The following is a 72,089-nucleotide window of genomic DNA, read 5'->3' on the forward strand; positions in this document are numbered from 1 at the left end:
GAGTGGGAAAATGGCAAGGTAGGATAAGGTTTGATTGATTTCAGTAACAGTCTTCAGTAAAAACGGTCTTCTGTTTTGGAGACCTTTAAGAATATTATTAGGGGTATGTACAGAGGCATCTCTTTCAAGAAGGGCAGAAATTTTTTCCCAAGGAATTAGGAGATTTATGTGGTACCAACCAGTTATTGAATAAGATTAGGCAGCATCAGTTTTTTTCAAGTCACATAATTGTGTAGACTGAGTCAGCAATGTATAATGGTCTCTGAGTCTTGAGCAGAGGTCAGCAAACCATGACCCTGCAGGCCAAATCCAGCTTGTAGCCAATTTTTTTTATGGCCTGTGAACTAAGACTGGTTTTAACATTTTTCTACAATTGACAGCATATCAAAAGGAGAACAATATTTCATGATGTGAAAATTATATGAAATTCAAATTTCAGTATTCATAAATAAAGTTTTGAATTTTGTCAAAAACTTCTATGGAAATTTGTTTTCTCTCTTGTTATATTAGCACCTGCATAATATCCTTGATTTTCTCTTTTGCCCACAAAGCCCAACATATTTATACCTGGTCCTTTACAGAAAAATTAACTGACCCCTAATCTAGAGTATCTGGATTAAAATCTTGGTCTTGTAAGTATTGGTGAATTTGGGCAATATATTCAGTGTCTTTCTGTTCCAGAGTTTATTGTTTGTAAAACACAAATAATAGTACCAATTTCAAACAGTTTTTATGAGGCCTAGGAGAGTTAATATTAACAGCACTAGAACAGTGGCTAGCAATAATAAGTGCTTAAATTAAAACCTGTTATTCGGGGACTTCCCTGGTGGCAGAGTGGTTAAGAATCCGCCTGCCAGTGCAGGGGACATGGGTTCGAGCCCTGGTCTGTGAAGATCCCACATGCCACGGAGCAGCTAAGCCCGTGTGCCACAACTACTGAGCCTGCATTCTAGAGCCCGCGAGCCACAACTACTGAAGCCTGTGCACCTAGAGCCTGTGCTCTGCAACAGGAGAAGCCACCGCAATGAGAAGCCTGTGCACCGCAACAAAGAGTAACCCCTGCTCGTCACAACTAGAGAAAAGCCCGTGCACAGCAACAAAGACCCAGTGCAGCCAAAAATAAAATAAAGAAATACATAAATGCATAAATTTATAGAAAAAAAAGGGAAAAGAAACCTAAAAACCTGTTATTGGGACTTCCCTGGTGGTCCAGTGGGTAAGACTCTGCGCTCCCAATGCAGTGGACCCAGGTTCAATCCCTGGTCGGGGAACTAGATCCTCCATGCCGCAACTAAAGAGTTCACATGCTGCAACTAAGAAGTATGTGTGCCGCAACTAAGACCCCACACAGCCAAAATAAATAAATAAGTTAAAAATATTAAAATTAAAAAGAACCCAGTTGTTATTATGTGGATATCCTAAGTCATCCCACATTCATGAATGAGGAGCAATGAAAATATAAAGTTAATTGTAATGGGCATTTTTAAGAAAACAAGGTATATGCTTAGATGGTCTATAACAGGTATCCTTCACCTTAAATGATTTGCCCTGGAATTGTATACCAAATTATTGTATATTTATTTTATTAATGTATATTTTTCTTGGGGAAAAAGTCTATAATTTGGAGACTGTCAAAGGTGTACAGGAACCAAATAGGGTTTGAATCACTGACCTGGAACCAATAATTTACACCTGGAAGTGAACTTTAAGAGGAGTTTGTCCCAAAATAATTTCCTGTATCATGTAAATATAAGGTTAATCACATTACATTCAAGTGATTAATATTATATAGATACAAAAAGAGATTCTAGCTATGAAAAATACAAAGTGTAATGCTATGCAGTATTCATGTTTATGAACAAAATTACTCAAATTGCTAAATTATAAATCAGTTTAATTATTATAATGGCATTTCTTACCAATTTTTCAAGGATTGTATCCAATATGGTACATTAACTGGTCGTTCAGTAGAGAAAGGCAATGATAAAGCCACATTTATTAATCCTCTACTATGAACCAAATATTGAAAGTGTCACTTACCTGAATTTTGCACATTCACAGGTGAATCTTTTTTTTTTTAGGACTGAAGATTTTAATTTTTATTTTATATTGGAGCATAGTTGATTAACAATGTTGTGTTAGTTTCAGGTGTACAGCAAAGTGATTCAGTTATACATATACATGTATCTATTCTTTTTCAAATTATTTTCCCATTTAGGTTATTACAGAATACTGAGCAGCATTCACAGGTGAATCTTAACATAGGAAGTGTCTCACTATGTTTATGAAATACAGTAAGAGAAGATACAATACTTGGTAGGTTTATTTATTTTAGTCACACTGGATTTTAGTGCTTTTACCTGTCATTTTGCCAGTCTGTTTGCTCACAGTTTTCATAAGAAGTAGAAGATACCCCTCCCTACAACGCTTTTTAGAAAAATGCTTTATATGGAAATAGGTGTTAATTCCTGATGATCAAAATGAATGTAGTCTTGTTGAAAAAAATTAGTAATCCAAATTGCACTTATAAAATCAAAAGTACTTATAATTTTAGCATCTAGAAATAATCACTATTAACATTTTGGTGTACATTCTAAATTTTTCCTTATGCTTATGTTTATATGATTTTGGTTTTTTCAGGGAAAAAAGTCACGTGAATTAATCATTTAAATGAATAAAGACCTCTCTAGCTCTTAGTTTGAAAAAGGAATTCAACCCAATCAATGGTTTGTTATACTTCCTCGTATGTAGTGTCAAATGACAAAAACTAAAACAATTTGGCAACGAGTTTGATATCTTTAATTCAAGGGAAACAATCCATGGATTGGGGGAGTACAGTGCCTCACAAGCAGTAGAGCACTCTCCCAAGGGGTTTTGGGCAAGAGAGAATTTTATAGACTGTTAGAAGAGGCAACAGGGAAATGGCATAATTGGTTAGGAAGTCAGGGATTTTCTTATAAGGCTAGCTGGTCCAGTTTTCTAGGGTAAGGTAAGCTAGCCAAAGCTGAGTTGGAAGATTGTGATTGGTGTAACGTTAGATTTCCTTAATAGGTGTTTCCTGTAAATGTAAGCTGACTTAAGTTTACATTTGTGACGTGGGCTGGACCACTGGGGTGGCCCCCATTGTGTGGATCCTGATACACAAATTAACTTTATCAGTGGGGATAAGGAAGTAACAATGACCTCCAACTGATTTTACAGACCTTTTGCAATTTTACAGATAAAAATTTATGCATAATTCCAGGGGAACAAATTATCAAGTAAAGCTACTCAATTAAGTATTTAGTTTTCTTTTTTTGCATAGTTACTTTCAGAAAATAGCGCTAATATCTCAAGACCAAATATCTTAGGAGACTCCATTATATAAATTATGCTGACAAGGATGAGTTTATATTTCAGATAACAGAATTAGATGTTAGTAGTTATAAATATGCATAGTTATAAATAACCCAGCATAAAAGCCTGGGTTAGGCAGCGAACAAGATTGATTTTTTGTTAGTATTTTCAATTTGTTACTTAAGTGGGTCAGATTCTCTTAGCTAGCTTTATGAGGCAGAATGGTGTCTACCTGTAGCTGCTGTCCTCTTCTTTCTCCCATTCTTTGTGAGTAATGTTGCTGGTGAAAACAAATTATATTTGTAAGCTGTACTCTGCAATATATTAACATTATAAGGAAGAGCAGGCCTAAGAAGCTCGAATTTCACTTTCAGAAAAAATGGTAAGCAAAGAAGAGAATTTCCTTTAATGGTAATTACAGGATATGAAATAGTCTCTTCGTCATCAATAAAAAACAGATAATATTTTGTTGGTTTTTTTATTTTCACTTAATCCTGACAACTCTTTGAGGTACTAGGTACTATTGTTTTTCTCACTTTATTGATAAGGAAATCTAGGCAGTACAGATAAGATACTTATGAACACACACAATAACTTTTAGAGCTAAGGTTGACATTCTGAAAGTTTAACCACAGAGCTTGTTCTTATTTACAACTGCACATAATCTCTCGATAAGTTTTTAACCTGCCTGTCTTACTTATTAATTCATTACAAATGTCTTTCCTCAACATTTACTATGAATTAGAGTAATCACCTTTAAAAACTGACGTACATATTAATAATAGCTACCAATAATTTTTTTTTGGCTGCCCCATGTGGCTTGTGGGATCTCAGTTCCCTGACCGGGGATTGAACCCAGACCCCAGCAGTGAAAGTGCCAAATCCTAACCACTAGACCACCAGGGAACTCCCATCAATAATTTATTTAACCTCTTTTCTACCCTGAGATATTTATGATTATCAAAACTGTGATGAATATCCTTAAGATATATCTTCATCTACTTTTATATGTTTCCTGCTCACAATATGCCAGAACTTATTCTAGTACTTGACGGGACACCAGCACTAAAAAGAGGTAAGTTGCTTATTATTAAGCAAAGGTCAAATATATGTGGGAATAAATATAAGGTAGACTGTGATAAAGGCTCTTAAGTCAGATGACACATGTTGGGAATGCATATGGAAGAGACATTCTGATGACAGCATTCTTAGGTTATGACCAGTTATATTGGAAGACATAAAAGCTCTGGGGAGGTAAATAGGTTTTATTCAAGAAAATTTTCGTGAGATTAGATGTAAAAATGAGACTAACAGAACAAGATTAAACAGGTGTTTGGTTGTCATCAGGGCTAAAAGGAATGAATTAGAAGTGAATTAAACCCATACATCAGGAAGACATGAAGGCAGCATTTAGAACATCAAAACTTATGAGACTTCTCTCAGGGACCTTTAACCGTTCTTTTCTAGGCAAAACTCCAACTTCCTTTGCCATATGTAAAAATCAAAGTGTTAAATCAGGTGTTGGGAGCAGAAAGAAACAAAAGCCATTCAGAGTTGGCATCTATTTATCCTGAGCATCTTCTCAAAGTTCAGGGAAGACTGTTTAAGACTACTTCTTAATTTAAGAGTGGCCATGTATTAATATAAATATGCACTTTAAAAGTCTTTAAAAAGAAAGCTATTCTTCAAAAATATATTAATATTAATACATGGCCACTCTTAAGAAGTAGTTTTAAATAAGAAAATCACAGACAGCATAGAGAAGCAATGCTAACATAAGGTTTCATAACTTTCCAGATATTTTTCTTTCTGTTTATGTATATACATTTTACAGGCAAAATGACATTATATTTATGTATTTATTTTTAAAAAACTATTGAATATGTTTTGAATATTTTCATACTTTTTCCAACCTTTATTGAGATATGATTGAACATGTTAACTACAAATTTTTTTATAACCATGCACTTAATGACCACCTTAGTAGTCATGAATGGATGTTCTATAATTTATTTTAAACCAATCAGTTATTGCTAAAGCTGAATCTTACCTGGGCATTTGCTTCTACTTGCTCTGCAGCTCCCATGTCTTGGCCAACTTTACCTCCCCATCTAGGACCCTCTGGGAATATTTGTGTCATTTCAAGGGTAGACATGTTCTGCAGTGTCACATTGGCTCCTGCTGGGTGGAATGCAGATGACAGTAACTTGCTCAGGTATATTTATTCAGGGGAATAATATAGGAACTGAACAGTTTACCCTTTTATCTGGGTCTCACTGAATACAAATATCTATGTACCTCCCCAATCAAAATCTACTTGTTTTGAACTTCACATAATGATAGATCTTTTTTAAAAATAATTAATTAATTTATATTTTTGGCTGTGTTGGGTCTTCGTTGCTGCACACGGGCTTTCTCTAGTTGCGGCAAACGGGGGCTACTCTTCGTTGCAATGCGCGGGCTTTTCATTGCAGTGGCTTCTCGTTGCAGAGCACGGGCTAGGCACACAGGATTCAGTAGTTGCAGAACACAGGCTCAGTAGTTGTGGCTCACAGGCTCTAGAGTGCAGGCTCAGTAATTGTGGTGCACAGGCTTAGCTGCTCCGCGGCATGTGGGATCTTCCCGGGCCAGGGCTCGAACCCACGTCCCTTGCATTGGCAGGCGGATTCTTAACCACTGCACCACCAGGGAAGCCCAAAGATAGATCTTTTTTTTCCCAACATCTTTGTGTGATTCATCCATGTTGCTGCATATAGCAGGCACCTTTTCTTTTGCTATGTATTCCATTATAGGATGTTGTACAGATTATTTTTCTGTTATTCCGTTGTTGGAAATTTGAGTTGTTTCTAATTTTTCTTGAAGAGATACTACTGCTATGAACATTATTGTACATGTGTTTTGTGGACTTAAGCATTCATTTCTGCTGTGGAGATGCACAGGGAAAGGACTGCTGGGTTATGTAATACATCTATGTTTAGTTTTGTAGACACCAATGAACATATTTCCAGTATGCTATGCTCTAACAGCCACTGCATGAGAGTTCTAGTTGTAATAAGTTAAGCATAATACTGCAATCTTTATGATAACCACTAAGAATAATATATGACAGTATAAATTAATGGGGAAAACTAGAATAATAAAAGTATTTGACTAATACAACAGAAGGTAAGAATGGTGGAATAGAAGAACAAAGAAACAGAGGGGACACATAAAAGCAAACGTTGGTGTACCCAACATTATTAGTAATTAAATTTCATGAAAGTGGATTAAACACTCCAATAAAAAGAAAATTGTTGAACAAAATCAACCATATGCTTTTAGCAGCTGACACATATTAAGTATAATGACAGAAAACGAAATCTGAAAGAGGTATAATACGAATACTAAAGGAAAATTGGTGTCTATTAAGATCAGGAAAAAAAAGGACTTATGAGAGATAAAGGGGACGTTTCATAATGATAAAAGTTTAAACCTAAAAAGAAGATATAGTGATCATAAATTTGAATATACCTAATAACAGCTTCAGGATATACAAATCAAAGTTTAACAAAAATAGGGGCTTCCCTGGTGGCACAGTGTTTGAGAGTCCGCCTGCCAATGCAGGGAATGCGGGTTCGTGGCCCGGTCCAGGAAGATCCCACATGCCGCGGAGTGGCTGGGCCCGTGAGCCATGGCCGCTGAGCCTGCGCGTCCGGAGCCTGTGCTCCGCAGCGGGAGAGGCCACAACAGTGAGAGGCCTGTGTACCACAAAAAAAAAAAATAAAGAAATAAAGAAATGGGAAGTGCTAAGCTGTTGGATTCTGGGACTTGTGTTGGCTTGGGGGTAGGACTCCATGTGAGCCAATGTTGTTTTGCAATGGCACTGTTTTCTGTTTTTGTGTGTGGGGTGATCAGGCATTCCCAGTTTCTACCTAAAAAACCATCCCCAAATTAGTGGCTTAGAACAATGATATCATTTGTTTTAATCATTAATTTGTTCATTGGGCAGAACTTTGTGGAGACAGCTAGTCTCTGCTCTACTTGGCTTCAGCTGGGGTGGTTTTAAGATTGGGGACTGGAATCATCGGAAGGCTTGCTCACTTACGTATTTGGCGGTTGATGCTGGCAGTCAGCTGGAACCTCAGCTGGACTGTGGTTGGAATATCTAGCTGTGGCTTTCTTGTGTAGCTGCTTGGATTCCTCACAGCAAAATGGGTGGGTTGCAGGGTGAGCGTCTTGAGAGTGAGTTAGTAGGAAGCTCTATTGCCTTTCCAAATCTAGCCATGGAAAATAGACAGTGTCATTTCCACTGCACTCTATTCATCAAGAGAATCACAAAGGCCTGTTCTGTTTCAAAGGAAGGGAAATAAACTCCACTTTAAAAAAATTAATTTATTTTTGGGTGCTTTGGGTCTTCGTTGCTGCGTGTGGTCTTTCTCTAGTTGCAGTGAGTGGGGGCTACTCTTTGTTGCGGTGCGCAGGCTTCTCATTGCGGTGGCTTCTCTTGTGGAGCATGGGCTCTAGGGTGCCCGAGGTTCAGTAGTTGTGGCTCGTGGGCTCTACAGCACAGGCTCAGTAATTGTGGTGCACGGGCTTAGTTGCTCCACGGCATGTGGGATCTTCCTGGACCAGGGCTCAAACCCATGTCCACTGCATTGGCAGACAGATTCTTAACCACCGTGCCACCAGGGAAGCCCCTAAACCCCACTTCTTGATGACGTAGGTGAATGGCAAAATTCTGGAAGGACATGCAGGACCTGAAATATTGTTGTGGGCCTTACTGGAATTTACAGTATGTGTCAATCTCTGAGGCCAAAGATGAGGTTTAGGTGTGGATGGTGTCTTCCCTTTGCAGCCCTGCAAAGTAGAATAGCGGGAGGAGTATCTGCTCGAGATGTGCCCAATCTCAGGCCCAGGCCAGTATTAGCAGAGTGGAGGACGAGCCAGAACCCTCCTGCTGAAGTGTCTGGATCCTACTTTCAGACAGGAGGACCTCTGCTTGATATCTGTGCCTGTTTACTGGATTCTCTGTGTGTGGACTGTTTAGATTTGTCCAGAACCCATCTTACCTGTTATTTTCTATGTATGTTGATAAGGTACTGTTTACAGGCAGGAAGACAAAAGAAAAAAGCACATATTAATGTGTATCATTTGGGGAGATGAGAAGTACATCTGGTGTCAGAGCAACTTTTCTTTTCCCAGTTCTCACCTCTGTAGTCTCTGTGCTTCTCCAGGAGGGAAACCCTGAAGAGTACTGACAGGTTCTCAACCATTTTAAACAATGGCTTTGGTAAGTTTCTGTTTCTCCCTAGTTCTTGAACATAGTTATATATTAGATCATGTGAACATTTCTTTATTTAGAAATGTCCTGTGTAACAGAGATCTCTAAGAAGCTGTCCCCAGTTCCTCCCATACCAGTGAAGTATGATGCCAACCAGCCCAGGGTCCTCCTGATGGGTCTCCCTGTTCTTCCATTAATGTGTAGCATCTCCTATAAGTTCAGCCTTATTTCAAGAAGAATTATGGAATAAAATTAAATCGCTTGAGGAGGAGGTACTTCACCATCCAAAGAATGGTGGAGAGATGATTAAGAGAAGTTGGTCCCATTTGATTACTTATGGAAAAACTTAGAAATTCTTTGCATTTTCTAGGAAAATATATGATTGGCAGTTGATTGGCCCCAGTGTTGGTATGTGTTGAGATTACATGTTTTATGAGGCTTTTAGGATTGGGTAGGAGTAAAATTGGGACTTGCATACAGAGAGATCAGGGATCTACCTTGGGAATCAGTCATGGAAAGATGATTATCAGGAGGAAGATTTATTGTGTACTTGAAAAGTTTGTGCTGGTTTAAGATGATTTTCTATGTGATTATGGACCATTCTGTGTTTTATATCCACTAACTCAGGATCAAGGAAAGTATTCAGTGAGGGATGGTGGCTCAGCTAGATTTAAAAGAAGTAGCTAACTACAGACTCCCATCAGTAGAAAAGATGTTAGAGATTTTTTTCCCCACCCTAAACTTGGTAGTATAAAAGAATAATTAAGAGTGATATATCTACTAGATTAACTGTAGCTGTTAAAAAATTTACTAAATACTTTGGCATAAGAAAGTTTAGTGCTTATTACATATTTTTAAATAATGGTCTTACACCCAAACCAAAACAAGTTAGAGAACAATTTAGTGTGAAATATGAAACCATTAAAAAAATGACAACTAGAAAAAAAAATGGTATGTAACATAATGATGAACCTGAGGCTTGAAGAAATTCTTTAATTTTATGCAAACTATTATCTCTCTATCTATATAGAGATTTAATACTATGTTGGAAAAGAAATTCCATGAATTATATTTTCTTAGTCTATAATGAAAAAAGAAGATGTAAAAATTAACATTTATTAATAACTTATGAGGTAGGCATATGGCATGCAGTATGCTCATATTCACTATTTCAGTTAATTGGTAAATTGTGATTCTTTTATTCATTTCTAGCCATGTTTCTAGACATGTTTTTATAACTGAGGAATCACATAATAGGCATGAACTAAATCAACTAGATTACTTAAAAATATGTGTATAATCTGTTTCTGAAACACTGATTTCCTTAACTTCTCTTACCATAGACTTCCAGCCACAGCCTATTTGCTTGCTATATAGCCCCCTTCTTGGATTTCAAACCTTTATCTACTCTCTTTCTATTTTGAAAACATTTCTTGAATTTCACCAGTAATGCATGGGTTTGTGCTTTTAGGAATGGGGAACGTTCAGGAAAGCGGCCCTAGAGCTCACTCAGGAGGAGTGGAATATCTGGGGTTCTGCTCTGAGGGAACTGTACTGGGATGTGATGATGGAAAACAGCAACTTAGTCTTACTGGGTAAGCTGTCTGCCTCAAATAATTTAAATATTCTCTCTGGAATATCAAGGCTATCTTTTAAGAAACTAGGTGATTTTTTTCACCCTGTTTTCAAAGGAATGGGTTAAGCTTTGTTGTGTTGCAGATGACACCTCACCATTCTTGACATTCATTCTTCATGATAGTCATACTTTTCTTAGTCCCTTCATATAATTTCTACCTTCTTTGATACCCAGGGAGCTAGATGTGATTTGTGGGACCCTTAGGACATATCTATTGACAAAGAAACCAGGTGTTATATTGTGTTTGAACTCAGAATTGGTAAAGATGCTGTACATTATTTTCTGACCCACCTTTAGAACAGACAAAAAAAATCCTGATTTGTACTGATTTTCAAAGTAATCTCTACAGTTTACATGGTGATGCATTGAGTCAAAAAATATTTTAAATGAAGTGAACATATTCATTTCTTATAACAAAATTATTTTATTTGACCTACATTGTCACTGAAAATGACAATCCATGAACTTTGCATTTATCAGCATTTGTTTAGCATTCTAGAAAGAACCTGTGAATGTTTCAGAAATCTCCACTTTTCCTCTTAGCAAATAACAAACAAAAATATAGTAATCATAGCCAACATAGTTCTCATTGAATTAACTGTTATACTATATTGCCTTTTAATACAGAGAGCCAGTATAGGTTTAAATAAGACCTTTCTTACCTCTCTCATCTCTCTATTCTTTGTGATTCTTTCATCACCCTAAGGTGACTGTTCTCTTAATCCCTCTACCCTTCTCTGAAGTCCTCACCGATATTATTTTTGCTTACAGGTAATTAGAAATTTAATTCTCAAAGTGTTTTATAGAATTGGTTTTAATTCTTATTAATATTTTTATACATTATTTCATATTTATTTCTTATAGGCAGTGTGACCACCATATTCGAGCAAGGGAAGAAGCTGGGAGGGTTGCCAAGAAGACAGAGAGCTCAGCTGAGTGAGGGCTGATCAGGCAGGGAACTTTAATTACAACTGTTAGGGCTTTTTAAAAAATTTTTCACTTTTCAATTGTTTGCTGTTACTATATAAAATTAGTTAATTATTACATAATAACTTTGTATGCAGCAACTTTTCTAATTTACTTATAAGTGCTATTTCTTGATTTACAGATTCTTTAGGATTTTGTAAACAAACAATTGCCATCTACAAATAGGGTTTTCTTCTTCTTTGCCAGTGTTTATATCTTCATTCATTTTTATTGCCTTAATGTACTTGCTAGGACTTCCAATACAGTGTTGAATAGAAGTAGTGAAAGTAGACATTGTTGCCATTTTTTGGTCATAGGAGGATAATGTTTAATATTTCATCATTACACATAGGTGGAGGTTTTGTAGAGATGCTCTATCAAATTTGGCAAGTTCTCTAGTCCTAGCTTGCTGCGAGTTTTTATCATGAAGGGATATTATATTTTGTAAGATACTTTTTCTGAATCTACTGAAGCAATGTCTTTACTCCTTTATTCAACTAATATGATGAATTAAATTGATTTTTGATTGTTAACTCAATCTTATATATGTGGGTCATGTTGTATTTCCTTATATATATTTCCATATTAAATTTGTGTGAAATAATAGAAAAATATGTTGATCTCTGCCCCCAGTTCCTAGTATAGAACTCCTAAAACCCTTGTATTTGCCTAAGTCATAAGAGTACTAGGAGCATCTTTTGTTCTAATATTTGGTCTTTGACTCTGGTTCCTGACAGATTTCCTAAATCCCTTGGAATTTCCTAGGTAATAGGAGAGTGTCTTTTGTTCTGAGAAGGTAACTCTTGGTGGATCCCTGGATGGTAGCTGGTCACCAGAAATATCAAGCCATGATTAGAAGCTTGGAATTTTCAGCCCCACCCATCATGGGTAGGGGAGAGGAGCTGGAGATTAAGCTAATGATTGATTATGCCTACATGATAAAGCCTCCATAAAAATCCCCAAAGTATGGGATTCTGAGAGTTTCCAGGTCAGTGAACATAGTCACATACCGGGAAGGTGGTGTGGCCCAACACGGGGACAAAAACTCCGTGGCTTGGGACCCTTCCAGGCCTCCTTCTATGTACCCCGTCATCTGGCTGTTCGTCTGTATCCTTTATGATATATTTTGTTATATAACAAACTGGCAAACGTAAGTGTTTCTGAGTTCTGTGAGTTCTAGGAAATGCTTATACCCAATGAAGAACCCCGATTTATAGCCAGTTGGTCAAAAGTACAGGTAACAACCTGGGGCTTTTGACTGGCATCTGAAATGGGGTGGGGGAGTAAGGAAGACAGTCTTTTGGGACTGTGCCCTTAACCTGTGGGATCTGATGCTATCTCTAGGTAGATGGCATCAGAATTGAGTTAAATTTTAGGACACCCAGCTGATGTTAAAAAAAACCCATACTTTTTGTGACCAGAAGTAAAGTGTGATAGCAGTGTAAGACTAAAGGAGAAACACAGGAGGAATGTGTTTTTCCTACCCAATTTGCTAACACTTTCTTAAGAAATTTTGCACAAAGCTTTTAGTATGTCATTTTCTCTCAAGTTTTGGTATTAGTGTAGTACTGGCCTCATAAAATAAGATGTGAACTATTTCCTCCTCTCTTCTAGAAAAGTTTGTATGAGTTTGGTATTATTTCTTGAATGTCTGGTAGCATCCTCTAGTAAAATTAGCTAGGCCTGGAGTTTTCTTTGTTTATGATAACAAATTCACTTTCTTTAATAGGTATTGGGCTATTCAGATATTCTATTTCATCTTGTATCTGTCTTATACTGTTATATTTTTCAGTAATTTTGTCCATTTCATCTGAGTTGTCAAATTTGTTGCAATGAAGTGGTTCATAATAATTCCCTTGTTAGACTTCTACTATTTATATGTTCCTTTGCAATAAGTTCTTTTTCATTCCTGATATTGGTGACTTGTCTTTGCAGTTTTTTATTTTTAACAATTCTAGGTAAGGTTTAATCAATTTTGTTGCTTTTTCCAAAGAAATCACTTTTGTTTTGGCTAATTGTATGTCTATTTTCTATTTAGTTTATTTCTTCTCTTTTTCCTTCCAGGTACTGAGGGTTTACTTTGCTTTTCTTTTTCTAGCTTCTTAAAGTGGAACCTCTGGTTACTGATTTTAGACCCTTCTTCTCTTCTAATATAACATTTAAAGCCAGAAATTCCCTACTTTAACTCCATTCCACAAATTTTTATATATTGTATTTTTATCAGTCAGTTCAAAATATTTTCTTATTTCCATTTTGATTTCCTCTTTAACCCATGGATTATATAGAAGTGTGTTGCTTAACTTCCAAACATTTGTGTGTTTTCTAGCTAGTTCATTGTTATTGATTTTCAATCTAGTCCTATTTGATCAGAGAATACACTGTGTATGATTCTGATCCTTTGAAATTCATTGACACTTTTTGTATGGCCCAATATATAGTCTACATTGGTGAATATGCCGTGTGCACTTGAAAGGAATATGTATTCGATGGATGTTGGGTGAATTATTGTACAAATATTAATTTGTCCAAGTTGGTTGATAGTTCATATCATTTACATCTTCATGATTTTTTTGTCTTGTATTTTTTTCAATTGCTGAGATATTAAAATCAGGGCCAGGACTACAGTAATGCTGAATTGAGTAAAGCACCTGGGGTGCAAAATTTAAGGAGGCACTCATTCTTAGGGTCATGCAAGTGCAGTGTTGTTTGATGTTGTGTTTTTAGGTGTGTACACATATACTATAATAATTCTTGCTAATGTATGGACTCTTCTATCATGAAATGTCCCTCTTTATCACTGGTGTAGTTTATCTGAAAACAGTATAGCCACTCTACTAGCTATACAAACTGTATCTATATAAACACAACAGACTATAATTTTTACCTTGAATACTTATATGTAGTTTAAAGAAGTTAAAATAAAAGGGTTATTACATTTATCCAGAGAGTTACCATTTATGCTCTCTTCCTTTGTTCCTGAAGATCCCATTTCCCCACTGGTAGCATTGTGTTTTAGCCTGAAGAGCTTCCTTTTAGCATTTCTTGTAATGCAGGTCTGTTGGTAACAAACTGTTAGTTTTCTCTTATCTAAAATTATCTTTATTTTTCGTTCATTCATTTTTTTTAATGATTTGGAATACTGTGATTTTTAATTTTTATTTATTTATTTATTATATTTGGCTGTGTTGGGTCTTCGTTTCTGTGCAAGGGCTTTCTCTAGTTGTGGCAAGCGGGGGCCACTCTTCATCACGGTGCATGGGCCTCTCACTATCGTGGCCTCTCTTGTTGCGGAGCACAGGCTCCAGACGCGCAGGCTCAGTAGTTGTGGCTCACGGGCCTAGTTGCTCCGCGGCATGTGGGATCTTCCCAGACCAGGGCTCGAACCCGTGTCCCCTGCATTAGCAGGCAGATTCTCAACCACTGCGCCACCAGGGAAGCCCCTTTGTTCATTCTTGAATATATTTTCTCTGAATATAGAATTCTGCCTTGTTAAGATTTAAACACTTTTTAAAATTGTGTAGTGGACACTGACACCTCTAATTCCAATCCAATTTAACAAGGTTTATTTCAGACCTCTTCATTTACATGTTTGTACCTATCTTCTCTGACTATGAGAATCATGGTTCCAGATATCTTCAGTATATTTAGTTATTACCCAGTTACTCTGCATGTATCCAGGCTGTCATCCATGCAGACCACAAACTCTGCCTGAGTTTCTCTGTACATGTCAACACATGGGCCTAGACCCTGATTCTCTCCCCAGTTGTGGTCAAGAAGATTGAGCTCCTTCATGGGCTCCATTTTCCACCACTCTGACAGAAGATATGTGAACTCTTTCTCTTTTTATACCTTTATTTTGATTTTTTTTTTTGGAAAAAAAATCTCATAGAGGCTGTTGGCAAGCAAGCCCTGATACTAAGATCCACCACTCTTGTGGCAGGCATAAACACCAAGTGAATCAATCTCCTTATCCCAGAACTGAAAACTCTTATGGTAGACTATTGAGCCCCTTATATATTCTTTACTTTGAAAATTTGTATTTTTAAAAATTTTATTTGTCTTAAGATATAATCTGTGGTTTTATTGTTTTTCTTTATTGCTTATCTTCACTTCTGGTAAACTTTCATTTGTAATTTATTCTTGAATTTGTTTCTGAGTTTTCCTAACATATACTATTAGTTTATTTATTGTAATATTTTCTGTGTTTATTCTTATGTAGTAAAGAATTAACCTTACACAAAGAGAGGTCTTGCCTTTGCCTTTGGCTCCTGGGAGGTGATCACTAAACCCTTGGAATATCCTGCTTGATAGTGTCTTTGTTTACCTGAGGGTAAAAACCGGAGTCTAATAATGTGATTTAGGTTGGAGTTTTGAGTCATGCAGTATTAGTGCAAACTCTGGAGGGGGCTGGAAACTAAGGTCAGCCATGCAGGCAGTCAACCATGTCTATATGACTGAGCCCCAGTAGAAACTCTGGACACCAAGGCTCAGGTGAGCTTCCCTGATTGGCAGTACTCCATGCTTAGTCACACACTATTGCTGAAAAAAGTTAGCATCGTCCATGATTTCACTGGGAGAGGACACCTCGAAGATTTTAGAATGCTTTAAGTCTATTCTTTCTATTGTTAGTTAGTGCTTTTTAATCTTTTGTTTTGAAACGCCATTAATTAATCATTATTACTTAGTATACACTTACTTAGACTTCCCAACCAATTTTATCTCATTCTGTCTTTCTGGGATCAATTTACTTCTTGCTAATGTGTATGTTCTAGAAATTCTCCAGTGAGTCTATGAAAGAATCCCCATTCTTTGCCTTAAATGTCTTTATTTTGCCCTATTCTTTTTTTTTTTTTTTTTGCTGTACGCGGGCCTCGCACTGTTGTGGCCTCTCCCGTTGCGGAGCACAGGCTCTGGATGCGCAGGCTCAGAGGCCATGGCTCACGGGCCCAGCCGCTCCGTGGCATGTGGGATCTTCCCGGACCAGGGCACGAACCTGTGTCCCCTGCATTGGCAGGTGGACTCTCAACCACTGCGCCACCAGGGAAGCCCCTATTTTGCCCCATTCTTGACTGCTATTTTTCCTTTATCATTTTGAAGGTAGTATTCCATTGTCTTCTGACATTTCATGTGCCTAATCATCATTCCTTTTAGGTAACATGTTTTCTTTCTTTTTCTTTCCTTCAGAAGATTTGTTATTTTGCAGTATCAGGATGTGTCTAGGTATTAGATCTACTTTCATTATCCCACTTACAACTTATTTTGATTCCTGATCGTGAAATCATGACTTTAATTATGAAAAGTTCTAAACCATTTTCTTTTTTGATGCCTCCCCTCCTTTCTCTATTTCCCTCCTTTTATGACATTAGATGTGTATTGAACCTTTTCATTTCCTTCTATATCTCTTATAGTTTCCCTTCTATATTTCACATTTCATCTCTGTGCTGCCTTCTAGGTGATTCCCTCAGATACATGTTTAAGTCTAATAATTTACTTTTCAGTAGTGTTAATTTTTTAAGTTCTCAGGTTTTTGTTTTTTTTACTTTGATTTTTATTTCTGGATATTCTCTTTATTCTTTTAATATCTGCAGATTCTTTTTATGTATTGTGCTTTTGTTGACTTTTCAATTTTAAACATTTATTTCATATTTTTTAATGTTTTCATATTATATGCAGTTCTTGTAGGTACCAACTTTCTCCCCCCCCCGCCCAGTTTTACTGACGTAATTGACATATAACATTATATAAGCTTAAGGTGCACAGCATGATCACCTGACACATGTATATATTGTGAAATGATCACAATAAGTTTAGTTAATACCTGTCACCTCACATAGTTACAAAATAATTTTCTTCCTTCTGATGAGAACTTTTAGGATTAGCAACTTTCATATATGCTATTCAGCATTGTTAACTATAGTCACATTGTTGTATATCTCCAGTACTTACTTGTTTGTGCCTTTTGACCATCTTCACCCAATTCCCCTACCCACCACCAACTTTATTTCTTTACCTGATGACTCTCCTGTGATGGCTTTTTCCTTTTTGATTTATTTTTTTTAATTTTTTGATTTAAAAAATTTCCTTCCTTTTTATTTAATTATTTATTTTGGCTGTGTTGGGTCTTAGTTGCCACACATGGGATCTTTTGTTGTGGTGGGCGGGCTCTTCGTTGTGGTGTGTGGGCTCCAGCGCACGCAGGCTCAGTAGTTGCAGCGTGTGGGCTCTCTAGTTGTGGCACATGGGATCCAGAGCATGTGGGCTCTGTAGTTGAGGCACACAGGCTCTGTAGTTGTGGTGTGCGGGCTCAGTAGTTGTGGCGTGCAGGCTTAGCTGCCACATGCAGGTTTAGTTTCCCCAAGGCATGTGGGATCTTAGTTCCCTGACCAGGGATCGAACCTGTATCCTCTGCATTGGAAGGCAGATTCTCAACCACTGGACCACCAGGGAAGTCCCTTCTTTTTGATTTATAGTTTTTGTTTTTCAGCTCATTTCAGTGGAGGAAGAGGTTGTTGTTTATTTCAACTTAATCTCATGTGCCCTGAGTTAAAAGAATTTCTAAAGCAGTGCTGTTACATTTACTTCCTGCCAAGTTGTAAGCATTTCAGTAGAATTCAACCAGATTCTCCATGTAGGACTTTTTTAAATTAAAAATTAAATTTCTTTAATAGATACGGAGAGATTCTATTTTTCTATTTCTTCTTGAGTTAGTTTTGGGAAGTTGTGCTTTTCAAGCAATAATAGCATTTTATCTGTGTTGTCTAATTTATTGGCATCAACTTGTTCATAACATTCCCTTATTTTTTTGCTATCTGTGGGGTCTGTAGTGATATCTCCATTTTCATTTCTGACATGGGTAATTTGTGTTTTTTCTTTTATTATTATTATTATTTTTTTTTTGAGGGATGCAGGCCTCTCACCACTGTGGCCTCTCCCGGACGCGCAGGCTCAGCGGCCATGGCTCACGGGCCCAGCCACTCCGCGGCATGTGGGATCTTCCCGGACTGGGGCATGAACCCATGTCCCTTGCATCGGCAGGTGGACTCTCAACCACTGTGCCACCAAGGAAGCCCTATTAACTATTCTTAATATGGATTTATAAATTTTAAAACTCTTTCCATATAAAAACTTTTGGTTTTATTCATTTTCTCTATTGTCTGCTTTCTACTTCATTGATTTCTACCTATTTTTATTTCTTCTACTTATTTTGGATTTTGTTTTTTGGGTTGTCTTTTTCTAGTTTTTTTCAGCCTTTATTTATTTTTAAAAAGTGTGGTAAAACACACATAACATACAATTTACCATCTTAACCATTTTAAAGTGTATAGATCAATACTGTTAAGTATATTTACATTGTTATGCAACCAGGCTCTAGAACTTTTCATCTTGCAAAACTGAAACTGTATCCATTAAACAATAACTCTCCATTTCCTCTTCCCCAGCCCCTGGCAAACACCATCCTGCTATCTGTTTCTATATGTCTGACTACTCTAGATACTTCATATAAGTGGACTAATACCGTATTTTTATTTTTTGCCCCCAATCCCCTAAAAAAGTCTCAGAGATTGCAAGCTCCCTCATCTCTTTGGGCCAGTGAGTAGTATTTTTCTAGAAATATTTTATAGGACTAAGCAGGGTCTTAGTTCCAGCTCTCTGCCCCCTGTTCCTGTGTAGAAATTAGAACCCCAGACCCCAGTTAGTACTCTAAAGCATTATATATGGGATCAAAGATCTCTATGAGGTGTCAGCTCAAAGTTACCTTTATATTTACTGTTGTGATTCATCTCTTTGTTTCTGGATGCAGAATTTTCCTTTTCCCTTTTCTTTTCTTTTGAACTTGACCATTTTAAAGACATTCTGTCATAGTTTAGATGGCATTTCTCTGTGTTTATAGGGGGAGTAGGGTCAGGTATCCACTTGTTATGTCTCTCTTTAAAAAAAATTTCTGGGACTTCCCTGGTGGCACAGTGGTTAAGAATCCACCTGCCAATGCAGGGGACATGGGTTTGATCCCCGGTCCAGGAAGATCCCACATGCCGTGGAGCAACTAAGCCCATGTGCCACAACTACTGAGCCCATGTGCCACAACAACTGAAGCCTGTGCACCTAGAGCCCATGCTCTGCAACAAGAGAAGCCACTGCAATGAGAAGCCCGTGCACTGCAACTAAGAGTAGTCCCCACTCACTGCAACTAGAGAAAGCCTGTGCGCATCAACAAAGACCCAACGCAGCCAAAAATAAATTTAAAAAATAAATAAATAATTTTTAAAATTTCTACTATACTTTGTTCTTGCCTCTTACCTAGAGGAGAGAAAAAAAAATGGAATGATTTCCTCATTTTTAAAAAAATGTAAGGGAGGCATGTAGAAGAAAAAAGAATGGGTAGTATTGGATTAATGACCAAAGGAAGGCTTAGGGCAGCTTTTCTAATTTTACTGAGGTTCAAGGCCTGCTCTATTCCTAGGCTCCTGTCACCAAGGACCTGCTTCTCTTGAACTTTCTCTTCTCCAGTGCTTTAGTGTGTATAGAAAGTAGGCTTTTATATCTGCTCTTTCAACCATAGATTACTTCCATGCCTTTGGTGCTTGTTACAGAATGGAGACGTGTAAATGGGACAAAGCACTCCTGGGATATGACTACGAGGGAGAGATGGAGAAATATGATCCATAAGGGTGAGCTGGAGATGGAAGAAAGGACACAGTGTAACACGGGGACCTCCCTTCTTGCCATATAGTAATATTATAATCTATTGATTTTACGTCTATGTTTACTCACTAGAAAACCAAGGTCTGTGGACATAATAAAGTCTTCTTGTATGGGCTCTCCTAAGCACTCAATACTTAGACATCAAATCACTGTCTAGACAAGAAAGGTTCATTCAAGGAATATATGCTTATTTAATTCAAGAGAATGTATTTCCATTTGTGGGCATGAGAAAGGAGATGCTGAGCGAACCATGCAATTAGTAGAAGATGTTGGATAAGGTACAGTTAGAAACATGCAATTAGAAGAAGATGTTGGATAAGGTACAGTTTTATCTGGAGAGAACAAAAGGAAATGTGGACCAGTTTCATGAAAGGGAATCCTATCTTCAGGAAGTTTCAAAATGGGAAACTGCTCATATATGCTAGGGGAAAAAGACTATTGCAGAAAGGAGAAAAGAAACATCATCTAATTGGAGCCATGGCTTTAAGATTTGCAAGAGAGGACCTTTGCTCTTTTCGATTCTTTTTTAGAAAAATGAACAAGGAAGAGAGAAGGGAGGCATAAGAAACCATGTGAAACTGCACTTACCTTAGAGTTTCCACAACAACTTGATTAAATCTGCCTACTTACATAGTAAACAGTTACTATGAAATATTAATATTCAATATGCTAAATATTAACTATTCAGTAATACAGGTTAGGGAAATAGAGAAGAAACCGATTATATACTTTTCCACACTGCAGGTTTCAGTCAGATGGAAGAAATTTTTCCTTTAAATGAAGTTTAAATATTGATTTTTACAGTAAACATTTTTATTAGAAAATGACTAATTTAATTGCTATGAGACTGACCTTGTGATTCGAAGTATTTCAGATACTTTTCCTTAGCTTAGAGCGACTGAAAAAGTTATTAAATTACCCGTAATTTCATCCAGGAACAGGGGAAAAAAACCTCACTCAAATCTGTTAAAAGTAGTACATAGAGGTAAAAAAAGTATTTTCTTGTGAACTACTTATTGAACCCTAGTAATTTCAACATATTAGAATTAGTTCAGATGGTGTTCCAAGTATACAATCCAGTCATCTAGAAATTGATTTTACCTCGTACTTTCCAATTCTTTTTTTTTTTAAAGTAACATACTTAAATTCAAGGTGTACAATGTGATGATTTGATACATGTATATACTGGGAAAAGATCACCACGATAAGGTTAGTTACCTCATATAATTATGCTTTTTTTTGTGTGGTGATAACATTTAAGATCTAATCACTTAACAACTTCCAAGTATATAATACAGAGTATTATTAATAATAGTCACCATGCTGTACATTAGATCCCCAGAACTTATTCATCTTATAACCTTTGACCAACATCTCTCCCTTTCTCCCACCCTCAGGCAACCACTATTATTCTACTCTGTATTTCAGTGAGTTTGGGTTTTTTTAGATTCCACATACAGTGAGAAAATAGTATTTGCCTTTCTCTGTCTGACTTATTTCACTTAGCATAATGCCCTCAGTGTCCTTCCATGTTGTCACAAATGGCGGGATTTCCTTCTTTAAGGCCAAATAATACTCCTCTCTGTGTGTGTGTGTGTGTATGTGTGTGAATGAGTGTGTGTGTGAGTGCATGGGTGTAAACACACACACATATTCTTTATCCATTCATCTGTCAGTGGACACTTAGGCTATTTCCATGTCTTGGCTATTGTGAATATTGCTGCAGTGAAGATAGGAAGGAGTCAGGTATCTCTTTAATATCCTGTTTTCATTTCCTTTGGATAATCTTATACTGCTATTTTACTTGATTAGAAACAGTCATAATTCTGCAAGCAGAACCAAAATGAAACATACCTAACTAGACACACACAGTTTCGCAGTCATTCATTAATATCACTTATGTAGTGATCCACTTTCACAGTCACATTATAATGAACACACAAAATCATGATAAGAGTTGGTACAGACACCTTGTTTCCTATAATCTCACCCACTTCACAAAACCACAATTCCATGGACTCTACGTGATATTCCTAACTCCACTGAGCCCATCTCCTAATTCCATAGAAGAATACCAAATCAAACTCAGAAACCACTTACTTCACAGTCACATACAGTCTCAAACAGAAATCGTAACTAATCATCCTACAAGGTTTGTCAGCTTCTTAGAAAGTTAAATAGAAACTTAACCTATTATCAGCATTTTCTTCCACTAGGTATCTCCCCAGGAGAAATGGAAACATGCCAGCGTTACCAAAATACATAAAACCTGGAAATACACTAAATGTTCATACAGAGAAAAATGGAAACACAAATTGTGGCACATTTGCACAATGGAATGCTGTCCAGAAACAAAAGGAATGAACTAAACAACATTAATAAATCTTACAATACTAGGATGAGCTAAAGGAGACAATTGGAATTGTAGAACTGACAAAGCTAAACTACGATGACATGTATCAGAACCATGGCTGTCTCTGCTATGAAACTAAAGGAAAAGGACACCAGCGAACTTCCTGGCGGTGACGATATTAAACACGCCAAGGGCGTGCATACACTCACTGCGCGTCTGCTATGTGCCATGGGTGTTGGGGTTTTCTCAAGGGCCAAAACTGACAAAAACAACAAAACCCTTGACCCTCTGGTTCACGATCACGGACCTGGGGTCCCGCACGTACAGGCCTGAGTGAACTTCTCGCCTGGTCTCTCTCCTGCCCGAAGTCCCTCCGCACGGCTTCAGCCCTTCTTAGCCCGGCCTCCCTCGGGAGAGATTCACGATTCCCGCCCCGGCCCTCCTCTGCCGGGTTCCCAACTCCCTCTTCCCTCCTAGGCCCGGAGCTTCCAATTCTCAGCCAGCCCTACCCGAGCCAGGATTCTTCCGTTTGCCTCCTCGGCCCGCACCCGGCTTCCAGTTCCCTTTTCTGCCCTCCCCGGCCCAGGTTTGCGATTACTTCCTCGGCTTGGGCTCTCCTTCCTTCCGCGACCTCACCTCGCTCTCAGAGAACCATCACCCGGCTCTTCGGCATCTGGAAGGACAACCAGCTGCAACCCCTCCACCAAAGTCGTACGATCATTGCGCCCTGGAATTCCCGGTAGTCTCGGGGCGGGGAGGGGAGTGTCTCTGCAGCTGATGGGCTCCACGCTCCGCTCGAAAGTCTGGACTTTTTCGGTGTTGGACTACGTTTCCCACAGGCCCCAGAGCCGCCAATGACCTTCGACCTTTGGTTCACCTTCCGGTGTCGTGGTCATTATTGGGTTATACCTGGTGAGTTGAGGTGACGCAGGTTAAGCTGCGGGAGGGGCTGGCGGTGAGGAGGCCTGAAGCTCGCAGAGCGTGGATGGGGCTTGTGGAGCCAGGAGCTTGTGTATGTGTGAGCCGCGGACGACCATGGTTGCGGGTGCTACTGTTTGTGACGGCGTCCTTGTTGAGTGTTAGTTCGCGCCTGTGCGTGCGTGAGAGCGAGGGCTAGAGTGCGTGTGACGGGGCCCTGGGTTGGTTACTGGTATCTGATTGGGTTGGTGAGACTGTCAGCGGGGGCGGAGCCTACTGTGTGATCATGGTTAACATGGACGTGGCGACGAGGGTGTCTGACACAGTGACCGAGTGATCCTGTAACATCTCTGTTGTGACTGACTATAAGTGTGCACGAAGTGGAGTTTTAAAATTTTGTTTTCAATGAGCTTGTTGAAGTTTGGAGTTTTGTTTTTTTCATCTAGGAGTGTGTAAATTTTTTTTGTACGTGTGTGTGTATAAGCTATTAACACCATGTCCCCAGTACCCAGCCTCGTACTTTACACAGAGGGGGCATTGGTGAAGTGAGTGTTGCCCATCCAGGTCCAATTGTAGGTTCCATCGCTTCTTGGAATGTGTTTCCCTGGATTCTCTTCTGTCCTCACACCATGTAGCCAGTTGGGTCTAGCTGTAGAGGGATGGCCATCAGAGTGAAAGTCATGAAATTCACTCCTATAATGAAAGTTCCCAATAGAAAAGTACATACTGAATCCTTGGATTAGCATTTAGGCCTGCACTTGACTTCAAGACAGGCTTCTGGGAAGACATGAGGAGGAGGGCACAGGTGTAGAATCCCTTCGTGGGTTAAACTCCCTTGGATGCATTATGGAGGCCATTTACACCTTTCACAACCACAGCATTCCCTGAGCTGTGTCCTGTAGAAACTGCTGTGAACTTAGATTCCAGCTCTGGGCATAGGTGATGCTTACCTTTTTCTCTGATACTGGTAAAAGTCAGCATTCTAGTTTCACTCTTACTTCCATCCGCTTGTATTTGTGGTGGGTGATGGGTCATGTCTGATGGTGGACAGTGTGTTCACCACGACTCTTAGCCAGTCCTGAGTCTCACAAGTCCCTTCTTCTTGGTCCTGTAGCTCTGCAAGTTCTGAAGTGGAGAGCATTGCTACTAACTTAATGGCCCATACAAGGTCAGTTCGTGTTTGCTTTTTGTTATCATACATTTTTGTTTTACAGAGCATAGAATATTTGCTTTCCTTCTTTTAAATTTCCCTACCTAATTGTGACTTATCAATTTTCCTGGTTCATAGGACTTCCCTTCCCAGTTAATAACAGGGCCATAGAGATGGGTCCCCTTCTCTTCCAGTGCCTTTCCAAATACCCTTTTCACTTCCAGTTAATTTACCCATTGGGTAAATCATTCAATTACCGCACATGCTCTTCTTTCCAAAGGATAGCACAGAAATACAACTCATGGAGGATAAATTAAGGGCTTGTTTTAGAATATGCTTTGTTAAGGTTAGGTAGAATAACATAGCAGATACCTTTGGTTTCCAAACAAGGCAAGATAGGAAGTGGTTTGCTTTCAATCAGTAAGTGACAAAGTTGACTTTGACATTTAAGAGTGGGTATATGATTGGAGTTTCGTGAAGAGAGGTATGTGTGTACAAGGGCAGGGAGTTTTTCCAGAGAATCCATGGGGAGTTTTGAGTGGTGACAACCAAGTCTTGTTTGAGATTTGGCAGTAGACTTTGTTTCAGACCACATATTGGTGTAGACTGTGATAGGCAGTGTGGTATAGTGGTATTTGAGTCTAAAGCAATACTAATGGAAATATAATGAAAGCCACTTAGATAATTTTACAATTTCTATTGAACACATTTTAAAAAGTAGGAAGAAATAGTTGAAATTAATTTTGATAATGCATCTTATTTGAACCAATATCTCTAAAATATTATTTCAACATATAATAACAAATAAATTGAAGTATTTTACATTCATATCTTCATACTAAGTTTTCAAAATTTCGTGCATATTTTATTGTTATAGCACTTCTCAATTTGGATGCTAAATTTTCAGTGGTTAAGGTGAAATATATTCACACCAAAACAATAAAATTGTGTTTAATTGAAAAACATTTTATATTGCTTTTGTATTTTAATTAAAACTAAATTGAAAATTCAGTTCTTTGTTCACACTAGTCATATTTCAATGAGGTCAATATTTATTAGTCTATGTTTTATAATTTCTTTTTATAAAATGTACATAATAATCACATCAGTGCTTTATGGATTTTATGAGAATTGGATACATTAATCTGAGCATAGCCCTAGACCACTTAATGAGTACCTTGTACTTAATAAGTCCTCAAGAAAAAAAATAGTTGTTATTATGTGAAGATTCTAAATATTCGTTATAAATTTCTATAAATGAAGAGTAATGAAAATATAAAGTTAATTTTGATGAGCACTTAAAAGGAATTTTTAACAGCCAGAATTGCAAAAGTCCTAAAATAGAAATTCTTAACCTAAGGCAATTTGATTCCATTTTGGTGCTCACAAAGGACCACAAATCTGTTGAAATTATGTTCAAAATTATTCTATTATATAGTTCCTAACTTTTTTTTTTTTGGTATGTTTGGTTTTGTTTGCAGAATGTCTGTAACTTCATGGGGTTATATAAGTGTATATAATCTTAAAAACTAAGTTAATCACATTATGTAAATGTGATGATAATACCATGCAGATAAGAGAAACTATGGAGTTAGTCATAAAAAGAAAAATGATTAATATGTAATATTATACAGTATTTTTACATAGGAAAAAGAACATTCCAAATTGTCAGTATTGTATATGAATCTGTTTTACTAAGATTGCATTTGTAAGCAATTTTATATATCTAAAATATTAGTTTTTGAATAATGAAGTTAAAAATTAAGCCATATGTAATAAGCGTGTATGCTGTACCAAACACATTTCTGCCTTCTTTACACACATTTTCTTATTTAGTCTGAAAATGCTACCATCTTGAATTTTGTTAATTCAAGTACGTGAATAGTGAATGTACCCTACTGCACTGGTGTGATACAACTAAATGATGTTCATAAGTTTGTAGAAGTAATTTATTTCAGTCACAAATTTCCTTCATGTTCCCACTCATTTTGAAGATCTTTTTATTCATAATGTTATTAAACATAAGGAAAACTTGCCTCCAACTCTGTTAAATCTGTTATGCAGAAATACCTCTCATATATTTCTGATGATGGAATTAATGCAGGTTTGTTGTAAACTATTCAGTTTTTAAGGAACTTGGAAAGTATAAAGTCAATAATTACTCATAGTCCCACCATCCAGAATAATCACTTGTAATAACATAATGTACATTCTTCCAAAATTTTTCTCTCTAGGTATGTGGGGCTTTTTGTTGTTGTTTTGTTTTATTTTTTTGGAGATATAATTGACATATAACATTGTATTAGTTTCAAGTGAATAACATAATGATTCGATATTTGTGTATATTGCAAAAATACCACAATAAATCTAGTTAACATTCATCATTATACACAATTATGAGTTGTTTTTTTCCTTGTGATAAGAACTTTTAAGATACACTCTTAGCAACATTCAAATATACAGTACAGTATTATTAACTATAGTCATCGTGCTGTACATTGATCCCCATGATTTATTTATTTTATAACTAAAAGTTTGTACCTTTTGACCACCTTCACCCATTTTGTCCACCCCTTACCCACCATCTCTGGCAACCATCTATCTGTTTTCAGTGTCTAGGAGTTTGTCTTTTGGTTTTTGGTTTTTTCGATTCCACATATAAGTAATATCATACAGTATTTGTCTTGCTCTTACTTATTTCACTTAGCATAATGCCTTCAGGGTTCATCCATGTTGTCACAAACGACAAGATTTCATTCTTTTTTTAGTGGCTGAATAATATTCCGTGTGTGTGTGTGTGTGTGTGTGTGTGTGTGTGTGTGTGTGACATTTTCTTTACCCATTCATCCATCTGTGGACACTTAGGTTGTTTCCATGCCTGCTATTGTAAATAATGCTGCATGAGCATGGGGGGGTACATAAGTCTTTCTGAGTTAGTGTTTTAGTTTCCTTAAGATAAATACCCAGAAGTGGAATTGCAGGATCATATGGTATTTCTGTTTTTAATTTTTTTAAGGAATCTCCATTCTGTTTTCTGTAGTGGCTGTACCAATTTACATTCCCACAAACAGTGCACAAGGATTTCTTTTTCTCCACATCCTCACCAGCATTTGTTATCTGTCTTTTTGATGATAGCAATTCTAACAGTTGAGGTGATGTTCCATTGTGGGTTTTTTTTTTTTTTTTTTTTTTTTTTTTTTTTTTGCGGTACGCGGGCCTCTCACTGTTGTGGCCTCTCCCGTCGCGGAGCACAGGCTCCGGACGCGCAGGCCCAGCGGCCATGGCTCACGGGCCCAGCCGCTCTGCAGCACATCGGATCCTCCCGGGCCGAGGCACGAACCCGTGTCCCCTGCAACGGCAGGCAGACTCAACCACTGCGCCACCAGAGAAGCCCTTCATTGTGGTTTTGATTTGCATTTCCCTGATGATTAATGATGTTGAGCACCTTTTCATGTATCTGGTGGAAATCTATGTTTTCCTTGGAAAAATGTCTATTCAAACCCTCTGCCCATTTTTAAAATCGAATTGTTTGTTTTTTTGCTATTGAGTTGTATGAGTTCTTTGTATGTTTTGGATATTAACCCCTTATCAGTAATATGATTTGCAAACATTTTCTCCATTAGAAGGTTGCCTTTTCATTTTGCTGATGGTTTTTTTGTTTGATGTAGTCCCACTTGTTTGTTTTGTTTTGTTTTCTGCTTTTGTTGCTTTTGCTTTTTTGTGCTAAATCCAAAAAAAAAAAAATCACTGCCAAGAAGGATATCAAGTTGCTTACCCACTGTATTATCTTCTAGGAGTTTTATGTTTTCAGGTTTTATGTTCAAGTCTTTAATCCATTTTGAGTTTTGTGTATGGTGCAAAATAGTGGTCTAGTTTCATGCTTTTGCATGTGGCTGTCCATTTTCCCAACACTATCTATTGAAGAGACTGTCCTTACTACATTGTATATTCTTGGCTCCATTGTCATAAATTGACCATAAGTACTTGAGTTTATTTCTGGGCTGTCTATTCTGTTCCTTTCTCTGTGTGTGTGTTTTTTTAAAAAACCAATACCACATTGGTTCAATTACTATAGCTTTGTAATATAATTTGGAATCAGGAAGCATGATGCCTCCAGCTTTATTTTTCTCTCTCAAAATTTCTTTGGCTATTTGGGGCCTTTTGTGATTCCATACAAATTTTAGGATTGTTTTTTTCTATTTCTCTGAAAGATGCATTGGATGGGAATTTTGATAGGGATTACCCTGAATCTGTAGGTTGTTTTGGGTAGCATTCTTCCAATCCATGAACATGGAATTACCTTTCCATTTATTTATTTCGTGTTCACTTTCTTTCATCAGTGTCTTATATTTTTTGGTGTACAGGTCTTTCACCTCCTTGGCTCAATTTATTCCTAGGTATTTTATTCTTTTTGATGCACTTATAAACGGGATTGTTCTCATAATTTTTCTTTCTGAGTGTTCATTATTAGTCCATAGAAATACAACTTATTTTTTGTATATTGATTTTGTATCCTGCAACTTTATTATATTTGTTTATTACTTATAATAGTTTTTTGGTGGAATCATTAGGCTTTTCTTGTATCTAATATTACATCTGCAAATAGTGACAGTTTTGCTTCTTTTCTCATTTAGATGTCTTTTATTTCTTTTTTCTGTTCTCTCTCTTTTTTTTTTTTTAACATGTAATTGCTCTGGCTAAGACTTCTAATACTGTGTTGAATGAAAGTGGCAAGAGTGGGTATCCTTGTCTTGTTCCTGTTCTTGGAGGAAAAGCTTTCAGCTTTTCACCATTAAGTATGATATTTGCTGTGGACTTGTTATATATGACCTTTATTATGCTGAGGTATGTTCCCTCTATATCCAGTTTACTGAGAATTTTTATCATAAATGGATGTGTAATTTTGTCAGATGCTTTTTATGCATCTATTGAGATGATCATGTGTGTTTTATCCCTCATTTTGTTAATATGATGTATCACATTAATTGTTTTGGGGATGGTGAACCATTCTTGCATCCATGGAATAAATCCCACTTGGTCATGGTGTATGATCCTTTTAATGTATTGTTGAATTCAGTTTGCTAATATTTTGTTGAGAATTTTTGAACCTGTGTATGTATTTCTTCTTTTGTTTCTGCAAAAAGAATTACATAAATTTGCTACATAAGTGAGACAAAGTCACAGTTTTATCACACTTCTAGGCATGTAGGCATAAGTAGAGAGTGCCAGTGGTCACCATGTGATTTGACATATCTAACTTTTCAAAGCTTTGGAGATTACATAGATATCAAATAAACAATTACCAGGAGAACAAATCATGAATCAAGACTGCTGATCAGAGATTCATGGTTTTTTAAGAAGTGGTGGTTTCTTTCAGAGGACATAGGAATGATCTGGGAAATCCAGGTATCATACAAGACCTCATTATACAAATTACACTTGAAAGGACAGTTTTATAGAAACAGAAATAAATATGCATGTAACTCTCTGTGTTGGACAGGGGAACAAGATTAAGCCTTTTATGCTCAAATTGTCACATATTAGATAGATTCTAGTTATCTGTCTGCAGCTTTGTGTAGAGGTCAAGGAGATATGTCCTTTCATTTTTGAGAATCTTTGTGACAAATATTATTGAGGAAAAATTGTAATCTCAAGGCTGGACTCTGAAATGAGTTAACATTATAAGAAAGAACAGACCTGAAAATCTCAGATTTCACTGTAGCACAAAGGTGAAGCATAGAGGGAATTTTTAAAAAATAATGAAACAAGGGATGTGAAATATTCTTTACCATTTCATAAATTAGCAGACAGCTTTTATTAGGTATCATTAGGTGCTTTTTATATGGCACTGAAAATGCTTTATGTCTTTTATTTAATTTGGTCCAGACAGCAACACTTTGAGGTAGGTCATATTGTTATTTCCATTTTACTGATGAGGAAATTAAGGCAGTTAAGTAACTTAGTAAAAGGTTACACAGTAATAGCCAAAGATAAGATTTGCAAACTGAATTTTGGATGATAGATTTTATGTTCTTTATCATGATAGTACACAACCTCCAATGATTTTAAAAATCTGATTGTTTGATGAGTAATTCATCAAAATATTTTCCCCCAACATTTAATATGAATCAATGTTCTCATTGTTAAATACTGCATAGATATTGCTAACATATAGCTCACCACACTTTAACCTGTTGTCTATCCATAGATATTTAGAATTATCATAAACTACACTGATGTAGGTCATTGTAATAGAATTTTGTCTACTTTTTTATGTTACTTAAGGAAAAATTTCCAGAAGTTGCATTTACAGATTAAATATTTATTAAATGCCTATAATATGCCAATTTTATTCATGTTATTGGTGTGGATATTAGCATTAAAGAGACATAGTTGCTGTCCCTTAACTTGTTTATAACTGATCACATAATATAAACTGCGAATAGGACTAAAACTATAGTAGGGTATGATAATGATCATTAAAGAAATTGGATGACATGCATTTGAAGTTGATGAGGAGAGATGTCATGGAGACAAACCCAAGGCTGTTAGGTTTTTACCAACATATACTAAAGCCATGGATTGTCAGGGTTTACCAAAACCATCCTCAGATTGACGATTTGCTAGGACTCACAAAATCCAGAAAAACTGTTGTGCTTGTGTTCATGGTTTATTACAGTCAAAGGATACAGATTAAGATCAGCAAAGAGAAAAGTCCAGGAGAAACTAGATGTGAGCTTCCAGTGGAGTCATATAGACAGCACTAAATTCTGCCAGCACCATTTTGTAACAACACATGTGAAGTAGGTCAGGGAAACTCACCTGAGCCTTGATATCCAGACTCTTTATTGAGAGTGAGTCACAGTCATGGAGTAACTGTGTGACTAGGCTTAGCTGCTACAGAGGTCAAATTGATACAGTGCATCCCAGGACCCCTGGCCAACAAAAATAGGTGTTTACCATAAATCGCATTTATAGCATAAATTATCTCTCTGGCATAGCCCACATATGCTCTTATCAAGCAGGATATTGTAAGGGCTCAGAGGTTGTCTCCCAGGAGCTGTTCAAGGGCCATTCCTTTCTTTGGAAAGAGCAGGGTTTGGGTACTCCAGACCCATTGAGTTCATTGTTTACTGCGCCCATGAGATATCCATGAACATGAATTGATTTATTTAATAACTTTCATGCTTTAGTAAATTTTGGTAAGTTATAGATTGTTTCTAACTTGCCGGTGAACTACTACCCATGCTCAGATTTCAATCCATAAAGAAGAAATTCTGAACTAAAGAGACAAGAATGAGAGTTAGAACTGGCTTTGTAGTAAGAGGAATATGAGTTCAAAACTCAGCTCTGCCACTTTGTGGGTTTGGTTTTTTTCTGAGATGTAACTTAGTGTAAACTATACAAACCATATTCTAAAACTGGATTGTTTTTAACATTTATGTATATCTATGAAGCCATTACACAGCTAAGATATAGCATATTTCCAACACTCCAGGATGCTCCCTTCTGTTTCCTTCCAGTCATTACCAACTTGCCTTTACCCCCAACAAAGGTAACCAATATTCTTTTCACTATTACAGTAGATAAGTTTTAACTAATTTGGAAGTTCATATAAATAGAATCGTACATTATGTACTTTTTTTTTTTTTTTTTGCCGTGCTGTGTGGCATGTGGGATCTTGGTTTCCCAACTAGGGATCGAACCTGCACCCCCTGCAGTGGAAGCACAGAGTCTTAACTACTGGACAGCCAGGGAAGTCCCCCATTATGTACATTTTTTTCTGCCCTCTTTTGCTCAACCTCATGTTTATGAAAATCATCTGCTGTTTGTTCAGTTTTATTCTTAAGTAATCTTCCACTATGGGAATGTATCTCATTTAATTTTTCCCTACTTCTGTTGATGGATGTTTGGGTTGTTAACAGTTTCAGGACAGTATAAAGAAATGCAGCTAAAATAATTCTTTTACATACTTTTTGGATGGAAAAACTAATTTCTGTTGGGCATATACACAAGAGTGGAATTGCTAAGTCACAGTATATATTTTTTTTTAGTAGATTGTGTCAAATAGTTGCCCAAAGTAACTGAAATAGTTTACACTCAACAACAAGGGGTTTACAGTTATAACAGGTGAAAAATGCATAAATTAACTTCTACAGTAGGGGTTAACAAGTTTTTTTTTTTTCTGTAAAGGACAGATATTAAATATTTTAGGCTTTGTGGATTACACAGTCTCTGTCACACCTACTCAACTCTACCATTGTAGCACATAAACAGCTATAGATGATATGTAGCTTTGTTATATTAATCCTGTTTATCACTTTTCATTCTGTTTATTTGAACCTGTGGATTCAGATTACCATCTGGATTCGTTTCCTTTGCCCAATGAAGCTTTTCTTCTACCTATCTCCTTTGTGTTATTATTGTCGAACATACTACATTTATATATGTTGCAGGCCCAATAATACCTGTTATGTGTGTGTATATATATGTATATAATATATATATATATATTTTTTGCGGTACGCGGGGCTCTCACTGTTGTGGCCTCTCCCGCTGCGGAGCACAGGATCCGGACGTACAGGCTCAGTGGCCATGGCTCATGGGCCCAGCCTCTCCGCGGCACGTGGAATCTTCCCAGACCGGGGCACGAATCCGTGTCCCCTGCATCGGCAGGCGGACTCTCAACCACTGCGCCACCAGGGAAGCCCATGTATATAATATTTATGTATGTGTATACATATATATGAATTACTTCATACAGTTGATTTTTAAAAAATTTTTAATTTATTTTTGGCTGCACTTGGTCTTTTGTTGCTGCGTGCAGGCTTTCTCTAGTTGCGGCGAGCAGGGGCTACTCTTCGTTGCAGTGCTCAGCCTTCTCATTGCGGTGGCTTCTCTTGTTGCAGAGCACGAGTTCTAGGTGTGCGGGCTTCAGTAGTTGTGGCTCGCGGGCTGTAGAGCACAGGCTCAGTTGTTGTGGCGTACGGGCTTAGTTGCTCCACGGCATATGAGATCTTCCCAGACCAGGGCTCAAACCCGTGTCCCCTGTATTGGAAGGCAGATTCTTTACCACTGGAGCACCAGAGAAGTCCTGGAAACTTTTCATCCATTATTTATTTGAATATATTAAAATGCACCTTTCCTCTTTTCTGTTACACTTATTACATGTGTATGCTTAATGGTGTCCAACATTTCTCTGATACTCTTTTCATTTTTCTTCCTTGTGTTTTCTTCCTTTGTTCTTCAGATTGCATGATCTCTATCACGTTATCTTTAAGTTTTCTAGTACTTTTTTTTTCTGCCCAGTTCACATCTACAGTTGAGTTACTCTAGTGAAATTTTCATTTCAGTTAATACTTTTCAACTCCAGAATTTCCATCTGGTGATATTAAATAACTTCTATCTCTTCACTGATTCTTTATTTGATATGACATTGTGATCATACCTTCATTTACTTTAAGCATGGGTTCCTTTGTTTATTGAACATATTTATAATGGCTACTTTGAAGTCTTTGTTAAATCTGGTTGCTTTCTCACAGGCAGTTTCTGTTGTCTGTTTGGTTTTGGCTTTAGTGTTTTTGGTTTATGGGTTATATTTTCCTATTTCTTCACCTGTCTCTTGTTTGTGGAAAGTAGATATTTTAGATAGTTGTTGTAACTCTGGTACTTTTGTCTACTTCTTCTCCCCAGGCCTCTTATTGTTATTTGCTTTCTTGTTTAGTGACTGGCTAGATTAATGAAGTGAAATCTATCTCCCCCATAGTGTAAATCTCTGATGTTGCTCCTTGGGGTATAGACTTTGCTATTACCACAGTTACCCTTGGATGACAGTGGTTTTGACAGGGCTGTCTTCCAGTGTCTCTTTACCTGACCATACCAAGCTGTTAGGATCCACTGATTGTGACTGATAGCACTATTGTTTTCAGTAATGCTGTGGGGTTACACTGCTTCGCAGACTAATGAAATAAAGTCAGTGTCTGAGATTTGTTCTGACAATAGGAAGGGCTCCCCAAGTATCTTTCTCTGATCCTTCCTGACAAACTAGCCAGCCTACAGTTTAGCATTTAACTCCAATGAATTTTTCAATCTTCTTGTAATAGCCTTTCACCAAAATTTCCAGTGTTTTTGAGAATGTCCTTACCCTTGAACTTCTTCACACTCTGTTGCAAATGAAGGCAGTTCCTTTGGAGAGGGCTCTGGAGGGGATTGGGCAGCAGTCCTAGGTCTCAACTTGCCTCTCGTGGCATGGAACTCCTGCCCTATGAGCCAAGGCAAAGACAGTTGGAACCCCAGTATTCTCAGCAGTGCCACACCCATGGTACAACATACAATTCTTGTGTGGCTACTAGGCAGAAGAAAATCTCCATTCCTTTGTTGCATTTGCCTGGGCAACAGGTAGCTGGGGGCAGAATGAGAAATGCTGATGTTCTACTCCTCCCAGGAAGATAGTTATCTGACTGGGAACAGGGCATGAGTGGTGAGGAAGTTTGTGTCCTTGGCTGTACTAGTTTGCAGTGGAATCTTTTTCTCACTAGGATGGGATGGACAAGGAAGGGTGCAGGTTAGATTAAGATACTGCAGACTTTCACAGTTCTTAATAAGTTTTAGTAGATTTACAAATGTTTCTTCATTTGCTCTATGTTTTTATATATAATTTTTACCAGTTTCAATGGGGAGCATGTCGGTGGAGCTCCTCATGCTGTCATACCAGAAGTGGAATTCCCTGATCAATTCTTTACAGTTCTAACCATGGACCATGTAAGTTGCTATTTCTCTCTCCTTTGTGAACATTTCATTTGTCTGAATCTTCCCAGAAAGGAGCCCTAACAGCCTACCCCACATCCCCATAAAAATCCCCATTTTCACTTTCTAGTGAGAGTTGGAGTCAAACAGCACACTGTACCTCCTATGTGCCTATCTATTCTCCAAATAATGTTCAACATTCCTATGTGTGTTCAGTGTTTTGTTCAGAGCAGCTATAGGGTAGAAATGGAATCCCTAGATGGAGGCATTTACCAACCTTTTTCGTACTCTTGGGTAGAGAAAAAGAGCAAATGGATCCATTTGATGACATATGGGCAAAGTCTGTACTTCTGAACAGACCTATTTTTCCAGGTAGACTGGATTTGATATTAACTAGTCTCAGTCAGACATAAATAGATTACTGTAGATTTCAGAATTGGAGGAGATCTTATCCAACTTATATGTCTAAATATAATTAAGGCTGATATATTTCTACCAAGCAGACTACTCTATAGCCACTAAAAAGCATTTAATAAATAATTTTTCATTAGAAGTTATAATTCTTATATAATGTGAAATGGTGATTAACAGTGATGAACTTGGGGTGGTAAGAAAATTTTAAATATTATTCATATCCCATTTTCTAAGCTAGATATTTTTCCTTTACAGAGGAACGAGGATGTAGAAATTCACTATTACTGATAATACATTCAGCAGGCATGTAGCGTGCAGCGTTCATGTATACACTATTTCTTTTAATTTGTAAACTGATTATTTTGTTTATTTCCAGACGTGCTTAGCTAAGAAATCCCATAGCATGCAGGAAGATTTCTCTGAATCAAAAGGATTCTTTAAAGACCTGTAGATAGTCTGGTTTGGAAGCATTAATTTCCTTACTTCCCATACCATAGGCTTCTACCCCTGGCCGATGTACTTACTATTAGACCCCTTCCTGTAATGCAATTCTTTTTCTTTTTTTTTAAATTTATATTATTGAAGTATAGTTGATTTACAATGTTGTGTTAATTTCTGTTGTACAGTAAAGTGATTCAGTTATATAGATATATATTCTTTTTCATATTCTTTTCCATTATGGTTTATTACAGGATATTGAATATAGTTCCCTGTGCTATACAGTAGTCCCTTATTGTTTATCCATTCTATATAAAATAGTTTAATTCAATTCTTTATTTCTTATCTTTTACTCAAAAATGTTTCCTTCAATTTTACTTATGTGGTTTGTTGTTTCAGGAATTGTTGACATTCAGGGATGTGGTCATCAGCTTCTCTCAGGAGGAATGGGAGTATCTGGATTCTGCTCAGAGGGACTTGTACTGGGACGTGATGATGGAAAATTACAGCAACTTGGTCTCACTGGGTAAATTTAGCTGTTTACATAATTTAGAATATGTTCTATAGAATATCAGTTGACATTCAGTGAACTCAAAGCTATCTTTTAAGAAACTTCATGTAATTTCTATGAAGTCCCTTCTCAGTCTCTTATAATTTCTACCTTCGTTTATTTTTGGCTGTGTTGGGACTTTGTTGCTGCGTGTACGCTTTCTCTAGTTGCATTGAGTGGGGAACTACTTTTCAGTGCAGTGCGCATGCTTCCCATTGCTGTGGCTTCTCTTATTGTGGAGCATGGGCTCTAGGCACGCAGGCTTCAGTAGTTGTGGCACGAGGGCTCAGTAGTTGTGGCTTGCAGGCTGTAGAACACAGGCTCAGTAGTTGTGGCACACAGGTTTTTTTTTTTTTTTTACATCTTTATTAGTATGATTGCTTTACAATGGTGTGTTAGTTTCTGCTTTATAACAAAGTGAATCAGTTATACACATACATATGTTCCCATATCTCTTCCCTCTTGTGTCTCCCTCCCTCCTACCCTCCCTATCCCACCCCTCTAGGTGGTCACAAAGCACCAAGCTGATCTCCCTGTGCTATGCGGCTGCTTTCCACTAGCTATCTGCCTTACATTTGGTAGTGTATATATGTCCATTCCTCTCTCTCGCTTTGTCACAGCTCACCCTTCCCCCTCCCCATATCCTCAAGTCCATTCTCTAGTAGGTCTGTGTCTTTATTCTTGTCTTACCCCTAGGTTCTTCATGACATTTTCTTTTTCTTCACTTCCATATATATGTGTTAGCATACGGTATTTGTCTTTATCTTTCTGACTTACTTCACTCTGTATGACAGACTCTAGGTCCATCCACCTCATTACAAATAGCTCAATTTCATTTCTTTTTATGGCTCAGTAATATTTCATTGTATATATGTGCCACATCTTCTTTATCCATTCATCCGATGATGGACACTTAGGTTGTTTCCATCTCGGGCTATTGTAAATAGAGCTGCAGTGAACATTTTGGTACATGACTCTTTTTGAATTATGGTTTTCTCAGGGTATATGCCCAGTAGTGGGATTGCTGGGTCATATGGTAGTTCTATGTTTAGTTTTTTAAGGCACCTCTATACTGTTCTCCGTAGTGGCTGTACCAATTCACAATTCCACCAACAGTGCAAGAGTGTTCCCTTTTCTCCACACCATCTCCAGCATTTATTGTTTGTAGATTTTTTGATGATGGCCATTCTGACCGGTGTGAGATGATATCTCATTGTAGTTTTGATTTGCATTTCTCTAATGATTAATGATGTTGAGCATTCTTTCATGTGTTTGTTGGCAGTCTGTATTTCTTCTTTGGAGAAATGTCTATTTAGGTCTTCTGCCCATTTTTGGATTGGGTTGTTTGTTTTTTTGTTATTGAGCTGCATGAGCTGCTTGTAAATTTTGGAGATTAATCCTTTGTCGGTTGCTTCATTTGCAAATATTTTCTCCCATTCTGAGGGTTGTCTTTTGGTCTTGTTTATGGTTTCCTTTGCTGTGCAAAAGCTTTGAAGTTTCATTAGGTCCCATTTGTTTATTTTTGTTTTTATTTCCATTACTCTAGGAGGTGGGTCAGAAAGGATCTTGCTGTGATTTATGTCATAGAGTGTTCTGCCTATGTTTTCCTCTAAGAGTTTGATAGTTTCTGGCCTTACATTTAGGTCTTTAATCCATTTTGAGCTTATTTTTGTGTATGGTGTTAGGGAGTGATCTAATCTCATACTTTTACATGTACCTGTCCAGTTTTCCCAGCACCACTTATTGAAGAGGCTGTCCTTTCTCCACTGTACATTCCTGCCACCTTTATCAAAGATAAGGTGACCATATGTGCGTGGGTTTATCTCTGGGCTTTCTATCCTGTTCCATTAATCTATCTTTCTGTTTTTGTGCCAGTACCATACTCTCTTGATTACTGTAGCTTTGTAGTATAGTCTGAAGTCAGGGAGCCTGATTCCTCCAGCTCCATTTTTTGTTCTCAAGATTGCTTTGGCTATGCAGGGTCTTTTGTGTTTCCATACAAATTGTGAAATTTTTTGTTCTAGTTCTGTGAAAAATGCCAGTGGTAGTTTGATAGGGATTGCATTGAATCTGTAGATTGCTTTGGGTAGTAGAGTCATTTTCACAATGTTGATTCTTCCAATCTAAGAACATGGTATATCTCTCCATCTATTTGTATCATCTTTAATTTCTTTCATCAGTGTCTTATAATTTTCTGCATACAGGTCTTTTGTCTCCTTAGGTAGGTTTATTCCTAGGTATTTTATTCTTTTCGTTGCAGTGGTAAATGGGAGTGATTTCTTGATTTCACTTTAAGATTTTTCATCATTAGTATATAGGAATGCCAGAGATTTCTGTGCATTAATTTTGTATCCTGCTACTTTACCAAATTCATTGATTAGCTCTAGTAGTTTTCTGGTAGCATCTTTAGGATTCTCTATGTATAGTATCATGTCATCTGCAAACAGTGACAGCTTTACTTCTCCTTTTCCAATTTGGATTCCTTTTATTTCCTTTTCTTCTCTGATTGCTGTGGCTAAAACTTACAAAACGATGTTGAATAAGAGTGGTGAGAGTGGGCAACCTTGTCTTTTTCCTGATCTTAGTGGAAATGGTTTCAGTTTTTCACCATTGAGGATGCTGTTGGCTGTGGGTTTGTCATATAAGGCCTTTATTATGTTGAGAAAAGTTCCCTCTATGCCTACTTACTGCAGGGTTTTTATCATAAATGGGTGTTGAATTTTGTCAAAAGCTTTCTCTGCATCTATTGAGATGATCATATGGTTTTTCTCCTTCAATTTGTTAATATGGTTTATCACATTGATTGATTTGCATATATTGAAGAATCCTTGCATTCCTGGAATAAACCCCACTTGATCATGGTGTATCATCCTTTTAATGTGCTGTTGGATTCTGTTTGCTAGTATTTTGTTGAGGATTTTTGCATCTATGTTCATCAGTGATATTGGCCTGTAGTTTTCTTTCTTTGTGACATCCTTGTCTGTTTTTGGTATCAAGGTGATGGTGGCCTCATAGAATGAGTTTGGCAGTGTTCCTCCCTCTGCTATATTTTGGAAGAGTTTGAGAAGGATAGGTGTTAGCTCTTCTCTAAATGTTTGATAGAATTCACCTGTGAAGCCATCTGGTCCTGGGCTTTTGTTTGTTGGAAGATTTTTAATCACAGTTTCAATTTCAGTGCTTGTGATTGGTCTGTTCATATTTCGTATTTCTTCCTGATTCAGTCTTGGCACGTTGTGCATTTCTAAGAATTTGTCCATTTCTTCCAGGTTGTCCATTTTATTGGCATAGAGTTGCTTGTAGTAATCCCTCATGATCTTTTGTATTTCTGCGGTGTCAGTTGTTACTTCTCCTTTTTCATTTCTAATCTATTGATTTGAGTCTGCTCCCTTTTTTTCTTGATGAGTCTGGCTAGTGGTTTATCAATTTTGTTTGTCTTCTCAAAGAACCAGCTTTTAGTTTTATTGATCTTTGCTATCGTTTCCTTCATTTCTTTTTCATTTATTTCTGATCTGATTTTTTCCTTCTGCTAACTTTGGTGTTTTTTTGTTCTTCTTTCCCTAATTGTTTTAGGTGCAAGGTTAGATTGTTTATTTGAGATGTTTCCTGTTTCTTAAGGTAGGATTGTACTGCTATAAACTTCCCTGTTAGAACTGCTTTGGCTGCATCCCATAGGTTTTGGGTTGTCGTGTCTCCATTGTCATTTGTTTCTAGGTATTTTTTGATTTCCTCTTTGATTTCTTCAGTGATCATTTCGTTATTAAGTAGTGTATTGTTTAGCCTCCATGTGTTTGTATTTTTTACAGATCTTTTCCTGTAATTGATATCTAGTCTCATAGTGTTGTGGTCAGAAAAGATACTTGATACAATTTCAATTTTCTAAAATTTACCAAGGCTTGATTTGTGACCCAAGATATGATCTATCCTGGAGAATGTTCCATGAGCACTTGAGAAAAATGTGTATTCTGTTGTTTTTGGATGGACTGTCCTATAAATATCAATTAAGTCCATCTTGTTTAATGTATCAGTTAAAGCTTGTGTTTCCTTATTTATTTTCATTTTGGATGATCTGTCCATTGGGGAAAGTGGGGTGTTAAAGTCCCCTACTATGAATGTGTTACTGTCAATTTCCCCTTTTATGGCTGTTATGTATTGCCTTATGTATTGCCTTATGTACATTGCCTTATGTATTGAGGTGCTCCTATGTTGGGTGCATAAATATTTACAATTGTTATATCTTCATCTTGGATCGATCCCTTGATCATTTGGTAGTGTCCTTCTTTGTCTCTTCTAATAGACTTTATTTTAAAGTCTATTTTGTGTCATATGAGAATTGCTACTCCAGCTTTCTTTTGGTTTCCATTTGCATGGAATATCTTTTTTCATCCCCTTACTTTCAGTCTGTATGTGCCTCTAGGTCTGAACTGGGTCTCTTGTAGACAGCATATATATGGGTCTTGTTTTTGTATCCATTCAGCCAGTCTGTGTCTTTTGGTGGGAGCATTTAGTCCATTTACATTTAAGGTAATTATCAATATGTATGTTCCTCTTCCCATTTTCTTAATTGTTTTGGGTTCGTTATTGTAGGTCTTTTCCTTCTCTTGTGTTTCTTGCCTAGAGAAGTTCCTTTAGCATTTGTTGTAAAGCTGGTTTGGTGGTGCTGAACTCTCTCAGCTTTTGCTTGTCTGTAAAGGTTTTAATTTCTCCATCAAATCTGAATGAGATCCTTGCTGGGTAGAGTAATCTTGGTTGCAGGTTTTTCTCCTTCATCACTTTAAATATGTCCTGCCACTCCCTTCTGGCTTGCAGAGTTTCTGCTGAAAGATCAGCTGTTAAGCTTATGGGTATTCCCTTGTGTGTTACTTGTTGTTTATCCCTTGCTGCTTTTAATATGTTTTCTTTGTATTTAATTTTTGACAGTTTGATTACTCTGTGTCTTGGCATATTTCTCCTTGAATTTATCCTGTATGGGACTCTCTGTGCTTCCTGGACTTGATTAACTATTTCCTTTCCCATATTAGGGAAGTTTTCAACTATAATCTCTTCAAATATTTTCTCAGTCCCTTTCTTTTTCTCTTCTTCTTCCGGAACCCCTATAATTTGAATGTTGGTGCGTTTAATGTTGTCCCAGAGGTCTCTGAGACTGTCCTCAGTTCTTTTCACTCTTTTTTCTTTATTCTGCTCTGTAGTAGTTATTTCCACTATTTTATCTTCCAGGTCACTTATCCATTCTTCTGCCTCAGTTATTCTGCTATTGATCCCTTCTAGAGTATTTTAAATTTCATTTATTGTGTTGTTCATCCTTGCTTGTTTCATCTTTAGTTCTTCTAAGTCCTTGTTAAACGTTTCTTATATTTTCTCCATTCTATATCCGAGATTTTGGATCATCTTTACTATCATTTTTCTGAATTCTTTTTCAGGTAGACTGCCTATTTCTTCTTCATTTGTTAGGTCTGGTGGGTTTTTATCTTGCTCCTTCATCTGCTGTGTGTTTTTCTGTCTTCTCATTTTGCTTATCTTACTGGGTTTGGGGTCTCCTTTTTGCAGGCTGCAGGTTCGTAGTTCCCGTTGTTTTTGTTGTCTCTCCCCAGTGGCTAAGGTTGGTTCAGTGGGTTGTGTAGGCTTCCTGGTGGAGGGGACTAGTGCCTGTGTTCTGGTGGATGAGGCTGGATCTTGTCTTTCTGGTGGGCAGGTCCACCTCTGGTGGTGTGTTTTGGGGTGTCTGTGGACTTATTATGATTTTAGGCAGCCTCTCTGCTAATGGGTGGGGTTGTGTTCCTGTGTTGCTAGCTGTTTGGCATAGGTTGTCCTGCACTGTAGCTTGCTGGTCGTTGAGTGAAGCTGGGTGCTGGTGTTGAGATGGAGATCTCTGGGAGATTTTCGCTGCTTGATATTATTTGGAGCTGGGAGGTCTCTTGTGGACCAGTGTCCTGAAGTTGGCTCTCCCACCTCAGAGGCACAGCACTGACTCCTGGCTGCAGCACCAAGAGCCTTTCATCCACACGGATAAAGAGGAAAAGGGGGAAAAAATCATAAATCTTGCTCTCAATGTCCACCTCCTCAATTTGGGATGATTCGTTGTCTATTCATGTATTCCACAGATGCAGGTACATCAAGTTGATTGTGGAGCTTTAATCCGCTGCTTCTGAGTCTGCTGGGAGAGATTTCCCTTTCTCTTCTTTGTTTGCACAGCTCCCGGGGTTCAGCTTTGGATTTGGCCCCGCCTCTGCGTGTAGGTCGCTGGAGGGCATCTGTTCTTCGCTCAGATAGGACAGGGTTAAAGGAGCAGCTGCTTTGGGGGCTCTGGCTCACTCAGGCTGGGGGGAGGGAGGGGTACGGAGTGCGGGGTGAGCCTGCAGCGGCAGAGGCCGACGTGACTTGCACCAGCCTGAGGTGTGCCGTTCGTTTTCCCGGGGAAGTTGTCCCTGGATCCCGGGACCCTGGCAGTGGCGGGCTGCACATGCTCCCTGGAAGGGGAGTGTGGATAGTGACCTGTGCTTGCACACAGGCTTCTTGGTGGCGGCAGCAGCAGCCTCAGCGTCTCATGCGCGTCTTTGGGGTCCGCGCTTTTAGCCGTGGCTCACGCCCGTCTCTCGAGCACCTTTAAGCAGCGCTCTTAATCCCCTCACCTCACGCACCACGAAACAAAGAGGGAAGAAAAAGTTTCTCGCCTCTTCGGCAGCTCCAGACTTTTCCCCCGACTCCTTCCCAGCTAGCCATGGTGCACTAACCCTCTGCAGGCTGTGTTCACGCCGCCAACCCCAGTCCTCTCCCTGCGCTCCGACTGAAGCCCAAGCCTCAGCTCCCAGCCCCGCCCGTCCCGGCGGGTGAGCAGACAGGCCTCTCGGGCTGGTGAGTGCCGGTTGGCACCAATCCTCTGTGCGGGAATCTCTCTGCTTTGCCCTCCACACCCCTGTTGCTCTGCTCTCCTCTGCAGCTCCAAAGCTTTCCCCCTCTGCCACCCACAGTCTCCGCCCGTGAAGGGGCTTCCTAGTGTGTGGAAACCTTTCCTCCTTCACAGCTCCCTCCCAGTGGTGCAGGTCCCATCCCTATCCTTTTGTCTCTGTTTATTCTTTTTTCTTTTGCCCTACCCAGGTACGGGGGGAGTTTCTTGCCTTTTGGCAGGTCTGGGGTCTTCTGCCAGCGTTCAGTAGGAGTTCTGTAGGAGTTGTTCCCCATGTAGATGTATTTCTGGTATATCTGTGGGGAGGAAGGTGATCTCCACGTCTTACTCTTCTGCCAATTTCCCCTCCTTCTCCCCAGCGCATGGGTTTATTTGCTCCGTGGCATGTGGGATCTTCCCAAACCAGGGCTTGAACCCATGTCTCCTGCATTGGTAGGTGGATTCTTAACCACTGCGCCACCAGGGAAGTCCTTGGATTTGACTTGTAGGATACATACACTGTATCCTTTGAGATATCTATTATATTTTTTTGAGCCCAGAATTGCTAAAATTTCTTTATTATTTTCTTACCCACCTTCTGGGAGAACAGCTGAGATACTGTGTCCTGAGTTGTTATGATTATTACAAGAATTTGTATAATTTATATTGTTACATTGGCAAATAGAAGTCATATTCATTGCCTGACACAAGTGTTGTCTTACACCTGCTATGGGGTTAAAAAACTTTGCATTTAACGTTAAGTCAGTATTCCAGCAAGGACCTTTTAATGTTTTAGAAAACTCCTTGTTTTCCTCTCAGCTCACATAGTTCTTGCCTTGTACCAGGCCCCGATTTAAGCCCTTTTAATATACTGAGTTATCTAATTCTACAACCCTGTGGCATAAATACTACTTGCATTATTGTTCTTTGAAGAGATTGCTAAGACAAAGAGTATTTAGGCTACCCCTCCAGGGTTACTTAGCTAGTTAGTGTCAGACGCAGGTGTTCTTACCCAAGCAGTCTGACGCCAAAGTTGATATTCTTAGCTGTTACAACATACTGCCTCTCAAGGCAAAGAGATAGCATGGGTTTAAATAAAAGAAGACATTTCTTTACCTGTCTGGTAAAGTATTTATACAGCTAGCCATTAACAATCAAAAACTATGATGGGCTAAAGTATACTAAACCAATGAAAATCAACAAATCCATAATGATACATAAATAAGAGGTCAGAAAATTTATACTCTCTTTATACTTTGTAATTCTATGGTCACTCTAAGGTGAATGTTCTTTCAATCTTCTCATATTTATCTTCTCTGAAGTCTTTCATTTCAATCTCATTTATTAAAAACTTAACCAATTCTCAAAAGTGTTTTTTAGAATTGGTTATGGTTCTTATATATTTCTATATATTATGTTACATTTCTTTGTTGTAAACAGAGTGTTCCATTTCTAAGCCAGTTTTGACTGCCTTATTAGTGGAAGGGAAGTTGTCCTGGAGGGTTACGAGGAATGTGACAAGTAAACGGGGCTAGGTGAGTGAGGACTTGATGAAGCAAGGAAAGCCATCACCAGAGTAAAAAGCCCAGCCTGTCCAAGAGGAGGTTGGCCCCTGTGATGTTTTGGGGAAACTCCCTTTAAACCCCTATGGGAAAAAAGCCTGATACTTGGGGAAGCAAATTAAGATCTTCCCCAATTCAACCAACATTTCCCCTAGTTTCTCTTGTATTTAGACTTACATAAATGTCTTCACTGACAAAAAAATCTTGGTCATTTATATAATCAACACTTAATCAGTGTGTACAGTAAGATAGATATTGTGTTAGCCCTATAAGTACAATGGTAAGAAAGATCAATACAGATCTTAATGTCATGGAACTAACATACTAGTAAGTGAGATATATAATAAATAGGTAAATAAATGATTAGAAAATATATCATGGATAGTGATATGTGCTATGAAGAAAAGTAAGCAAAATAAAGGGATGAAGAATAATGGAACTAATTCAGATATTATGGTCAGAAAGGGATCTCTCTGGTCCTACTTTAGCATTCTATGAATACACAGTTCCTCATCAACAATTCACTTAATGCTTTTTACAATTGAAAACCTTCATTTAAATCAGTGTTGTACTAAGTCCGTCATTCCTTCTAATACATTTAATTAGTTACCCTCATGCTACTTGATAAACTTGAAATCTAATGGAAAAGGCAGCAAGTGTTTGATTATACTCTTTATATGATTGTAACTAATTAGCCACCTCAAATGGTGCACTTGAAATTTTCTGACCTCTTATTTACGTATCATTATGGATTTGTTGATTTTCATTGGTTTAGTATACTTTAGCCCATCACAGTCTTTGTTGATGCCTAGCTGTATAAATACTAATTCCTTATGGATTTTTGTGTACCTTTGACTTGATTCTTTATTCTTTGAATTTACTATTGCTTTCTGAAGCTTTCCCAGGCTCACCCTATACCTTCCCTATCCCAGACCAAACACCTGAATTGGTTAAAAGTGAGTTCTTCCGGTCTTCCATGTTTTATGTGTTTTGTTCCTTTTTAAAAAATTAATTCTAGCTATAAATTTTTAGTTGTTTAGTTAACATGTTTAGGTACACAAAGTACTTTTTACCCTCTTTTGATTATTGTATTGTCAAAATGGTGGTCTCCTTTGATGATTTGTGTCTTTTTGTTATGGTTCATTAATATTATAAAACATTCTTGCTTCTGTCACAACAGTCAAGGGCACATCTTCTACCTTACCTGCTCCAGGTCGTGACTCAGATCTTTATTTTAGGAGCCATGGTTCATTACCTGGTTTATTGCCACAACCTGGGCAATAGGCATGCTTATGATTTTTTGTTTCATGGGAGGTAAGTCTTTGACAATTTTATCTCTTTCTAGCAAATTGTTCATTTTTCAACTTCTGTGGCTTCTGGGGTTTTCAGTATTTATTTACCTAGAAAATAATTCATAAGTCAACATTTTCAAATTGGTTGGCATATGAGCCTTATAACATTTAAAAAATACCCTCTGTGATGGTTCTTTCATTTGTCATTTACTTTTTTTTTTAATAGATCTTTATTGGAGTATAATTGCTTCACAATACTGTGTTAGTTTCTGTTGTACACCAAAGTGAATCAGCCGTATGCATACATATGTCCCTATATCCCCTCCCTCATGAGCCTCCTTCCCATCCTCCCTATCCCACCCCTCTAGGTCACTGCAAAGCACAGAGCTGATCTCTCTGTGCTATGCTGCTGCTTCCCACTAGCTAACTACTTTACATTCGGTCGTGTATATATGTCGATGCTACTCTCTCACTTTGCCCCAGCTTACCCCTCCCACCCCATGTCCTCAAGTCCATTCTCTATGTCTGCATCTTTATTCCTGCCCTGCAACTAGGTTCATCAATACCTTTTTTTTTTTTTTTTAGATTCCATGTATGTGTTAGAATATGGTATTTGTTTTTCTCTTTCTCACTTACTTCACTCTGTATGACAGACTGTAGGTCCATCAACCTCACTACAAATAACTCAATTTCGTTTCTTTTTATGGTTGAGTAATATTCCATTGTATATATGTGCCACACCTTCTTTATCCATTTGTTTGTCGATGGACACTTAGGTTGGTTCCATGTCCTGGCTATTGTAAATAGTGCTGCAATGAACATTGTGGTACATGTCTCTTTTTGAATTATGCTTCTCTCAGGGTATATGCCTAGTAGTGGGATTCCTGGGTCATATGGTAGTTCTATTTTTAGTTTTTTAAGGAACCTCCATACTGTTTTCCATAGTGGTTGTTTCAATTTACATTCCCACCAACAGTGCGGGAGGGTTCTCTTTTCACCAAACCCTTTCCAGCATTTATTGTTTCTAGATTGTTTGATAATAGCCATTCTGACTGGCATGAGGTGATACCTCATTGTAGTTTTGATTCGCATTCCTCTAATAATTAGTGATGTTGAGCATCTTTTCATTTGCTTCTTGGCCATCTGTATGTCTTCCTTGGTGAAATATCTATTTAGGTCTTCCATCCATTTTTTTTTTTTTTTGCGTTACACGGGCCTCTCACCATTGTGGCCTCTCCCGCTGTGGAGCAAATGCTCCAGACACGCAGGCTCAGTGGCCATGGCTCACGGGCCTAGCTGCTCCACAGCATGTGGGATCCTCCTGGACCGGGGCACAAACCCGTGTCCCCTGCATCGGCAGGCAGACTCCCAACCACTGCGCCACCAGGGAAGCCCCTTCCATCCATTTTTTAATTGGATTTTTTCTTTAAGTTCCATTTGTTTATTTTTATTTCCATTACTCTAGGAGGTGGGTCAAAAAAGATCTTCCTGTGGTTTGTGTCAGAGTGTTTTTCCTATGTTTTCCTCTAAGAGTTTTATTGTGTCTGGTCTTACATTTAGGTCTTTAATCCATTTGGAGTTTATTTTTGTGTATGGTGTTAGGGAGTGTTCTAATTTCATTCTTTTACATGTAGCTGTCCAGTTTTCCCAGCATCACTTATTGAAGAGGCTCTCCTTTCTCCATTGTATGTTTTTGCCTCCCTTCTCATAAATTAGATGACAATATGTGCATGGGTTTATCTCTGGGCATTCTATCCTGTTCCATTGATCTACTTTTCTGTTTTTGTGCCAGTACCATACTGTCTTGATTACTGAAGCTTTGTGGTATAGTTTGAAGTCAGGGAGCCTGATTCCTCCAACTCCGTTTTTCGTTCTCAAGATTGCTTTGGCTATTTTGGTCTTTTGTGTTTCCATACGAATTGTAAAATTTTTTGTTCCAATTCTGTGAGGAATACCACTAGGAGTTTGATGGGGATTGCATTGAATCTGTAGATTGCTTTGGGTAGTATAGTCATTTTCACAGTATTGATTCTTCCAATCCAAGGACATGGTATATTTCTCCATCTGTTTATGTCATCTTTGATTTCTTTCACTTTTTATATTTGTTGATTATATTCTTTATATGTTCTCTAACTCATCACATTCTGATTCTATATTTATTGAATTCTCCTCTCACCTTTTCTTTAGGTCACTTTGTTCTTTTCTGTCTTCTTGAATGGAATGTATACATTGGTTTTCATTCTTTCAGTTTTATCAATATAAGTGTCTAAATTCTTACTTTCTATGTGACTAATACTGAGTTTCATAGATTTTTAATGTGCAATATTTTCAACGCCACCATTCCCTGAAAGTTGTAATTTCAGTTACATTTCCACAATAACTAAACAGTTATTTGATAGAAAGTGTCTTCATTTCTAAGTGGAAGTACTTTTAATTTACTGATATTGGCATTCATTTATGATTTTATTGTTTCAGTCAAATAATGGTGTTTGCATTATTTCACCTTAATTATACATAATTCAGTCACAAGAAATTATTTTTGCCTTTTATCATGCAATGTATATCAGTCACTTTGGATTTTCCTTAGGTTGTTCCCTCATCTGATTGCCAATCTCCAGCTAGGTCCAAGAGATCTTTTGTTACAAAGTGCCTTACACTCTTGCCCACCTCCACCACATTTTACATATCATTCTGTTACCAAATTCTCCTTTTCAGCCGCAGGTTTACTCAGAATTGCATAAGCTTTACAATATGGGAAATACCTATTATAATATCTAAAACATTCTGATACTATTTTAGGCAGTATAGCAGTGGTTAGCTTTGAGAATAAGAAAATGGAAAGGAATACCTGGGAAAGAGCATGAAGGAAAACATTTAAATGTAGACTAGGATTTCAGGAGGATAGATGAATAATAGTGAAAATGTTACTGAAGAGAGGTAAATAAAACACCATCTTTATTGGGATGAAGAAACTCATGGTTTTGCATAGGAGGAAATTAACAGCAGTGATGGAGACAGTATGCGTAGGTAGAGAGGCAATTGGAAAATAATCATTTATAAACACTATTATATATATGAATGTATCTTACTATATTATAATTTTCATGTACATAAATTTATATATATAAAATCACTGTAGTGTAGTGTGAGGTTTTAAAGGCATGGAGATTCTTATAGTTATATAATTATTCTGGTAATTGTGTTCTCCAGTGACTTCTTTTTGTAATATTGGCTTTTATTCTCACATTGCTTTCAACCAGTGATTTGCTTTTCCTGTAATTATAAATTACTTTGACCTTGGGGCTTGCTATTCAGTGGCACATAGAATGACTTTATTTGTCCTTTTGGAGTTTAATAAGGAAATAAACAGTATGATAACAGAAAATTACAGATTACACAATTGGAAAAATGGGTATGAGGGCAAGGAACTAGATATTGGAATAGAGACATAGATATGAACTTACTTAGAGTCAGCTAGTACATAATTTCAGAGGGTAGTAACTTTTAGACCCAGACAATGAAAAGGAAGTAGTATATAAGGATTCCATTTCTGAGAAATGAAATATCTTGTGGGTATCTCTAAATGATAGGAAATGTGGTTTGATGCAGAAGGTGAAAATGATTAGGTGAAAGGGGATAATGGATTAAAATGTTGTTTTACAAGCAGCACCCTGTTATCGATGATAAAGTATTGGGATTATATTGTAAAAGAAGAAAAGTATCAGAAAATTGTTAGTATGTATCAATAATCAAATTTTGATCTGTATTTGCAGTATCTCTACAAGATACTGATGACTAAATTCCACATTTATAGGTGTTGATTCAGTTTATCTGGATTAGTTCATGAATATCAGTACTTGACAAGCTTACTAGGTGATGATCAACACCAAAATTTCAGACCCACTGACTTAATCCATTTCTCTTAGCACAAACCTCACAACCTTATGTTATACTCTTATCATTCTCTGAGTTCTCTTTACCTTTCCTCAAACTTCATAACAGTATTTTAATCATTCACTTTTACTGTGAATTATTTTCAGTTTTTTTCCTGTGCATTTTATAACTATTTTATCTTTGTTACACATGAAAAAAGAAATTGTTTTTTTCCCTTTCTTTCAGACTTGGAATCCAAGTGTTACAAAAAGACTCTATCTACAGAGAAGGACATTATTGAAAAAAATCATTCTCAGTGGGAAGTAATAGAAAGTAGTAAATTAGTTGGCCTTGAGAACTCCATTGTCAGAAATGATTGGCAAAGCAAAAGGAAGACTGAAGTGCAAAGACCTGAAATGAAAATCATCTCTGAAAAAGTACCCAATTACAAAAATCATAAATCTCTTACATTACATCAGAGAATTCATGATAGTGAGAAGCCCTGTAAGGAATATGGGAAGGTCCTTAGTTGTGACTTAAACTTTGATGAATATGAGAAAATATATACTGAGAAAACCTCTGAACGTAGTAGATATTGGAAAACCTTTGGAGTAGATGACCCACATACCCTACAACTGAATATTCATACTGGTGTGAAACCTTGTAAATGTATGGAATGTGGGAATGCATTTAGTTTTTGTGAAGACCATAGTGTACACTGTGATGATCAGAAGTGCTATAAATGTAAGCAATATGGAAGCACTTTTAGAAGAATTGAAAAAATCACTGCACTTCAAAGAATTCATGATGGTGAGAAACACTATGAATGCACTTTCTGTAGGAAATCGTTTAGAGTGCATGCACAACTTACTAGACATCAGAAAATCCATACTGATGAGAAACCTTACAAATGTATGGAATGTGGCAAGGACTTTAGATTTCATTCACAACTAACTGAACATCAGAGAATTCATACTGGTGAGAAGCCATACAAATGTATACAATGTGAGAAGGTCTTTAGAATTCGTTCACAGCTTATTGAACATCAGAGAATTCATACTGGTGAGAAACCTTATGCATGTAAAGAATGTGGGAAGACTTTTGGAGTCTGTCGAGAACTTGCTCGACATCAGAGAATTCATAGTGGTAAGAAACCCTATGAATGCAAAGCATGTGGAAAGGTCTTTAGAAACAGTTCATCCCTGACTAGACATCAGAGAATTCATACTGGTGAGAAACCATATAAATGTAAGGAATGTGGGAAAGCTTTTGGAGTAGGTAGTGAACTTACTCGACATCAGAGAATTCACAGTGGTCAGAAACCTTATGAATGTAAAGTGTGTGGAAAGTTCTTTAGACTTACTTCAGCCCTTATTCAACATCAGAGAATTCATAGTGGTGAGAAACCTTATGAATGTAAGGTATGTGGGAAGGCCTTTAGACACAGTTCGGCCCTTACTGAACATCAGAGAATTCATACTGGAGAGAAACCTTACGAATGCAAGGCATGTGGGAAGGCCTTTAGACATAGTTCATCCTTTACAAAACATCAGAGAATTCATAATAGTAAGAAACCCTATGAATGTAAGGAATGTGGGAATGCCTTTAGAGTGGGCAGGCAACTTACTTGACATTGAACAAGTTGTACTGGTGAGAAGATTTTTGAATGAAAGACATATATAAAGCCCATTTGTTTCTGAGTTTCATTGGAAAAATATGTGTATTTAAGTAGAAGTTATCGCAAAGATTCTACCTCAATTAAATCTATTTCCAGACTTTATGGCCACTCTAGAACTAGAATTATTCATTCATAAGTGAGATATACTTTCAGCTTTGTTCAATATCAGCAAATATTTCTCCTTTTTATATCAATTAACATTCTGAATATCCGTTTATGTAGGATGATGCCTATCAATCCGTTTCTTAAATGGGAAATGTATTTCCCTAATTATTAATTATTTGAGTTATTTTCATATGAGTTTTTTTTTTTTTGAGGTACGCGGGCCTCTCACTGTTGTGGCCTCTCCTTTTGTGGAGCACAGGCTCCGGATGCACAGGCTCAGTGGCCATGGCTCACGGGCCCAGCCGCTCCACAGCATGTGGGATCCTCCCAGACCGGGGCACAAACCCGTGTCCCTTGCATCAGCAGGCGGACTCTCAACCACTGTGCCACCAGGGGAGCCCTCATATGAGTTTCTTGTCCAGGGATGTTTTGCTTACAGTTACTTTTGGTGTTTGTGTTTTTGGCTATTTATTGTTTTTGGCTTAGTAATTTGTAATATTGCTCAAATATATCTTTTGCATTCTAATTTTTTGCCTGTTTTATATGGCATACTTATCTTCTCCAGGGAGTTAGAACCCCCAGACACTATGTGGTTTTAAAGTTTTGTGGTCGTGCAAGGTGTTTGTGTAGATTTGTTTTCTCTTGATTTTGTTTTAATGGTAGATGTTTTAACTTTTCCATTGTCATCAAATGTTTGAATTCTTTCTGAATTTCTATTTTGTTTTGACACAACAGATTTCCCTAAATACCTTTTGCACCACAATTCCTTTAAGGAGTCTTTTCACCTCTAGGCAGTACCAGTAGGCATCCAAATGAAATGAGCATTTAAAATATTTCATAAAATATTCTAACCCAATCTTACGTCTCTTAAATTTGTTAGGCAGCTTTAAAAGTAGGAGAAAATCTACAGCTATTGCAATGATTATAAACTGGTCACTAAAATCAAGAGGGTTTACAACGCTGCTATTTACCATGGCTTCAATTGGGTTTTGTATCTATTTATAATTTTCCTTTTTATTCCATTCAGTGTTGTCTTACTGTGTTTTGGCAGTTGGAAAATCAGTAGACCTTTGATTTTAGCAATCTCCCCTGACTCAGGAAAAACGAAAAGACAACAACAAAAAAATGAGACAGTTAATAAGGTTGCAAATCTTAGCTACTCATCACCTCTTTCTTATGACAGTTGACCTTGTTATATAATCAAAGTGATCAAAAGCCACTGGTTATTGATTTTTATAAGAAAATTTACCTGTTATATTTACATACATTTACATCACTGTCATTCATTAGATTTTAATTTTTGAGATTGGTATCTTGCCCAGTTTTGCATGATCAGCAGTAGTAAGTAAGGTTTTCTCATTGGGTATACTGAGCTATGTTTTCTTTACATATTCGTTATTAGTAATTTACTTAAGTTAGCAGTTATTAAAATTATGTAACTGATAGATCATTCATGTCCTACAGAGTAAAAGAATGGGTCTCTGTTGTTAACCTTATTAGGATACTTGCTATTTCATATCTTTGAAATAGTTCAATTGTTTTATAATTATTAATGTTGTTATTAATAGCTCACTCTATTTACTGAGCTGTCATGTGACCACACTGCTGATTTGCTCTTATATCCTTCTCTACCTGGTTATTCTGAGTTACCATCAATGCTGATTAATTTCCCTCTTCTTGCACAGTACTCCAGAGCTACTTGCCCTACTCTTCTTTGTGTGTTTTTAATATTTTTTGCTTGCTCGAACAAACTAAAACAATGAGCTATCCAAACCTTATATACGGACTTAAAATTAATGACAGAAATAAAGTAACCATGTGGCTTGACACTTATTTTTTTTTTATTGACACTTATTTTTTGAATCATTAATGAATAAATGAAAAAAAATACAACACATCCTTATTGTCTCCCTTATTTGTAATTACAGCTACATTTTGTTCACATTACATTAATATTTTGGTCACATTACATTAACATTTTTCTTTGAATTTTGTTATGAACTCCTGTCATTTCACAGACTGCTAATCTGATAAACCAAAATGTAACATTTGGTACTTTTTCTGGTACTTTTTCTTGGTGCTCAAATTGATAAAATTTATTCCTTTCCATTTTCATTTGTTCCTTTATCCTTTCCACATTTTCCCTAGCCTACTTGGAAGCTTTGGGTTCTTTCCCCAAATACAAGGGGATGTTCCAGACCTATCCTGTTTATTGCTGTCCTGAACCATAAAATTAGCTACTGCAAGGAAAGGATTCTGTTCAATTTAATGGTAAAGAATTCTAATTAATAAATGTAAAGGGAATGAGGGAAATAGGAAATCACCATAATAATAGTGGTAATTATATACAAAATCCATTGATGGATGGTAAGAGTTGAAGGTGAAAGTATAAGGAAAAAATGGGATATTAGAATTGTTTCAAAGTATCTCTCCCAAGTATTTAATTACAAAGATAAAACATTGCACACACCCCTTTAACCGAATAATCACCAACAGTGAGACACTGGCATCAAGGTGATGCACTAAGAAGGGCAAACACTTGGGTAGTATTCTCACCAAAACATGCGTAACTATGTTCTAATAATGAAGGAACTGCAGGCAGACCCAAAATGAATACCCTTTTGTAAAATAACTTGCCCAATACTCCAGAAGTTCATAACTTTTCTAGGTCATAAAAGGCAAGGGAACTAAATACAATGCTGGATTGTGGATTCAATTTGTGGAACATTAGCAGAGAAAACAATGAAATTCAATCAAACCTGTCATTTGATGATAGTATTGTTCCCAATGTTAATGTCCTGGTTTTGATCATTATAATACAGTAGTGTAAAATGTTAGTATTAGGCAAACTGGGAGAAGGGCATATGGAAACTCTGTAGTCCTCTTGCAATTCTTTTTTTTTTTCTTTCAATTCTTAAGAACAGAATTTATTTGTTTAATACTCTGTTTCCAGTCAAAATGGGAATAATAGAGGCAGGATTTACCTTCCTGCCTAAAATAACAAAACACTAGATAAAATATGAGAAATAAAGGTTTTCAGACATTGGACACCAGGCAACACAATGGTAATGCCTAAGAAAGTATGAACAAATGTGATCCACACATTTGACCCAGCCTACTGCCTAGAGAGCATTTCTACACCTCAGCACTGTGAGGGGGAATACAAGGGGCGCTTTGTAATCTCCCTAAGTAGACAAGATGGAGCTGAGAGTCCAGGGAGGCAGTGATGGCTAGAGTCTGCAGGGCAGAGTATTGAGCCAAGTTCTCATCAGTGCATGGGATCAAGGAAACCACCTGAGGCCAGCAAAAGAAATGCTTAAGAGCACAGGTAATCCTTGGAGCTCACACAGAGCCAGGAATAGTTTGTGTCCCCATCAGCAAGAGTGGTAAACCTCATAATTTATAGGGCACTGGTTAGATTACTCAAAAAGCTATTGCCTCAGTAGATAGGCGAGTTAGCACTAGATTAAGGCTTTCCTAGTCCCACCTAGCAGAGCTTAAAACAAATCTTGAACAAATTGTTTCCAGGTAACATAAGTATATTACAGAACAAAGTTTGAGTATATTTATAGAAATGCAAAAATACCAAACACATTGAAGGTAACTTTCATAATGTCTGTAGTAAATAAATTTTACCAGAAGTATAAATACGCAGGCATACATGACTATAATGCAAAAAATCAATAGAACCACAATCAGAACTAGAAATGACAAAAATAGATTTTGTATTTAATAATAGATACTGACAATACAAAAGTCATAACTATATTCTATATATCCAACAAGGAAGAGAGATTGATCATGTTAAATACCAATGTGGAAAATATTTAAAAGACCCAAACAAATCTAGAGGTAAAAACAACAATGTCTGAGACATAAAAATACAGTTGCTAGGATTAATAGATTAAACATTGCAAAAGCAAGCATTAGTAAACTGGAAGACAGCAATAAAAACTATATAAATTGAAACAGAAAAACAGACTGAGAAAATAAGAGTATCAGAGAGCTGTACGACAACTTCAACTAGCCTAATTATGTGTAATTGAGATCCCTAAAAGAGAGGAAAAAGAATGGGCAGGGGATGAAAAAATAATTGAAGAAATAATGGCTGAGGGACTTCCCTGGTGGTGCAGTGGTTAAGAATCCACCTGCCAATGCAGGAGAGACGGGTTCAAGCCCTGGTCTGGGAAGATCCCACATGCTGTGGAGCAACTAAGCCCATGCACCAGAACTACTGAGCCTGTGCTTTGGAACCTGTGAGCCACAACTACTGAGCCTGCATGCCATAACTACTGAAGCTCATGCACCCTAGAGCCCATGCTCTGAAACGAGAAGCCACTGCAATGAGAAGTCCGTGCACCACAATGAAGAGCAGCCCCCAGTCACCACAACTAGAGAAAGCCCACGCACAGCAACGAAGACCCAATGCGGCCAAAAATCAATCAATCAATCAATTAATTAATTAAAATAATGGCTGAAAACTTTCCAAATTTCATGAAAATTATAAACCCACAGGTCCATGAAGTTCAACCTATCCCAATCACAAGAAACATGGGGGACAGGGGGTATTACTCCAAGGGAATCATAACAAAATTGATTAAAATCCATGCCAAAGAGAAAATCTTAGAAGCAGGGAGGGGGAGAAATATCCTGTATGTGCAAAAGAGCAAAGATAAGAAACCATACTTCTGGACATGATGGAGTAAACACATTTTGCCCTATTACTCTCCACTTATTAGACTTAAAATCTATGGAAAAAATACATGAAATAAACTTAAGAAGAATCTGAAAGTTGGAGTAATGAAGGCCAACTCTATTGACCTTGCGATTCGAATAACAGCCCAGCCCAGTGGGGAGTTCCCTGGCAGAAGACTGGGTGTTTTGTTGTTTTTGTCTCCCCATATATTCCTATCTGAGCACCAGAGACTTGAAATTAGAAATACCAGCAGGTGCAAACAACTACCAAAACACCAAACAATAACAAAAAAATAAAACACCCAAGGTATGCTTATTTTCCTATCCAAAGGGCTGAGAAGGTTGCTGCCCTGCAGAACAATACCCTATTGACAATGCCAACTCTGCATTAGCTGAATACTTTAAAAATGCCTATCTTTCACACTATTACGCAAACAGCTAGCAGCACCATCCTCCCTTCTTGCCAGTAAGCATCTGCAGAGGCCTCGTGTGTGCACAGCCTAAGATCCCAGCCCAGCAGTAATGCCTCTTCTCCCAAGCAATGGGCATATGCAGGCACTGTGTGTGTGAGCAGAGACCTGACTGCCATCCTGGCCCATCAATAATGGGCATCTATAAAGATCATGTATGTGATTAGAGCATTGACTGCCAACCTAGCCCAAGAACCATGAAGCACACCTCATTTCCTGGCTGGCAGATGCATTGGGAGGGTGTAAGTACAACTGGGGCATTGACTACTGTTGCGACTAGGCGCTGACAGGCATTTACAGGGGCAATATGTGAATTATCACTCCAATGAAGCAGTAACAAAGGTCCTTTCCCTTTCCAGCCAGTGGGGGCTCCAAATACTATGTATGTAAACAGAGCCATGACTAAATTCCTGCTTATCAACAAGTAACAAGATTTACACAGGAACCAGAGTGTCATAAGATTATAACCCAAATCACTGGGGTACAGTCAAAACTTACCCATCTTAGCAAGAACAAGGAATATTCAACTTGAATGAAAAAAGACCAAAACAAACCAAAACAAACCAAGATGACAAAGATGTTGGAATTATAAGGATTTTAAAGTTACTATATAAAAATGACCAAATAAACATGGAATGCACATAAAAACAGAGCTCCAAAATACATGAAGCAAAAATTGACAATTTCACAATAGGTAGAGCCTTCAAAGTCAGTTTCAATATCAGCTAGAACAACTAGGTAGATGGTCAACAAGAAAATAGAAGACTTGAACAAACTATGAGTCACTTAGATAATAGGCATCAATAGAAACTCCACCCCATAAGAGCAAAATACACATTGTTCTCAAGCATATACATATAAAACATTCTCCAGGATAAAACACACTGAGAAATGAAACAAATCTTAATAAATTTAAAAGGATTAAAGTCATACAAAGTATATCCTTCAGCCACATGATATTAAATTAGAAATCCAAGAAATTTGAAAAATTCACAGATATTTGGAAATTAAACACATTACTAATTAACCCTAAGGGTCAAACAAAAAATAAGGAAAATTAAAAAAATATTTTCAGATGAAAATGAACCTAATGAGATGCATATAAATCAGCACATAGAGGTAAATTTATAGCTGTAAATGCTTATAATTTAAAAAAGAAAAAAAAATCTCAAATCAGTAACCTAACTTTGCAGCTTAAGAAGCTAGGGGGAAAAACCTAAAACAAGAAGAGGAAGGAAATAATAAGGAATAGATGAGAAATAAATGGAAGAGATAATAGAAAAAATATATAAATGAAACCAAAATTTGTTTCTTTAAAAGATCAACAAGGGACTTCCCTGGTGATCCAGTGGTTTAGACTCTGTGCAGGGGGCGTGGGTTTGACCCCTGGTTGGGGAACTAAGATCCCACATGCCGCATAGCACAGTCAAAAAATTTTTAAAAATCAAGTAAAAGATCAACAAAATGACAAATATTTGGCTAAAACCACCATGAAAATAAAAAGGGAGAAGGTACTAAAATCCAGAATGAAAAAGAGGGCTTAACTACCAACCTCACAGAAATATAAAGTATAATAAGGAAATGCTATGAATACCTGTATCCCAGCAAATTAGATGAGTTACAAAACAAATTCCAAAAAAGACAAAATCTACCAAAACACACACACAAAAATGGATAATCTGAATATGTCCATATTTGTTAGAGGAAATGAATAACAACCTTCAAAACAGAAAGCTTCGGGCACAGATGATTTCACTGGTGAATTCTACCAAATGTCTAAGGTAGAAATACTAATTATCTGTGATCTATTCCAGAAAATAGAATGATGTCCTAACTCATTCTATGAGGTTGTCATTACCCTAATACCAAAATCAGATAAAGACATTGTAAGGAAGGAAAATTACATACCAATATCTCTCATGAATATAAAAGCAAACATCCTCAACAAATTATTAGAAAATCAAATCCAACAAATGTAGAAAAGTATTTACATACCACAGTCAAGTGGGATTTCTTCCATGCATGCAAGACTGGCTCAACATTTCAAAATCAAGCAATTAATCTATCATATCAACAGGCTAAAGAAGAAAAATCATATGATCATATCAATAGATGCAGAAAAAGCATATGAAAAGATTCCATACTCATTCATTATTAAAACCCTCTCAGGAAACTGGAAATAGAGGAAACTTCTTCAATTTGATAAGAACATCTACCAAAAGCTAACAGGTAACATCATATTTAATGGTGAGGAACTAAAGACTTTCCCTCTAAGAGCAGGAACAAGGGAAGGATATCTTCTCTCACCACTCATATTCAGTATTGTACTGGAAGTCCTATCTAATGCAACAAGAAAAAGAAACCGTATACAGATTGGGAAGTAAGAAATAAAGCTATTTGCAGATGACATGGTTGAATGTGTAAAAATCCTGAAGGATGCTCAAAAAACTCATGGGACTAATAAGTGATTATAGCCAAGGTTGCAAAACATAAGGTTAATGTACAAAAGTCAAGTACTTTCCTATACACCAGCAATGAAAAATAGGAATTTGAAATTAAAAACATAATTATTTACATTAGAACCAAAAAAGTACTGAGGAATGAATCTAACAAAATATGTACAAGAGATATATGAGAAGAACTAGAAAACTCTGATGAAAGAAATCAAAGAACTAAATAAATTAATATTCTATGTTCATAAATATTAAAAAATTCTACGTTCATAACCCAATATTGTTAATATGACAGGTATTCCAAACTTGACCTATAGAGTCAATGCTATATTAAAATTACAAGTTATTTTGTAGATATTGACAAACTGATTCTAAAGACTATATGAAAAGACAAAGGACCCAGAATAGTCAAACAATACTGAAGATGAAGAAGTTGGAGGACTAACACTATCAACTTCAAGATTTACTATAAAGACACAGTAATCAAGACAGTGTGTACTGGCAAAAGAACAGACAATTAGATAAATGGAATAGAATAGAGAGCTCAGAAATAGATCCAAACTAATAGAGCCAACTGATTTTTGACAAGACAGCAAAGACAAATCAACGGAGAAATGTAACAATCAACAAATACTGCTGGAACAACTTGATAGCCACATTAAGAAAATGAATCTGGACCAGGCTTTACGACTTAAAAAAAATTCAAAATAAAGCATGGGCCTAACTTTACAGTGTAAAACTAAAAAAAACAAAAAAACAAAAACTTCTAGAAGATAACATGGGAGAAAATCTAGGTGACTTTGGGTTTGGCAATGATTTTTCCTAGAAACACCAAAAGTATGGTCCCTGAAAAATAAAACTTGATAAGTCAGATGTCATTAAAATTAAAAACTTCTGGGGCTTCCCTGGTGGCACAGTGGTTAAGAATCCGCCTGCCAATGCAGGGGACATGGGTTCGAACCCTGGTCCGGGAAGATCCCACATGCCATGGAGCAACTAAGCCCATGAGCCACAACTACTGAGCCTGCGCTCTAGAGCACGCATGCCACAACTACTGAGCCCACGTGCTGCAACTACTGAAGACCATGCGCCTAGAGCCCGTGCTCTGCAACAAGAAAAGCCACCGCAATGAGAAGCCCGCACACCGCACCAAAGAGTTGCCCCCACTCGCCGCAACTAGAGAAAGCCCACACGCAGCAACGAAGACCCAACAGCCAAAAATAAATTTAAAAAAAATTAATTAGGAAACATCCTTGTATGCAAGGAAAAAGAAGGTATAAGCAATTGAAATACATTTTGTTAAGGGAAAAGAAAGTAATTTTGTCTGAAAGAGAGGTCAGATAGAAGAGAAATGGACAAAATCTGGAGATAAAAAGGAAATTATAGAAGGTAATGGAAAAGAAACCCTGGGCAAAGAGTTTAATGTGTGATCAGGACTAAGATTAGAATAAATTTAATTGAGTAAGTGAATTTTAATATTAAAGGTAAGGTGGTGCAAAACTAAAATTTGTTTCCCTCTCTGTTAAGAGGACAAAGTTTTCCTGGAATAATGATCTGCTTTAATAACAGATTATACAAGTTTCTTTACCTTTTAAGTAATCTGTTGTAACTATCTGTATTTGCCTTTGAAATCTTTTATTTTCGCTTTAGTTAAGTGAAAAAGTATTGTTTCACAGCACCTATAATCCTATTTGATGTTTTTGAAAAACTTTCCAAAAATCAACTTCTAAATGAAGTGTTATTGACCTGAAATAAACTTGACATTTTCCAGAGGTCCCCTGGAACATCTCAAGAGATTTGTTTTCTCTCCTTATCAGAGAAAGATATTAAACTAATTAGACTTATTTGGTATATTAAAGAACATGGGAAGCATTATCAAATGAATGGTGATAAACCCTCTTAGGATATACTGTATGGATAAATGTTATTAATATAGCTATTCTAGAAATTACACGGAATTCCTAAAAGTCTGGTATGTTCTAGTATAATGTTATCAGTCATAATTCTAGTTATTATCTTTAATTGTTCTATGTCACATAAGTAACCAAGTTTCTTTGCCAATTGCATTGTAATCAGATCTTTGACCATGCGTTTTTAAGTCTTTTGTCATTTATAGGCAGTTATTGTACTCTGATGCTTTTATAAAAATGCTTCATCTTCAAGAAGATTCATAGAAAGGACCTTTTGACCAGTACAGGTTTCTGATAATTTTTACATCATACCACTGAACTGGGTAAGAAATTAAAGAATTCTAATGGAAACCCTGATGGCTTCATAAAACTGTTAACAGAAGAGCAAGATCAACAAGAATTAGCTACATAGAGCTGAATGATAGTTTTTATGACTTTTTTGTCTGAAATATTACTGGCTTTTAATCTTTGTTTTCCAGATATAAGGAAACCCTCCCCCTTAAGCTAATTATAACTGACAGCAATTTGGTAAACTATACTTTTGTAAGCAGAGTAGAAACATTTATCTTTTCTACCTGATCCCTCCAGAAATTGGAAACTCCTAGGTTCCCAGCAGCCTTACCAGGTAAATAAGGAAGGCCACCTCCTGACGGGTACAGGAATTTTGAGTTATTTTGGGGACCTTGAGAAGGGAGGAATTCATCCAAATCTATACCCATCACAGGTAGCAAGTCCTTGACAGGGCTTTCCTGGCCTTAAGAGGCCTTTTAAAAGTTCAATCTGAGATTCCTTATAAAAAGTTCCAGCACAGCCAATTTAAAAGAGCCTGTAGGATGAATTACACTTATGTGAATAATCAGGCTAAGTTTATCGAAACCAAACTTATTTTGCAAACAGTCTTAATTTGACTATCTTTGGTAGAAATCAGCATGATTTTAGAAATATTATGGTTTAGTGATATTACTTTATGTATGTTAAGTTCTAGTGTTGTTAATTGCTTCTGAGGGTTTGTGTTTACTACCTAAGACTCACTTCCTGGATGACTCCTTGTTACTACGTTATGTTATTACAAAAGTTTAATTGAATTATTAAAAGACATTCTAGGTTTGTTTCTGAAGCTTATCACAGTAGTCTATCTTTAGATGAAGATCAGATGCCCTGTGACCTACAACCAGGAGATTATATACATATGAAGAAGCATCATTTAAAGCAGCAGTCCCTAACACTTTTGGCACCAGGGACGGGTTTTGTGGAAGACAGTTTTTCCACGGATGGGGTGGGAAGGGGGAGGGGGATAGTTCAGGCAGTAATGAGAGCAGTGGGGAGCAATGGGGAGCAGCAGATGAAGCTTCACTCACCCGCCAGCCGCTTACCTCCTGCTGTGCGGCCCAGTTCCTCACAGGCCACGGACCAGTACAGGTCCGCAGCCCAGGGGTTGGGGACCCCTGATTTAAAGGACTGTCTCCAACCTAGATGAAAGGACCCTTAAACTAGTTGATGTGCAGCAAAAGTGAAGAAATTCACTCTTAGAATCATATTTCCTACTTAAAATGGGCCCCTACACTGTACTGGTCTATATAGAGGACTGCTGACCTCAAACTCACCTTAAAACAATGCTCAAACAGAGAGGAAATGACACACCAGGACAAGAAGACAACATCAGAAATAGCTATCCCAAGATGCTAGACCTGACTTGTATGATTATTTATAGTGTTCTCTTGATCTCTTGGACTTCTGCATATGAATCAAATGTTTTCTATTACAGGCAAAATTCTACACAGAGTTTAAAACTTAATCCAATTGTTGGGCTTACGGTCAATTACCTATGTCCAGTACTTTTGGGTTACCTTGGTGGATTTCTCCTCTCCAAAACAATGATTGGATAGTCCTTAGGAAATTTATTATAGAAGAAAGAAGTTATAGTTCTATTCGGGCCACTATTGATATTACTAGATGGGACCCCCTCAGTTGGCCAACCAATCATACTTGCTCTGACCCTGGACATAAATATGAATTTTAAAGTTACTCAAGTTCAGAGAAATGAGCTAATTTCAGTGAAAGAATATATACTCCCGATTATTAGGAGGGACCCTCCCTCAGTCATGGGATGGATTTATATGGCTAATACCAGGCTATGGTTGTTTAAGTTTAAGGGAACAATTTGTTTGCTGGGAACAATTAAATCATACTAAAGGTAACCATCCTAATAACACTAGGAAATTGGGCTGAGTGCCTTATGAACAATGCTTATATATCATTACCTTTAAAGATAGCGATTGGTAAGGAACAGACTGGGTCAGATGACTGGGGATATACTGGGCCACACCTAATGGAAGCTCTTGGTTTAAATTCTTACTTATGAGCTTATCAATGCTACTAGCTGTATTACTTATACTCTGCCTATTTTATAAAATTATTGTTTTTTGCATTACCAAATGTGACTGAGCCTCCAATAAAGATAATGATGACTAAGCAACCTGAAACAATTAACTAAATATAGTTTTACATATACATATAAGATCAAAATGATTGTAGTAGTGTAACCCTAGATATGGGAAGAAGCAGCAAGAGGGAATCATTTCCTAGACCATAACAGATTAGTAAGACAGATGGTACAGAAACTTTTATGACTACCATTAACAATGCCTAGTCCAGTAACAGCACACTGAGTGGCCCATCAATGAAATCCTTGCCATACCTAAGAATGAGCCTTCCTAGCACCATGGGACAAATTGGTCACAAAATGCCTCCCAAACCTTGGTTGAACTTATGACCAAAAGGGGGAAACTGTAAAACAAAAAGTGTTGTACACCATCCAGTTCTACAAGAATCAAGCCATTAGCCACTATACTCACTGACTTACATCCTGAAAGGAATTCAGGATGAGTCACTCTGTGCTCTGCAAAAATGGGCCTTTAGATATTTAGAATTATTTCTGGAGAATTTTTAAATGAACTTGGATTCTTGCATCTTCCCAAACTTAGAAAAGCACTAAAATCATTACTTGAGATATTTGTTCCTCATGACTAGCAGTAACCTTCTACCGAGATGTATCCTTAACTGCGTGTACCCCTTCACCTCTTCAGAGTAATTTCTCAGAGTTATCTGAGACGTTGTCTCCCAAGGTATAGTGCTCAGTAAGTCCCCCAATAAAACTGAAACTCACAGTTCTCACGTGTGTTTTTATTTCAGTCCACATTACAATGAAAAGAATTAAAATGCTACTATACATTTCATGCACCTATAGGTAAATTTTGTTTTGTTTACCAAAAACTTTCATACAATATATACCATTTAAAATCCTCTATTTTCATTTAGTATAATACCGTAAATTTTCTTATGCTTCCTTTCCTAGTAAGTACATGGTTATAAGATGGCTGCTCCATATGCAGCTCTATATCCACTTTCCAGGCAGGAAGGAGAAAGGAGGAAGGCCAAAAGAATACATACCCACTGAGCCTGCCGCATCCCCACCCCTTTAAAGAACTAAGAAATCCAATCTAACAGCTTTTGTTTACAACTATAAGGGAAACTAAAACATGTTTTTTGTTTGTTTGTTTTTGGCCATGCTGTGCAGCTTGCAGGATCTTAGTTCCCTGACCAGGGATCGAACCCATGCCCCCTGCAGTGGAAGCGTGGGAGTCCTAACCACTGGACCACCAGGGAATTACCTTCCTATTTGTTTTTTGTTAAGCTGAGCACACTGCCCCTTCAAACAAAAATCCGGATTTTTATAGCAATAAAGGAGAGAATGGATATTGGGTTAGTCACACATGAAAAAACAACACTGTCTAATATTAAAAATATTCTCAAATAACTTTCAATTATGTGGGAAGTTACAACATCATTTAAATGAAAGTATTTAAAAAATATATATGTATACACATGTGTGTATATATACGTGTGTACATATATGTATCTACATGGTTATATATATGTACATATGTAAAATCAGAATACTCAGCATACATATTAATTTTTAAAATTACAAATGCAAGGAAGATATTTCCAAAGAGAAATAGTAGGTTCCGGTTTACTTCATGGGTCTTTGTTAGGAGTTAGCCAAGAAAGAAAAAAAATCACCTCCTGAAAAAATAAAGCATTTTACAAACAAAGAGAAAATACCAAGCCACCTTATGTACGACTTTTAGATGTCACAACCATTATTTTCTCCTCCTTGGAGATCTCTCTTGGAGAAGGATATGTTAGCTAAGCAGCAGTAGGGAAAGGATGGGGTTAAAGCACACCAAAGTGTGCTTTGTTTTGCAGAAACTGTTAAATTGCAGAAAGTTCCAAACGCCAGATGTTTCAAAAAGGTTAGAGTGCAAACAAACAACCAAAACACCTGCTTGCTTGCAGTTTTTGGCAACCTAGAGTAACCTCTATCTCTTTACCATGCCTGCCCTTTCAGGACTATGCATGCCCCCCAGGTTTAAAACTTCCCCGTCCAGCTTTGGAGAGACAGTACTTTGAGAGCTAGCTCTCTGTCTCCTTACTTGTCACAAGTAATAAATGCTTCTGCTTTACTCAAAAGTACTTGGTGTGTGCACTGGCTATGCACCACAAGGGACAGACCCATTGAGCCCGGTAACAGAGATGGGGCAAGGAGACAACAAACCTTTCTTGAGGTCCAGATGACAAGGTCACCTTGCTCACTTGTCCCTCCCTGACCAGGGGAAGGCTATCAGAGGAGACCCGGGCTTCCATCTCAACCTCAACGTCATAGAGAGTAATCAGGATTTTTACCGGGGCAGAGCCATCTTGTATCTCATACATGACTACATGTGACACAGCACCTGACACAGTCTCCCCAAATTCACACATCCAGTGCTGCATAGTCACACACCCACCAGTAGACACAAAGTTAACAGCCTCAGTCTCAGACTCCCCCTTCCTTCCGCACAGTGCTACACAGTCACAATCCCCATTAGGGCGCAGTCACAGAGGCACAATAACAAAGCTCCCTATGCCTGCACAGAAAAGGAATACACGATCCCACAGAAACAATCCACACACCCACCACAGGGACACACAGTCACAGGTAGCCCACACCAGCACACAGTATTACACACGGTCACATATTAACAATCATACCACGGAGATTCATCCACAGAAAGCTACACACACACGGTATTACACACAGTCAGAATAACACACACATCACTGGGACACATAGCCACACACAATTTCGTAACCGACACTCCCCTCCCCAACCCCGTCCGTTCCGCCTGAACAGACTTAATACTCAGTCTCCACCCCGCCCCGAGCTCTGGACGTTTCACCTCCAATCTGCCGTGCGCGGCGTCTGCCAACAGTTCAGAGACTAACACCCGGCTCGCGTACAGCTCTGCTCAGAGTCGCCGGCCGGAGAACGCGGCGGCCTCTGGGAAATGTAGTTCAGAGCCGCACTCGCGAGGGACAAGATGGCGCTGGGCTTGAGCCCTACCAAAGAGATCCCCACAATCACTCCCTGCCTCACCCCTACTCCACCCCAGCCTCGAATCGCGCCCTGGAGTCTTCTGGCGCTCCTGGCGTAGCCTTGCACCGTGGCTCCTAGTTGGAGTCACCCTGGCGTGCTTCAACTGAGCTTATTATAACCCAAGGCACATCACTGCCCTCTTCCAGATGTAGTTAGCAAAGGTAGAGTGTTACCTAAGTCCTGAGGCTCGGCCTACGTACACTACTCCCCCAACCAGGAAGACAGTCCCACAAACTATGGTGGAGCTGAGAAAGCACGAAAGCTGACTCGAAAAGCCGACTCGAACCACTGAAACTTCTGGGAAATGTAGTCCACGGTAAAAAAAAAAAAAAAAAAAAAAGGACAACCGGCCGAAATCAACTGCTTCTGTCCGGTCTGAGCCCAGGCTTGGTGGAACCCAGGAGACCTCTGGGAATGCTCCCCCAGCCTGGAGTGCGCAGGCGCAAGCGCAGGCGCAGGCTTTCCGGCTCGCCTTCGTCGTCTTTGTCTGCTGGTGAGTTTGATTTTGGCTCTGCGAAGCGCAGATCTTGTTGCGGGACCTGGTTTTCTGGGTTTAGAATCCGGTCGGGGAGGCAGTAAGGGAGGTTTTGTGGAGCCTACTACCGGGCTGGGGAAACTGAAGGGGAGGAATCGCCTCCTGTGACGTGCAGTGTTCAAAGCTTCTGTGGATGGGGGCAGGGGTACAGAAGGAAACGGGCGGGTTCTCCGGTGGGTGACAAAGGTTGTGAGGGAGTGTGAGAGGGTTGTAGAGTTGCAACCTGTATGGTTCCAGGTTTGTGAGTTTGGGTGGCATTGTGAACTTAGTGGGGTAGTACCATGTAAACCTCACTTTTCTAGTTTCTAAAATAATGATAAGGATGCATCTCTCTGGAGCATCCGTATCTGTGAAAGATGAGAAAGGGAGAAGGCTAAAAGCAGACTCATTGTGGAGTAGAAAACAAAATCAGCATTCGTTTTTTTGTTTCTTTTTAAAGAGGAAAGATTTCCGGGAAACTTGTTATTGGTTGTCTAGACTCCCTGTAGGTATTGAATTTTCTTAATTCTTTGAAGGAATTTTGGTAAGGCTGCTTTGAGAAGTTCTGGACTAAGGAATAGCTTTAAGAGGTAATTTCCACTAGTGCACACAGCACAGACGAAATTGGGAAGCAAGTTGTCCTGTCTTTGGTACAGAAATCAAGTAACGGATTTAAGACTCCCTGGTTTGTCAGTGAGCATGGCAGTCTGACTCCTAATTTGACCAGGTTTTCCCCAAACGAAATGGCCTTTATAAATGTAAAGAAACAAATTTTTCTTTTATCTACAAAGAGAATTTCTTCCAGTATTTTATCACATTTAACATATTTTTCAATAAAACGAAAAAGAAAAGTACCACAGTACAAAAATTCATGTATAGAAATAATAGCTTTGATACGTACAGAAAATAATCAGTAATAGTTATAAAGAAGACTACTTTATTTACAATAGCAACAAGTCAGATAAAACACCTAGGGATAAACAGTAAATGTATAAAACCTTTATGAAGATTATTTTTAAATGTTAATGAAAGACCCAAAAGAAGACTTGAGCAAATGGAAATATATACAATATGTTAGATAGATTTTAAAAGTCTACAATGTATTTTGTTACACGAAGAAAGTAAAGTGTATATTTGGTGTAATACACTACTTTTTTTAGTAAGTGGGGATAGGAATGTATATTTATAGTTACACAGAAAATAAAAATAGCTGTGAGGGGATGCAGCAGCTAGGGCACGGATAAGAATCACATTTTTGCTTGCATGTTTTGTACACTTCCGTTTTTAATTGGGATGGAGGAATTAGATTTCTGTGTTCACTCCATTCCTTTTCAGGTGTTTATCACTGCCTCATTCTTGAACGTTTCCTTGATTTCCGTAATACTTCTCTCATTTTTATAATTCCGGTCAAAACCAAGGAACAACAACCCCCTCAAGAAAAAAAAAAAAAAGAAAAACCCTCCATTAGTGACTTAACGTTTCTGTTTTTCCCTTAAATATTAGTGTTCTTAAGTTTCTGACTTCGATCATTTTTTTTCACCTCTAAGAACTCTATGAGCAACAAAATTCCACTGCTATGGCTTCACCTGACACAGGACTAACAAATGATCATTCCTCTTTGAGGCTTGTCCTGAGCTCCTCATGCATATATCCAACTGCCTAATAGACAGCACTATCTGGAGGTTGCATAGGAACTTCAAACTCTTTATGTCCAGAATGTCATACTTATGTCTTTCCTCCTGCAGTTTGCCTCCATCCTTTCCCACCTCTGTATTACCTGTTTTCATCAATTAATAACACTGTCCAGGCAGATTCTAAGCATACTACATTGGATCAAGCTTGTGAGGAAGTATGATCCTTTTAGCTTTCATACCCCATTACAAATTGGAGACCATGGTCTTTTCAATACATATAATAAGTGAGAAATATATATATATGTTTGCTGAACCAATGAATTGAATGACAATATAATTATAGGACGCTTAAAATATTTAATTTCTCCTAGAGTAACATAACCTAGGTAAAATATTAGGCTTCTAAAAATTTTAAGAGCTCTGATTCATGAATTATTTCAGAGTCATTCCCTTTATATTTTATCCATATCACTCAAGGTTGGTGACTTCAGAATTATGAGAAAAGTGTCATTATGATACTCAAAAGTGTGACTGTGACTGTTTAATCAGGAGCAAGGCTACAAGTGACACCTGCTCAAAGGTACCCGTACAGGTTGTGATTCTAGAGAACTCTAGCAACTCAGTCTTGTAGTTCCTCTGTATAACCTGAATTCTGAAAATACGATAGCTTCTGTTTCCCATTTTTTGAAATGTATGGAGCCTTTAAATGGCTTAATGAGTTTGGCCTGAGATGCAAATTACAAATACTCTTTTTTCCATGTGCTCACATGTATGTATGTGCTCCAGTTTTTAAGCCAAAGGGTCAGCGTTACTTTATTCTTTTTCACAAGCCAGCTTCCTTTTGTATCCCCAGGAGCTGAACTTTCCTTATCCTTCAACTCCTTTGAGGGTCTAAGGGCTCAGCCTGAATTCTGGGATGCTGCTTTGACCTTCAGCAGTAACATCCAAGTCCTATGTTAGTATTTCGAATTTTAAAGTCACCAGTTCAAACAAGAAGAGCAATGGATGATTGAGGAAGAAATGTAAAGGAGGTGTTCTCCAGGTGAGTTAGGAAGAACCCAGCAGGTATGAATGGAATAAAAGCTCATTACAGTTATTCAGTGAGTTTACAACATCTGAAACTTTTTTTTTTTTTCTTTGCGGTACGCGGGCCTCTCACTGTTGTGGCCTCTCCCGTTGCGGAGCACAGGCTCCGGACGCGCAGGCTCAGCGGCCATGGCTCATGGGCCCAGCCGCTCCGCGGCATGTGGGATCTTCCTGAACCGGGGCACGAACTCGTGTCCCCTACATCGGCAGGCATACTCTCAGCCACTGCGCCACCAGGGAATTCCCTGAAACTTTTTTTGAGGAGATTTTCTTATCAGCCCCCACCCATCCTTTGGAGTGAAAATTACTAGGAATTCTTTAGATACCTAGGTAACATTTCCACCTGTTCTTCCTGGATTGGTGCTCTTTTCTCAGATTCTGGAGGACTGGGTGCCTCTCTAACCTCTATTCTGGACGCCAGCCTCTCTACCTCATTTGCAGTCTCAATTTTATGACTTCTACAGCCTAAATTTCGTGCTTCTCCCTCTCACTAACATTCTCCATTTTTTACTTCTCCCTATATGCCTAGACTCCTTTCCTTCATTCAGTCCTTCTTGCCAAGGATTATAGATCTGTAATCTTTCAAAAACTAGCACTAGATTCTTTTCTTTAAAATTTAACTATCATTTCTCCCTCCTTCTATCTTTATATACCTCAGAGTTGAATTTTACCCCCTTATCCTTATTCCTTATTGTCTTCTTACCTCCAGATATCATAGTATAACTCTTCTCCACCTCCTGCTTTTTAACAATAATGCAGGCTTGGAAATGAGTGCTGACTTCCTACTAGTTCAATTCCCTGTTACTTTTAAAGAGAAATAGTACTATTATTTTTAAACTCTAATACATATACTTGATAGAAATTAAAAGAATAGCTATGTCTCCTTATTCCTGGCTCTCAGTTCTCCATTTCTGCTCCCTGGAAGCAGCAATTATTAACATTGTATGCTTCTAAATGTTTTATGAGTATACAAGGAGACTTTCAGGCAGAGCAGTGACATGATTTGACTGTGACAAGATTACTGTGATTGCTATGTTGAGAAGAGTTGTAACATTATATCAAAATGCTCAAATGTTAAGCAAACTCAATGTATTCTGTTTAAATGGTGACCTGTTAAGAGCAGAGGTTGGCAACTATACCCTGCTATGTGTTTTTGTAAAAAGTTCATTCATTTTCTTAGGGTCTGAGACTACTTTCAAACTATAATGCCTGAGTTGAGTTGGCATCTGCAGATACGTGATATGTAAAGCAATGAAACTGGACTAAAAAGTGTTATCAATCATGGTAAAGCTAAGTGACTATAATAAACCCCAAAATGTGCTGGTTTAAGGAATGTAGGAATTCATTTCTTGGTCACATATCAGTTATGTGTTGAGTAGTCAAAATTTGCGTGGTAGCTTTGGTTTTTGTGGTACTTTAAGATCCAGATTTCTTCCAGGTGTCTCTTTATCATTTAGTTGTGGTTGAAGCTGGATCAGCAATGCATCCTTGTTCCAGCCTGGTAGAGGAGAGAGGAATCACCACTCTAGGGTGTGTGTGTTTGGGGGGGGGGGGTCAATAAATTATTTTGTAAAGGGCCAGGTAGTAAGTTTTTTAGGCTTTGTAAGCCATAGGATCTCTGTTGCAACTACTCAACTCAGGCATTATAGCACAGTTAGTTTGCTTGGCATTAGAGCATTTTGATTTATACTTTGAAAATACTTTTTAAACCACAAGATAAATGCTGGTGAAAGGACGATTTTGCCTGGTATTCAGACAATGTTGCCTAGTTCAGTTCAGGACTGTCATTTCACAGTATAAAAAATTCAGTTTTGGGAGGAGGGAGGGAGGCTCATGAGGGAGGGGATTGGGGGATATATGTATGCATATGGCTGATTCACTTTGTTGTGCAACAGAAAGTAACACAGCATTGTGAAGCAATTATACTCCATTAAAGATGTATTAAAAAAATTCAGTTTTGATAAGTATGTGTGAAGGATGTTGATATA

The 72,089-nt window shown here is 37.7% G+C and overlaps 2 protein-coding genes across 3 annotated transcripts in view; both read left to right on the top strand.

The window, feature by feature from the left end:
- Positions 1-4,362: 4,362 nt before the first annotated feature.
- ZNF529 (zinc finger protein 529) lies at positions 4,363-52,061 on the top strand (the record flags this gene model as incomplete). The annotated part of the gene is made up of 9 exons (XM_082861890.1): positions 4,363-4,411; positions 10,068-10,191; positions 11,097-11,168; positions 22,732-22,993; positions 23,094-23,176; positions 24,287-24,340; positions 34,990-35,083; positions 36,320-36,446; positions 50,324-52,061. 9 exons carry the CDS (start codon positions 4,363-4,365, stop codon positions 51,706-51,708), a joined length of 2,250 nt encoding a protein of 749 aa, XP_082718016.1. The 3' UTR covers positions 51,709-52,061.
- Positions 52,062-67,337: 15,276 nt separating this feature from the next.
- ZNF260 (zinc finger protein 260) overlaps positions 67,338-72,089 on the top strand; it is a 14,352-nt gene continuing 9,600 nt past the window's right edge. The window contains exon 1 of one of the 2 annotated variants that reach the window (XM_082863141.1): positions 67,338-67,360. The gene's annotated coding sequence lies outside the window, so the exon portion shown is untranslated. Of the gene's footprint in view, positions 67,361-69,895; positions 70,058-72,089 lie in introns of those variants that run through there. The other variant, XM_082863140.1, reaches the window with a different exon arrangement.

Source organism: Leucopleurus acutus (assembly GCF_964270905.1).
Source record: "Leucopleurus acutus genome assembly, chromosome: 20".
Lineage (NCBI taxonomy): Eukaryota > Metazoa > Chordata > Mammalia > Artiodactyla > Delphinidae > Leucopleurus > Leucopleurus acutus.